Source organism: Malus sylvestris, chromosome 13 (genome assembly GCF_916048215.2).
Source record: "Malus sylvestris chromosome 13, drMalSylv7.2, whole genome shotgun sequence".
Taxonomy (NCBI): domain Eukaryota; kingdom Viridiplantae; phylum Streptophyta; class Magnoliopsida; order Rosales; family Rosaceae; genus Malus; species Malus sylvestris.
The window spans coordinates 35,844,211-35,916,299 of record NC_062272.1 but is presented as its reverse complement, the minus strand read 5'-3'; the positions used below and the strand labels follow the sequence as shown (position 1 = coordinate 35,916,299).

Here is a 72,089-nt window from a genome sequence, read left to right as displayed (position 1 = left end):
GTCAAATGTCAATGTTGTGTGACACACCACTTTCGTGTTCTTCTTTACCCCTCCTTTGTTACCCCCAATCAGGTGTGTAAATAACATCATCATTGAAACTTTGGACTTCTACGTACTCATGCACTATCATTTCTCCGACAAGTCCACCACCTTCTTGCACACATATGCGGACTTTCCAACGGTCCATACAAGTTCCTAAAAACCCACTTCCTCCATATCTCCCTTCCTTCTTGATTCTTCAGCTTCCCCCCTTGCCTTCTTCACCCCCATTTTGACTACCCTCTGATTTTTCTTTGGTTTCTTGGAAACCATTTTGTACACCACCGCAACTTTCACCACCATCTCCTCCCTTAACTTCCCCTTCTTCTTCTTCATTAACTTCCCTCCTCAATGCCTTCACCTCCTCTGTCAGCTCTTCCACCTTCTTCAACAGATTCCTCTGAAAACACAGCCACCATCAACTCCTTAATTTGTACTTTAAGCTCTCCAACATCTTTTGTATCTGGAGTCAGGGTTTCCAGCATCACAACATCAGTATCATCACCCCATGTCCAGTAGCCTGAGTTTCTCTTTGCTTCAATGGGCACTATCTGCCAAATCATCATCGCCTGCCATTTATTATTAGTCATCACAATTACATTTCTTAACACAAGCATTCATAAACATTCACAAATATTCACGAAAATTCACAAAGAAACTCAAAGATTTGAAATAAGGTCATACCTTTCGACTCTCAATTAATTACATCTAGACCTGTTCTTGGATTGGCTGCTTATTCGTTGCCGACCACAAGAGAATTCTTAGGATTGCTGCCAGATCAACCATCTTGCAATACCATAGTGGTTTCTCTAGTTGGGCAATTTTTTTGAATGCCCATACCTGCACATTCACTGAATTAGTACACATCACAATCACATGAATTTGACCCTTATTAGTACTTAGTCAAACCAACAAATTGTACTTGAAAGGCATAATTAAACCTTTGCGGCCCTATCTGGATCTCTGCCTTCTCTTACTTCCCCTTAGTTATTCCTCTTCCTCTTCTTCCTCCTATCTCCTTCCGCATCACCATCCTTTCTTCATCTTCTTCTCCTAGCAGTAGCAAAACAAAGGTTGTCCCGTAGTTGTTCGGACGATATCGCACACCATGAATAAGTGTTGAACCTATCTATGTCCTCTACAAGTTCCAAGTACTTTAGGTTCATAACCACATTACTCTTCGCCCTTATCAACACCTCATTGGTGAAGTAAACTCGCCCTATCTTCAACGTATCATCCTCATCCTCGCTTTCTTTAAACGCTCTTTCAAGCTCGGCACATGTCACTGTAACCTTTTTGGTAGCTTTCTTAGGGGTTGTCTTCACTTTACCGTTACCCTTCATACCCTTGCTACTATCTTCAATAAAACCAAACTTTTGAGGAAAATACTTAGTCAATGGCCTAATGTTGAAAGGCTCTACCTCTAGATCATACGATTCATAATAACAAAGCCCCGTAATGAGGCAAAAGTCCTTCTTCGTGAACCAAGTGACCTTACATCCTATTAAATATGTGAGTCCCTCTAGGTTCTTCACCCTTGATTTGCCACTCCACGAAGCGACAATTCATGCACTAGCTGCCCACTAAAGGCTAATCTATTGACACTCTCTAAGTGTCCAAAGCATGAGGCCCAAAAATCAGCAACTTATGCATCATTAAACTTGTGACACATGACTCCTGGGACGTGACTAGCTTGTGAAAGGTTGTTAACCCTTCCCCTATAAGATTCTTCCTCTTTTGTTGCGAGTTCAACCCCCTGATTTGCCATCTCCTGTCCACATAACAATACAACCATTCATCACAGCCAAATTAAACAACATATACCCTGATAACAACCAAATTCAACAATGTTTATCATTAATACACTTGTCAACAAGTTCTCATAACTATACATCTACTATGAATGAACTTTCATGAGTTAAGAAATACCAAATTAATTCATAAAATTAACTAAGATTCTTCACACAAATTATTCCCAACTCAACAATAAAAATTCAACAATACAAACTAATACACAACCTGTCAACCACAATTCATAAACCTTCATCCCACCAAAGTTTCCAAATACTTCCGCATCAACTAATTTCATCAACCCACTTGCATAATTAACCATAAACACTAAAAAAGTACACAATGTTACATACATAACAAAATCATTTGTATGGTTCCAAATTTCCAAACTTACCAAATTTCAAATTTAGTTTTGGGAATCAAGTTTGACGTTGACTTTGGCAAAAACAACGACTCTAAACCCACTCCAATCAATGAAGCACCAGATTTTTTCCGTGTAAGCAATTGATTACCCTCAAACCAAAGATGCCTGAATTTCAAAATGCAGTGAGGATGGAGACAACAACCACTACAATACTCGGACAGGGTTTCAAACGGAAACGAACTTTTCAATTTCAAACATAATAAGCACAATGTTGAGGGGAAGAAGGAGATTTTTGGGAGGAGAAGAAAATTTTCTGGTTTCAACGTTTGTTTATGGTTTCAACTGGTGCTGTCATAGGGAGGGAAGGGAGAGTTTAATTCCCTATTTTTTGAATTCTCACATGTCCCATTTTCATCACCTGATGGGCCTTTTTTAACCTGGTTTCACACTAAGCCCTTTCTGATGGGTTCGTCTTTAGCTATTCAAATTTAATCCTATAGTCCACATCCCATCCATAAAGCTCCATCCTCACCTTAGAAATTGCGGACTATTTTTTGTTTAAAAAAATAGAATGGGTCTGACTTTCAAAAGAGCCCACTTTACCAATATTTATGTTAACTCTCTATTTGCTCCCCATTAGGCCATTCTACAATCCCCACCCTACCTAACCGAAGACCACCAACAACCAACAACAGTCACATGTCCAGTCTTTGCAGATCACAACCAGGTTCACCACACGAATCACGGCTATCATGACACGTGTTTAGAGGATGACACCTCATGATGAACAAATTTAGACTTTGTAGCTCGTAATGTTATTTGTACAAAAACTATGAATCATATGTTGTAATTTATCGTTTAATTTTTTTAATATTATTATAGGACCACCCAATGTTAAATTCTTGGATCTGCCATTAAGCAATCTCACAATTCCCCACTATCATGGATAAATCCTATCATTTTAGTATCTCTCAAGTGACAAATTTCCACTTGCTTTGCAATAACTTAGAGGCTATTGTAAATTTGTGATTAGGGTTTGGTCAAGGGACTTATGTACATACACAACCACTGTTCTAAAATCGGCTTAGGTGGATCCTAGGTGCTAGGTGGTGGAAGACCACCGTGATTTTGAGCCAAATCGTCCAGTAAAGCCGAGCAGGAGTTAGGCGCCCGCTTAGGCAGCAATGCAGGCAGTGGTTTTTTTTGCCGTCTCATCTTCGCTCGCGCTGTTATAATGAGAAGATAGAGGGTGGAAGAGAAAGAGCGGAGATATGGAGGAGCCTGAGACAATATTCCATGAAAGGAAAGGGATCTAACGATGGAGCATAAGATTTGTGGATGAGAACGGTGAATTTGCAAAGCAAACCGAAGAGGATTCTCAGAGTGTGGAATCAAAACAAGGAAGATGACAATTTGGTTTCTGAGAAAGAAATTGAAATAGTAAAAAGAGTGAAAGATTGATAAAAATGGGGTTTTTAGTTAGAGAGTCAAAAGATGGCAGTAAGAAAGGGGAAGAGATCCTCTTCGGACCTATACATACGAAGCCCTGAGATCAAATGATTCAGGCCTTTAAAATTTGATCCAACGGCTAAAAGCAGAGAAGTTAGTAAAAACTTCTAAAAGCTACAATAGTTTTTTACCATAGGATTAAATTTTAAAGACCCAGATCATTTGATCTCTAAACTCCGGATGTATGGATCCAGAGAGAATCTCGTTCCCTGAGAAAGAGTAAAATAATAATAAAATATTAAACATTTGATAAAATCGAGACTAAGGCACAAGGAATGAGCAGAAAAAAAGAATAAAATATTAAAAAGATAAAATTGAGGCCAACTTGATAATTTATAGTTTTTAATGATAAACCAAGACCAATTTACAATCCATATAATCTTTTTAAAAAGGGGGGACAATTAGTGGCAAGTCACGGTTATCCATCCTTTTGGGGGCCGGGAAGAATCACAAAGGCATTTCAGTCTCCCCCAGGCACAAGTCTTTAAAGTAGGGATATTTTATCTCATGTTTTAATGACAAACCAAGATCAATTTAACAATTTATATAATTTTTTAAAATTTTTGTAATGCTTTCTTTTTTTTTCTTTTTAGTCTAATTTATTTATATAATAAATATACTAAAATTGCCTACTCTGCCTAAGCGCTAGGCCCGTACTGACTGCTCAACTAATGATTAGTGTAACAACCAGTCTTAAATTTTATGTTTTAATTTTGTTAAATTACGAAACTACCTTTAACGATGAAGGCGTTGACTTCTGTTGACTCTCGTTCTATGACATGTAGGAACTTTTCTTTTAATTTATTCACATAGCACTCGTCGATACGAACGCGTGGGTGCGAGCGGAATTGAATTCAGAACGAAGTTTCTTCACATTAGGAGATATTTCCCCATTTTGGACCATCCCTTGGCTGATGTGGCAGGTTCTCCCCCATTTTCTGGGGTGTTCTTCTCTGTCTCGTTTATATCTGTCTCTTCTTTTAATCTATCACTCTTTCTCTCCCTCACTCATCTCTCTCACTCACCTTTCATCTCTCTTCCTTGCCGAGCACACTCACACCCACATACATTTGGACCTCAACCACCTTATCACTCTGACAACACCCCCACCATCATCCCTTGTAATCCCTGTGAATCCTAGAACTACAAAAAATAGGAGAAAACTCCTTGAAGCTGCACAGTAACCTTCATTGTGCAACTCTTTTCCCTAGCGAATTCTCTCCGTCTTCGGCAAATGTAAGCCTCAAAACTAGTCCTTATCATCGTAGATCATGTCTAGGATCATGATTAGTAAGTTTTTGGGTGGTTTTGGTGATGTAGGCACTCAGAAAACACAAGGGAAGTCACTATACAATTTCTGAAAATTCAAAACTGTGGTCATTTGGCCACCTTCTAGCCATTTTTGGGCTAACTCCAATCTCCGTTGAGCCTCTAAAAGGTATTAATCTCTTCTCCACATTCCTATCTACATTTTGGCTTTTGAATCACTCGATTTAGACTTGTATCAAGCTCAAAATGAGCTCTGAAAGTTAGAGGAAAAATCTGGAAAAACTCCAAAAATCATGGGGTGTACTCACGACACATGGGGCTATCATGGTAGGTATGTGGACTGCACACGCCTCTGCCGGAGGCACTATGCTCTGCCGCCGTCCATAGCAGCACCGGTGAATTTTTCAATGACTCGTCTCGGCACGTGGTGACCCAGGCTGCTGCCCCATAACGGTGTGTGAGGGAACTTGAGGTCCTTTTTTAGGTTTTTCGACGTGCCGAATCTGAATCGGCCTTCCATTTTCCCAAATTTGATCATTTTAGTGGAGTTTTAATAAATGGTCCCTATTTGTGTTTAGGTGCGTTGGTTGGAAGTGATCTCGTCCTCTCTAGTTCGATCAGCTCCCCGGTAGCAGAATATTTGTGAGTAGATCCCTTCTCAAATTGCATGTTTTTATAAAATATTAGGCTTGCATTCATTCTACATTTCATGCATTAATTAAGGTTTATAAAATGGCATGTTTATAGAAATGACGTTTATGGAATTTCTTATGATTTTGGATGATGAGGTTTTGGTATTCTACACTTGGTATGAGATTTTGGTTACCTTTTTTGGTGCTTATCTAGTGGGTAATCATACAACACATACACACAACCTGAGTGTGTATACGTCTATGGTCATATGACACAGTCGAGGAACAGTGAGATATTATTACATACTCCCAGCTTCACTAGCCACGACTAATGTCGGTGTGTTATGTTATATTTCTTCTCTGGCGTAACCCAGAGTTGTATAGCTTCACCTTCAAGTAATGGGACCTACCATATTTCTTCACTTGCATAACCCAGTGTCGTACAGCTTCACCTTCAAGTGATGGTTATGTCTTTGGGTGACTATGATATCCCTAGTTGACTACATCGTTGTTTTGACTTCTGAGGGTCTTTGAATTTGCCTTCGAATGCTTTGTTATCACTTTTAGAGATGATTTTATCATACGAAGTTGTATAGCATGTAGAGTTTTTAGAAAGAAAAAAACATATTATGTAGTATTATATGTGTTTTCAAAATAGGGGGTTAGTATGTTAAAAAAGAAATCAGTTTTCGTATTATTACTATTATTATAAATTATGGTCCACTAACCTTTTGTTTTTGTGCCCCCTTCAGGACATAGTGTCGAGGATAACGACCCAAGGTTCAAGGCATTTCCCTAGCAGTGATCTTGTGTCCTCCTACCAGTGTATGACTTCTTATGTGTAATTGTAATTTAATGTCTTTCATTTCCCCTAGCAGTCTCGACTAGTAGTATGCTTTGAACATATTCTTCCATCTTTTCTTTTAGAATTCTGACTGTTTGACATCTTTTTTATTTTATGACCTTCTTTCTATTATTATTATTATTTCTTTATCGGTTATATGATCTTTTAATTGTTGTTTCTTGCATAACTTTTCAATTATATGTTTCCATATGTTCATGCATTTTCACATGACTATGGCTTTCGTCACTTTTGAGTGTCGGCTAGCACGTACCATTCATGTATCATTTGGATTGGGGCGTGTCAGTTAGTGTCTTTTAGAACTTTGCTCACGACACAATAATATCTCGCTATTGATGACATTATTTAACTAGAAATTACAAATCATACACCCTTTTTTCTCTCTTCTCCTTTTCTTAATCACTTTCCGTTTATTTTGTTAGAATTATTCAATTCAAGAGAAAGAGGCATATGTCTAAGGAATGAAAAGTGTGTGGGGCTATCAATTTCTTATTCAATAATCACAATAGAAAGAAAGAAAAAAAGTGGTGCTCAGCACACACTCATTTTTACCTCACATATCATTATCAATTTTTGATCGTCGGGTCGAATGAATATCAATGAACAAAAATTTAAAAAGGTGTAGGTGTGAAAGCACTACCAAAAAAAAAAACCAAGACTTCAAAATTTAAAAGTCAACATATCAACCCAACAATATCATAATTCGACAATTGTGACTTATCAATTGTGACTTATCTTGTCTACCCCCTGCTTATGGAAAAAAAAAAATTCATTGTGATGGGAACATGGGTGTCACACTGAAAAATTTATCTTCTTACTGAAGATGTAAACATTGCTATTAGAATTTAATAAAGTCTATCTTTTGACAAAAAAAAAAAATTACTTATGGTAGATTCTGATTTCCCTCCCTTTGAAATAAAAGGCATCTACTTTGTACAAAGTGCCTTTTGAGTGATTGCTGCTAATTAACCCCAAAGCCACTTTCACATGATCTAAAGGGAATGAGCCATGTGCTTACTTGTTGCTTATCTCATGGTGTTATTTGCTGCCCTTCCATGTGATTTTCCGCCTTGACTTTGTCTTACCATGACAAAATGGGGGAGAAATTTTTGTGTTACATAACTTGCACTTGTTAGACCCAATTATACCTATGATAAATTTCACTTGTTCTTGTCAAGAGTGCTTTTATGCAGGATTCGTCCTTTGGATTTTCTTGAGTGTGGGTGAGTGAATTAGTTCAAGGTTTAGGGTATTTTGTCAAGGAAAGCCAAAAGGGGAGATTGTGAAGTCTAGACTTTTGTGTTTGGCTTTCCTTGTCAATAATGTAATTTGTACCACACATGCTCAAATTAGTTTTAGGACATACTCTGCAAAAAGGGATGCTATTGTTGGATATATTCACTCAAAGGTTTGGGCCATCACTTTTAAGGTTTGTTCATGCATATGCATTTCACGCTTAAGTTCATATTGCCTTTTGTCTAGTGGTGCTGTTTAGTCAAAATTACTCGTTGTTGTCCAGCTGGCTGGGCATGCAATTTAAGACAGCCCACATAGGCTGACTAGCAACTTTTATCCAGGGTTGATTTTTCAGCCTTTGATCTACACATATTGTCCTCTGTGTTGACAGGCGTCCCTTATCTTTGTTGCTAAAAAGAAACTTCCCCTTTTGCTTAAATACCTAGCTTTGTCTCATTTTTCACTTGGCTGAGTGAGATTAATTTTAGAGATAGTCATTGTTTTTCATCTTCACTTTTGTTTAATTTGAAATTGCTTACTTAAATATTCTTATATGCTCATTTGTTTTGGCTAGGAAGTTTACATTTTTCAAAGAGTGTTTATAGACTTGAGCTACCTTTTGTGTTCTTCATTAGAAACCTTGGCCACAAAACCATATTCATGCATTAAACCCCCAATCATTGCATATTAGGGTAGCATTGTCTTCATGGTTTTGCTTTAATTTGGTGGTCAAGTTCTTCAAGTTTCAAATCTTTAAATCCCCATTTTTGGATTCACGTCAGTGTGGAGCCTTAAATAATCCCAAAAATTTTAGAGGTGACACGTGAAGTTTTGCTTAAGAAAGACAAGATTGCCCACATTAAATGGATTTAGGGCACATTTCCAACATTTTGCCGTTATTGCTATATTTTCAAATGTGATTTTGACAAACTGAGAAAGCATATTGCCGATCATAATGAGAAAGTTAGGAATGTTGTGTTTGAGAATGCTCCCAAAAATCTCAAGTATACTTCTTCCAATATTCAAAATGGTCTTGTCCATGCTTGTGCCATTGAAACTATTGATGCAATCACTGAAGATGCAAAAAAGTTGCCATTTTTTTCTTTTGGTTGATGGACCACATGATGTTTCAACTAAAGAGAAAATGGTGGTATTATTATATTATGTGAACAAAAGAGGAGAAGTAATTAAAAGGTTTTTGGGTGTTCAACACACCGCCTCTATAACTACTAGCTTGCTTGAAGAGGCCATTGAGAAATTGTTTGCTATAACAAATTTGAGTATGTCCAAGTTAGGTGGACAATGCTATGGTAAAGCAAATGGAGCTAATAATACGAGAGGTGAGCTAAATGGTCATAAAACAAAGATTTAAAACAAATATCCCAAAGCATCTTATGTTCATTCTTTTGCACACCAACTTTAACTAGTTCTTCTAGCCGTATCCAAGGGAAATGTGGATGTTGCCACTTTCTTCATAACTGCTAGTAGTTTGGTAAATATTATAGGTTTATTGTGCAAGCGTCGCGGTGCATTTATTGAGAAATAACAAGAACAAATTAAGAAAGCACTTGATATTGGTGATCTTGAAACGGGAAAGGGTTAAATCAAGAGAGTAGTCTCATTCATTTTTATGATACACATTAGAACTAACATGATACTATAGTTTGTATTATTGTTATGTTTGAGGTCGTGGTGGAGGTGCTTGAATGGATTAAAGGTGATGGTATCCAAGATATTCTAGGTGAAGCAAATAGGTTATTCAAATAAATACAAACTTTTGATTCTCTGTTTCACCTCTTTTTATGAGACTTATATTTGGAAATTACAAATAAGTTATCACAAGCATTACAAAAGAAAGATCAAGATATTGTGAATGCGATGGCGTTAGTGGAAGTATGCAAACAATGACGACAATCCTTGAAAGATGATGACTCTGGGGACTTGTTTCATGATGTACAAAAGTTTTGTGAGGAAAATGATATTATCGTCTCTAAAATGGAGTATTTGCATTCATACACAGAAAATCAAAGCGTAAAGCTCCAAGACTCACAAAGTTCCATTGCTATCGTGTGGACCTCTATTTTCAAGTCCTTGATATGCAACTAAAGGAATTGAATGATCACTTCAAAGAGGTAAACACCGAGTTGCTTCTTTGTATAGCATGTTTGAGTCCGGTGATATTTTGGTCAACAAAAAATTACTCGTTGAGCCCAATTTATGCTCAAGATTTTGATTGTATGAACCTCATGAATCTTCCAAACTTCACAATTACATTTATGATATGAAGATACATAGTGAGTTTTCATCATTGAAAGAAATTAGTGATCTTGCGAAGGAGTTGGTGAAGATCTGGAGGTGTGCAAGCTACAAGTTAGTCTATAAGCTCCTTACATTGGCTTTGTGTTATTGGTTGCAACTACTTTGGTGGAGAAAGCTTTTTCTGCTATGAAGATTGTGAAAACACCATTGATTAACAAAATGAATGATCAATGATTGAGTAGTAGCATGGTTCTTTGAGAGAGATGTATTTTCTTTTATTGGTAATGAATCTATTATGCAATGTTTCATGAAATGAAACTTCACCGACAACAATTGTAACTTGTTTGTATTGATAAATTATGGATGACATTAATATTATTTACTAGCTAAAATGATTTGATTGTTGGCTTTTTTTGAACCTTACACTCTTTTGAATTCGCTCTTCCTTCGGTATTTTATGGCTTCACCACTATCTGCAACATTCTCCAGCAGTAGCACTAGTCTTGGCGCTGCTCCACTTCCAAGTCATTCACAGACGCGCAGAAACCACTTTCCTAAATTGTTGAATTTTTTATTTCTCCACTATAAATATTCTAGCACTCACAAAAGGTTTTCATAATTGTTTGAATTTTTTGTCCATCCCACTCAAAATTTTCCAACACTACCACAAAGAAGGGTTTTTTTTTTCTTCTCTTTCTTCCATGGAGCTGCTTCTTACAATAGCTTTGGTGTAACCGGTTGCAATCGCTTCAGTGGAGAAAGCTTTTTTTTGATATGAAGATTGTGAAGAACACCATTGCGTAACAAAATGGAAGATCAATAGTTAAGTGATATCATGGTTGTTTACATTGAGAGAGATTTGCTTTTATTAATAATGAGCCTATTATACGACGTTTTTATGACATAAAACCTCACCGGCTACGATTGTAACTTGTTTGTATTGATAAAATTATGGATGAAATTAATATTGTTTACTATCTAAAAGGATTTGGTTGTTGGCCTTTTTTTTTTTTTGAACCTTGCACTCTTTTAAATTCGTCTCTCCCCCAATAATTTATGGCTTCACCACTGTCTGCAACACTAAAAAAGAATGAAGCACTCATGTCAAACTCACGGAAAGCAAATTTTGTTTAAACTCTTTCATGGCCTCATTCTCATATGCATGAGCATGCGTATGGGATCTGCAACACTCCAGTGGTAGTCTTGGAAATGAAACTGATCGCACGGTGCTACTCGACTTCAAGAAAAGAATCACTCAAGATCCTCTCCATGGAATGATTTCGTCCATTTATGCGGTTGGGTAGGCATTATGTGTAACCATTACACCAAAAGAGTCTTGATGTTGAACCTGCATGATAAAAATTTGGCAGGCTCTTTACCTCTTTCTATAGGAAATCTTTCCTATCTTACTAGAATCAACCTAGTAAGCAACAACTTTTGTGGTGAAATTTCTGAAGAAATTGGTCGTCTGCAAAGCTTGCATGCTTTCAACTTGTCTCAGAATTCCTTCAATGGGAAAATTCCAACCAATTTATCCCAGTGTACACAACTAAAGATGATTGATTTTTGTTACAACGAGCTTATTGGGTTAATTCCAAACCAACTCAGTTCATTGTTGAAATTAAATCATCTGAGGCTTGATGCTAACAATCTCACTGGAACCATCTCAATTTGGATAGGAAACTTTTCTTCTCTGCATCATTTTGATCTTAGCTATAACAATTTTCAAAGAAGCATACCCAAAGAGCTCGAGTGGCTAACAAGATTGCAAAGATTTGGACTTCAATGAAACAATCTCTCTAGTATAATCCCTGCTTCAATCTATAATATTTCTTCCATATCCTTGTTTGGTGTTTTTCAAAACCAACTACATGGAGAGATACTGCCAAATGTCGGCATTACTCTACCTAATCTTCAAGAATTTGTCGATAGCAACAATAAATTCACAAGAAATATTCTTGTATCATTGTCAAATGCTTCTAGACTACAAGTTTTTTACTTTACTACAAATGATCTTACTGGAACACTCCCTGCTGAAAATCTTGGAGCCTTTCAAAGCCTAGTTATACTAGACCTTTATGGCAATAGACTGGGAAGTGCGAAAGCTAGTGACCTAAATTTTCTCAAATTCTTGGCAAATTGTACTAGTCTTGAGTTGTTGAGTCTTTCCGTAAATCAATTTGGAGGAGAATTGCCTGTGTCCATTTCCAACCTTTCTACCACACTAAGAAATCTTTATCTGGGGTCAAATTTGATACATGGAAGCATCCCTTTAGGTATTGGAAATCTTGTAAACTTGGTCCTTGTTGGAATGGAGGGTAACTATTTCAGTGGTAGTCTCCTTAAAGAAATTGGGAGGCTTCAGAAGTTGGAAAAAATATCTTTGGGCAGCATCAATCTTTTTGGGCCAATCCTATCATCCCTAGGTAACTTGACTTCATTGATAGAACTCTATCTAAACATCAATAGATTTGCGAGAAATATACCACCAAGTCTAGGAGACTGCCAACATCTATTAAAGCTTGAGGTTTCTAATAACAATCTAACAGGCATCATACCTAAAGAGGTCTTTGGGCTTTCATCCCCTTCAATTTCTTTGAGAACGTATGACAATCATTTGCTGCTTCATTGCTATCTGAAGTTGGTCTTTTGGTAAATCTAGTAGAGCTATATTTATCAGGAAACAATTTATCAACTGAAATTCCCACAAGCCTTGGCAGTTGTATTATGTTGGTGTGCTTGAATTTGGAAAGTAATTCGTTTCAAGGAATAATTCCTCAATCTCTTAAAAGTTTAAGAAGCCTGGAAGATATGGATCTTTCGCGCAGTAACTTATTCGAGCAGATTCCTGAATTTTTATGCAAGTTTAAATTTCTTACGCACCTTAACCTTTCATATAACAATTTTGAGGGTAAAATGCATGAATCCGGAATCTTTTCAAATGCACCTGGTCTCTCAATTCTTGGAAACCCTAAGCTCTATGGTGGCAACTCAAAATTACATTTACCTGCATGCCCAAACATAAAGCCTCATTCATCTCGAGGACTACTTGCGCGAAAAGTGGTCATCCCTGTAGCTTGTGCACTTGCCTTCTTAATTGCTATGTCTTGCTTCATTGTTGCCTATTCAATGCTTAAAAAGTGAAAAGGTCTACCTACAACTTCACAACCTTTTAAGGATTGGAAATCAGGAGCCTCTTACTCAGAACTTGTTGAATCAACTAACAGGTTATCTAAGGAAAATCTTATTGGTTCAGGAAATTTTGGTTCTGTTTACAAAAGAGTAGCCCCCGATGATGGAACTCTAGTTGCAGTAAAGGTATTAAACCTTCTTCAACAAGGAGCATCCAAGAGTTTTTTGGATGAATGCAAAGCTTTGAGAAGCATAAGGCACCGTGTTGAGTGCATAAAGTTATATTTATATGCCCTTTTTTACTTATGTTTTTTACTTAAAATCTCTATGCATCACAAGGTATTTTGTTGTTTTTATTGTATTTCAAGATGAAAGTAAGGGCTTGAAGAAATCATCTTATTTTGAATATTGTACCAAGTGGCCCAAGATCCGCCAGAAAAGGCCTTTGTAGAATGGCCAACTTGAGAGCTTTGCCCCGAAGTGTTCAGAACGAATTAAAAAATGGGCCATATATGGTTGGAAAGCCCTGGAAGTCTTTTTTTTTTATAGTCTTTGTAATTTGGAGGTTTTGACAAAAAGTTATGACAGAATAAAGAGGAGCTATTTAGATACAAATTCTAATAACAGCTAGTTTTCAGTTACTCCTATACTAAAAGCTGATTGTAATGAGCTCTAAATGAGAGCCAATTCAAGGATGTAAATGTGTCAAATGTTAGAAAACTCCCACGCCTTTTAATAGGAGAAACATACACAGAATCAGAAGGAGTAAGAAGAGGAGCAAAAAACAGAAAAACACAGAATCTGGAGAGAGCACAAGTCTTCAGCCTTGAGCAGTTTCTAGGTTCTAGCTTTCCTAACTTTTTATGTATTTTGTTATGTTTTTAATTTAGTTTATGGATACTTAGGGTTGCTTTGAAGCCCTAGACATGATTGAATTAATGTTATGATGCAGCTTTAGTTTATCAATTTCATTTGCAAGCTAGAATCAGTTTTCTGTTTCAATCATTTCAAGCACATATTTTCAAGTTTAGCTACCTTATTTATGTTTGCTTTCTATTGGGAATGATAAGGATGATTGCCATATCTTCTTTCATTCATTAGCAACATGTGGTTAGGTTCAGAACTAATCATGTAAATTGATTCCATGAAGTTCTAGGATAAATGCCATGTTCTAGGGTTCATGCCTTGATTCTAAATCCTGCCATGTTCAGAACTATCATATGCCTTGATTCTAAATCCTGAAAGGGGGCACAAAACATGAGTGAATGGACCAAGTTTATATACATACACAATACAAAAATAGTTATAAACATACTAACCCCCAAAGTTTTAATAATGAAAACTACTAGCATAATAAATGATAGGTTTCTCTGAAAACCCTAGCATGTCGTAAACATCTCAAAAGACATATCGCGGAAAACATCGCAGAAATCAAAGCATCAATAGTCTCACAGATTGTCTCATAAGCGCGGTGTGCTGCCACTAAGATTACTGAATAATAATAATAATCATACTCTCGGCCCAATGCCTGCACCTAAGTCTTTGTGCCCGTAGCCAAAGATAACTCATTCCCGGCCCAATGCCTGTCTCCGTGTCCTTTAGCCTTTCACTAGGGATTATTTCTCCCAGCCTAACTACCAACACCAGATCCTCACCCCAGGCGACATAGTGTTGAAGGAAAAATTTTGTCCTAGCTAAGAACATGTGAGAATATCTGAACACATATGCAAACTATTAACACATTAAAGTAGTCATGCATTCAAACACAATTCTAAAACCCATGACTTTCAAAGCCTAGTGAATGGTGAACCATAAGACTCTTTAACGACATTAAAGAGAAAGAAGGTTTTAGAGATTCATTACCCTTGAAGCTCATCCATGTTTACACAAGGGATTCACCCAAGTGGAGGGCCTTCAAGTCACCTCCTAGATCCTTGGATCTTCCTTGTGATTTTCTTCCTTTTGATGCTCCTTTGCTCCTTGAGGATGTGAGGAAAGGATCTCCAAAAACACCAAAGATTTGGTGTCTCTAAGTCTCCACACCAAGGATGAGGTGTGAAGATGAAATGGATGACTTAGAGAAGAAAAGATTGCTAGCTATATCTTCTCTAAGTGGCCGGCCTCCTTTAGAGAAAAAGAGAGAAAATGTTTCTCATCTTTGCCTCAAGAAAACCCTTGTGAGGTAAAACCTATAAAGATGCTTTTATATCTCTTTTCTTAGGTGAGTGGTAAACTTGCAATTAAGCAAAACTTACCACTCCCTCACTATCGCCGGCCTCTCTTAAGTGATTGGGCTATTTTCCCATATTTGTTTTAGTTGTCATACTGATAAGCTCATATTTATATATATTTTACATCAAATTCACTTGTCTTTTCTTAGTTAGTTCCTTATATTTTTGAGCTATTTACTTTGTTTTTGTGTTTAGTAGGATTTGTCAAGCAAAGAAAAGAAAAATAGCACAAGTTGGATATTAAGTGACAAATTCGTCAAAACTGCCTGTGCATCAGCTGACTTTGGAAGCAAGTTGCGAACAGCTCAGAATGAATTAGAGAATGAGCCTTATATTCTTAGAAAGCTACGGATGTCTATTTTCTGGAGCATTTCGCGGATTGTTAATAGCATTTTTGTAGACGAAGTTATGGCCATTTTAACACTGAAAGGTTTCCAAGACGCTGTGCAGTTTGTAACTGCATTGAAGGCAATAAATCCAATAAAACTTGCAGCCAAGAACAAGCCAGCTGACATCTCCTCAAATATCAGATGAAATGGAATTAAAGATGAGGATTAAGTGGGAGTAATTGGCATAAAGGTTGCCCAAAGAGTTACAATTGTTTTACAATTTCCTCTCACTTATTGTCATCACTAAATGGCTGTTAGTGGGGTGAGTTATGGAGTAGAAATGGGGCAGCAAGCATGAGCATAAAGGCTGCAGGTTGCAGCAGCAAAGGAGAGTTCTTTTAGAGAAAAAAAGATAGAAAAAAAAGGAAGGAAAGGAAGGAAAAAAAAGCAAGGCTGCTGCGTTGAGAAAGGAAGGAAAGGAAGGAGGAAATCTTGGCATTCTCTTCTCTCGGTTTTATCTTCTCAAACTCATGTCTTTCTTTTGGTTTATTTTGAGAACTATGTGTAACTAATTTTTTAGAGGTTAGGGGCTGTTTTGAAGCCCCGAATATGATTGCACTTTTGTTATGACATTTCGTTAAATTATTTTTATGAATGGATGAAACTTGGTTCACTACTTGTCTCATTGATGAATTCTTTATTTGTTTTCTATGGATGCATACGTAGTAAGCATATATAGGATTCTAATGCTATGAGTATATGTGTGCCTGCCCTTGTCGAATGAGGACCTACATATGTTCTAAAGTAGTACTTGTTAATTGCGATTAACATGTGAACCAATTTCTAGGATAAGTAAGACAACGCCAGTACTAACGATGCCTTGTGATGACTCAAACTCTTTTCGTTCTTAATGATTTCTACTTGTTAAATCTATGAACACGCCATTCTAAATTGCATGCTGGGGACTAAGTTAAGTTGAAAACGCCATTCTCTTAACATACTACGTAAGAAAGAGTAATAGGTTGAGTTCTAACATTGAGCCAACTTGAGCATCTTCATCCAGAAATAAAAGAAATTTGAATGAAACATAACATGTTTGCATGATTATTCGGTGGTGGATAGCAATACCCCTAACTTGTTTTTCTTAATTTGTGAACTACTTAAAATTTGTTTCTATCCTGTTTTTGTTCGATTTAATTTAAATAGCAAATCAACTCCAAAAATCCCAAAAATTTGTGTGAGTGTAGCTTTGTGTGTCTAGTATCTACATATAAAATTCTGTAGACTTTAGATATGTATAAGTCAATCTAATAACTATTTTTTGGTGGCTGGTCAGTAGGGACAGCAACCCAGTTTTTGTGACATTTTAGGTAGTTAGATAAAACAATCTTCTGCGGGAAAGACCCTTATTTTCATATGCTACAATTGACAAATCTTAGTGTTAATAAGGAAAATCAATAGGACATTTGTGTGCTACTTTGTGGTGTGCTTTTAATCCTATCACATATAACTTAAACATAATGGGCCTAGTGGACCAAACCCTTTTGGACCCTGAAGCCCAAAACTAACTTAAAAGCCCAATACGAACCTTTCGTATAATTAATTAACTAATTGATTAACCTTGACCATATTTCAATTAAACCATTTAATTGCTTATCCATTTCATTTATATTTCTTCACTTTCATCCTTACTCGGTGTACGATCCATTAGGTTCCAATTAGCGAGGCAGTGCGCAATTGTTACTCTTAACGATCGATTGTGAATTGAAACTACATTTCAATTCTCCCTTTGATTAAGATTAGTGTTTGCTAATCTTCAGGGCTTCCACAAACCATGAGTGACACCTAGCAGCATGTCATGGCTACCCAAGCTAAATAGAATTGGTTGGAGAACCTATCCAGGTACAATTACAATGCAATACGGTCCTTCTCTAATACAATACTCTTAATCACATTGTTTGAGTGATAGTTTGTATCATGTCTACTATCCAATGTGATACTTCTCTATATGATTCAATTGAATATGATTTGGAACATACTTCCTAAGTCATATGGCCAAAGACTCCCGAATCATATCTTAGAGTATTCTCCTTCCACCATGGAAGGTTAGAGATTCCTTGTTGTGCATTCATATGCCTACATGACTAGATAGCTTAACCCCAACAATGCCGTGGGCACTCTCGATGGAATGCCTTTAACATGATCAAAGATCAAGGACCTAACCATTAGACATCTATGATGCCTCAGGTCAAAGGACTACTCTGCATATTGCAACTTACGAGTTCTTACATGACATGTATGTTCGAACTCTCTTTTGATCGTTGTTCAGTGTACTCGATTACTCTTTCAAGCACCTATGTGTTTGTCTTAGTGTCCAACACTAAATGACTTGAGACTAGTCATACTCACGCTTGAGTTGACATAACACATACTAACCTTAGTGGATTGTCAATGCCCAATTGGCAATCCTATGGCTAGGAACGTTTTAGGAATAAACATAAGAGAAAGGTCTCGTTAATCTAACTGATTGAAATCACTTCTCTCTTATATCAAATACATTCCTTGGATTCCCTTATTGCTTAAACACATGATACAATAAATAGTGATTAACAATAAGCTTTACCCTTCATTAAACATATAATAGTTTAATACAATAAGTATTCCAAAAGCTATTACATCAAATGAGTGGCTTTGTGGGTATACTTCCAACAATCTCCCACTTGCACTCAAAGCCACCTTCCCATGTATCTAATACCCATCTTTTCCATATGGCGGTCAAGTTGGATTTGAGACATTGGCTTTGTCAGTGGATCTGCTACGTTATCGGCTGAGGCAACCTTGAGGATGTTGACTTTCCCCTCGGCAGCATATCTTCTAATGATAATAAAGCGCCTGTCAAAATGCTTGTTCTTTTGATGAGCCCTGGGTTCCTTGGCTTGAGCTATCGCCCCACTATTATCACAGTACAAAGTTATTGGTGATGTAATGGTTGGAACCACTCCAAGTTCAGTAATGAACTTCTTCATCCAGAACGCTTATTTGCCGGCTTCAGCTGCAGTGACATATTCTGCCTCCTTCGTGAAATCAGCAATTACATCTTGTTTCTTGCTTTTCCAGCTAACAGCCTCACCATTTAGAGTGAATACATATCTGGAGTTGGAACTTCTATCATCGATGTCAGATTGGAAATCTGTGTCTGTATAGGCTTCCACTGGTAACTCTGTTGCTCCTCTATAAACGAGGAACATGTCCTTAGTTCTTCTTAAGTACTTAAGGACCGTCTTGACAACTGCCCAGTGTTCTGATCCTGGGTTAGATTGATATCTACTAGTAATGTTCACAGCATATGCGATATCAGGCCTTGTGCATATCATGGCATACATGAGACTTCCTATGGCGGAAGCATAAGGAATAGCACTCATCTGCCGTATCTCTTTAGGAGTCTTAGGTCCCATGGACTTAGAAAGGTGAATTCCATGTCTCACAGGAAGAACACCTTTCTTAGATTGTTCCATTTGGAACCTACTTAGCACCTTATCTATGTACATAGATTGGGATAATCCAATTAATTTTCTGGATCTATCACGATAGAGCTTTATCCCAAGTACATAAGATGCATCTCCCAAATCTTTCATGTGGAAGGTTTTGGACAACCACACTTTTACAGAAGAAAGTACTGCAGTGTCATTCCCGAATAGTAATATGTCATCTACATATAACACTAAGAATACAACTACATCCCCAACGACCTTTTGATAAACACAATTGTCGTCTTCGTTTTGAGTAAAACCAAACGTTTTGATTTCAGTATCAAAACGAATGTTCCAGCTCCTAGAGGCTTGCTTAAGTCCATAAATAGACCTTTGAAGCTTGCATACCTTAGTCCTTTCAGACTTGGACACGAAACCTTCAGGTTGAATCATATAGAACTCTTCCTCTAGGTAGCCATTCAGAAAGGTCGTCTTCATGTCCATTTGCCATATCTCATAATCATGGTACGCAGCTATAGCAAGCAAAATCCGAATGGACTTAATCATGGCTACAGGAGAGAAGGTTTCTTCATAGTCAATCCCTTCTCTTTGCCTGTAACCCTTGGCTACGAGTCTAGCCTTATAAGTCTCCATGTTCCCTTCAGCGCCTATCTTCCTCTTAAAGACCCATTTGTTTCCAACAGGTACTATACCTTCTAGAGGGTCTACAAGAGTCCAGACCTGATTTTGATACATGGAATCCATCTCGGATTTCATGGCCTCTTGCCATCTCTTTGAATCAATGTCGAACATTGCTTCAGTGTAGTCTCTAGGGTCTTCCTTTGTGTCATTGTCACCTAGAAGGTGCAATTCCCCAAAGTTATTATCTAAGCCATACCTCTTAGGTGGCTTGCTAACCCTTTCAGATCTACGTGGAGCTAGGGGTTCAGGAACAAGGTTGTCAACTTGTCGAGTGCTTGTTTGTGGTTCATAATTAATCTCATTAATTTCCATCGTTTTACTTATAGTTCCTTTGAGAACAAATTCGTCCTCTAGAAACTTAGCAGTTCTGGCGACAAAAAACTTTTGGTCGTCAGGATGGTAGAACTCATATCCCATAGTTTCTCTAAGATATCCCACAAAATAACACCTAACTGATCTCGCTTCAAGTTTCTTGACATATGCTTCACAACCCCAAATCTTAATGTGATTAAGACTTGGCTTTCTTCCATGCCATATCTCATAGGGCGTCTGTGAAACTGACTTGGAAGGTACTCTATTAAGCAAGTAAGCTACTGTATATAGAGCGTATCCCCAAAATGTTACTGGTAGATCTGCGGAACTCATCATAGAACGAACCATGTTCATCAGGGTTCGATTTCTCCTTTCAGAAACTCCATTAAGTTGTGGAGTTCCCGGTGGAGTCCACTGTGATATTATTCCACACTCTTTGAGATAATCTAGGAACTCGGTACTTAGATACTCTCCCCCTCGATCTGATCTTAGGATCTTTATCTGTTTCCCAGTTTGCTTCTCAACTTCATTCTTGAATTCTTTGAACCTTTCAAATGATTCTGACTTGTACTTCATAAGATACACATAGCCAAACCGAGAGTGATCGTCGGTGAATGTGATATAGTAGGAGAAGCCTCCTCTCGACGTAGTAGACATAGGTCCACATATGCCAGTATGGATTCACCCTAGAATTTCAGTGGCACGCTCTCCTTTCCCAGTGAATGGAGATTTGGTCATCTTCCCTTTTAAGTACCCATTTGGTCATTACCTAATGGGCGGAAATATCCGTCTTTCGACATCTTGCGAATCTTATCAAGGTTCACATGTCCAAGTTTAAGATGCCATATCTTTTCTCGGTTAACTTCTTCTCTAGCCCTTTTGGGTTTTGAGGTATTCCCGCTTTCAATACAGTGCATCCCACTACTTATCTCTAGGTGAAAAAGTCCCTCTATCATATTACCATGAGAGATAATACGACCGTTCAAGTATAAAGTGCAACTCATTTTGTCAAACAATATTGAGTGCCCATCTCGTAAAAGCTTAGAGATAGAAATCAAATTCTTTATACATGAAGGAAAATATAAACAATTTTTAAGTTCCAAGACTTCCCTAGAGGGCAGTTTAAGCATGTAGATGCCTATTGCTTTAGCAGAGATCTTAGTGCCGTTCCCAACTCGCACAATCATCTCCCCATTGCGCAATGTTCTGCTCCCTGTTAGTCCCTGCAACGAATTGCAGATATGTTGACTAGCGCCTGAATCAAATATCCAGGAATTGGAGCTCATTGTAAAAGCATTCTCTATGACAGAAATAGTCCCTTCAAAAGTTCGTGTCATAAGGCTCGCAATGCGCACCCTGTAATTCTTCTTCCAACGTTCATCCTTTCTACAATGAACGCATGTTCCTTTGGATTTTATTGCCTTCTTCTTATGTAACATTTTCCTTGTGATTGCAGTCTCACTCCCACTGTTCTTTTTGAAACCTTGTTCAAACTTACAGCACATGTCAATCATCTCGGTAAAAGTATGATTGAATCTATTCACTTTATAGTTTACAATAAACTTGGTGAAATCATCCGAGAGAGATGCAAGGAAAAAGTCTTGGGCCATTTTCCCATCGATGGAAGTTCCTAAACTTTCAAGATCTTGAAAGATCCTTTCCATCTTTTGTCCATGTTTTTGGATCGATGCCCCCTTTGCCATTTTGGCATTCAATAGATTACAAACATTTGAGAATCGTACGTTACTAGTCTCAATGTCATGCATCTTATGCAAACTATCAACCATGGCACAAGAAGTGTCCATGTGCTCATGTAGCTTCTTAAGCTCCTCACTAAGTGAAGTGAGGATTAAGCATTTGGCTTGTAAGTCATCCTCATAGTGTCTTGCATAATTTTGACACTCCTCCTTTGAAGCTAGTTTCGTAGGAGGTACATAAGGAGGGGATTGCGTAAGCACATACAATATGTCTTTCACCTTTGAGACATTCTCAATGTAGCGATACCAAGCAAGGAAACGTTGGCCCCTAAGGCCCCTTTTGTCAAGTATAATGGTGGGTGTAATTTTAGGCATGTCGTTAACTACATAACATAACAAAAATTGTATTAGATTGTTGATTTTAAAACTACTTGATTGGGTCTTAAATCAAATAGTACCACCCACTATTTTTTGCAAATTCCACATCCCTTAATGGAATTTGAGAGTTATGTTGAACTCTTAGAGGGGTATGGGAGGCTCACCATTACCAAGCCCACCTCATGATGATACGATGTTGGTTAGCAAAAATGATGATGAGAGAATAACGCTTTAGTCATTTACAACTCTTGTAATTACCCATCTAGTTTGGCCTCTAGAGAATGATGCCTCACAATGATATGATGTTGGCACCATTGCACTTAGTTAAGTTATTCCCACCATGCTAGTTCGTGTAGGGGTTCAAGACTAGCCTCACAATGATATGATGTCGGCCATCCTCGTTGCCTACCTCACCACATCATGTATGTACATATGGACTCCTCCTGAATGTAAGCACATACTTTGAACTTCCCCATGATAGGGTGAAGCCGGTGTAGGAGTCACAAACGATTGGAGCCCACCATGGTGGAAGGCCTACGAAGAGATGTTCAAAGCATTTCTCGCTTATCAACTTAATATTCGTTTTGTTGAAGGAGTAGTGTTGGGCTACATCAATTTTATTTTAATCTTATTAAAAGAACTTGGGCCTATCACAACCATTGGTCCAAGTTAAGATGAATTAGTAGTATATAATACTCCCACTATTTCGATGAAACAAGCGAGACTATATGGAACTACTAACGAATGCATTGCATCCTCATATGGATTATATAGTTATATTAGGTCTTAGGATGATTATGAACCATTTGATTTGATCCAACATAAGCCTTGTGTTGGACCCTGGGTTTAAGGTAGATAGTTGTTGATTTTAGTTACGCGTTTAATCTAATTAAACCATTATTTCCTATTGGGCGTTGGACCCAACTATTCCAATTTGCATACATTTAAACAAAAAGGAATACATGAAATAAAGAGAAGGGCTTATGCCCTTTTACAACAAATTAGAAGGACTTATGTCCTTTTACAACAAATTTGAACTAATCAAATTACATTCCAATCTAAACTACTTAACCCAAACATTCACAATGTAAAGCGGCCAATCACATAGCTCAATTATCGAGGCCTTTGGTTCATAATCACTCATTTCTTAATCAATCAAATTAACTAAGAAAGCAACTTAAACAATTGGTTTTCCAATTCATAGAATTAATTTAAATGGAACTAAATGAAATGAAAATCCAATTCTCATTAAAGAGACAAAACCATTTTGTTCTCATCATCTTTGGGCCGAAAAACAATGACCACAACAATTGGGCCATAAGGTTAAAACATAAACTTTTGGGGTCACTTTGTAAAAACACCAGAGTCCACAACTTCATGTAATTACAAATAGAACCCAAAAATTTCATTAAAGGAGCAAAACAATTTGTCCTTTAGTGTTTTTGGGCCTTAACGAAAAAAACGTAAACTTTTGGGTCAAAGTACAAATACACAAAAGTATCAAAACTTTATGTAATTGCATAAAAGGCCCCAAAAGTACCCCCATTAAGGGGTGGCCGGTTTTGGTAATGAAAAAGGAAGGGGGAAAAGGTTTTGGTGAAAAATTCAAAATTTGAAAATGTTTTGTGCAAGTGGATAGGTAGGTGAGGAAAAGTTGATAGGTATAGGTTGTAAGAAAAAGTTTTGTCAAACAATAAAGACATAAATCATCCATCACCAATCATCCATCACCAATTAATTATAAACCAAAACTTTATGAAAAACACCAAACATTTTGAATCAAAACTCCAAACCTTTTTGTTCTTGGTAAGAACATCAAGAATATTGAAGAACACACATGAAAAACCCATAAGAGCTCCATGAATGTTTTCACACAATAAAACTCAAATTTTCACTACACAAAAGAGGGTTAACATCCTAGGGTACTTAGGGGTTCCAAAAGTCACTTTAAAACTCTTTTAACAAGACAAACATGAACCCAAAAATCCACCCTTTGGATTTGGCCGAATTTCCCAACATACATGGCAGCAAATTTTAGTTCCAATATTCATGCTTAAATGAACTACATCTACAACATTTGAGATGCTAAATTTTCAAGCAAAATTTATATTCAAAAGCAAGAACAAAGCTTGTAACATTTACAACATTTAAATCACAAACCATGAAAAACACAAAACCCAAAAGGATTCACCATAAACTAGACCTAGGCTCTTGATACCACTTGAAGGAAAAATTTTGTCCTAGCTAAGAACATGTGAGAATATTTGAACACATATGCAAACTATTAACACATTAAAGTAGGCATGTATTCAAACACAATTCTAAAACCCATGACTTTCAAAGCCTAGTGAATGGTGAACCACAAGACTCTTTAACAACATTAAAGAGAAAGAAGGTTTTAGAGATTCATTACCCTTGAAGCTCATCCTTGTTTACACAAGGGATTCACCCAAGTGGAGGGCCTTCAAGTCACCTCCTTGCTCCTTGGATCTTCCTTGTGATTTTCTTCCTTTTGATGCTCCTTTGCTCCTTGAGGATTTGAGGAAAGGATCTCCAAAAACACCAAAGATTTGGTGTCTCTAAGTCTCCACACCAAGGATGAGGTGTGAAGATGAAATGGATGACTTAGAGAAGAAAAGATTGCTAGCTATATCTTCTCTAAGTGGCCGGCCTCCTTTAGAGAAAAAGAGAGAAAATGTTTCTCATCTTTGCCTCAAGAAAACCCTTGTGAGGTAAAAGCTATAAAGATGCTTTTATATCTCTTTTCTTAGGTGAGTGGCAAACTTGCAATTAAGCAAAACTTACCACTCCCTCACTATGGCCGGCATCTCTTAAGTGATTGGGCTATTCGCCCATATTTGTTTTAGTTGTCATACAACTTAAACATAATGGGCCTAGTGGACCAAACCCTTTTGGACCCAGAAGCCCAAAACTAACTTAAAAGCCCAATACGAACCTTTCGTATAATTAATTAACTATTTAATTAACCTTGACCATATTTCAATTAAACCATTTAATTGCTTATCCATTTCATTTATATTTCTTCACTTTCATCCTTACTCGGTGTACGATCCATTAGGTTCCAATTAGCGAGGCAGTGGACGATTGTTACTCTTAACGATCGATTGTGAATTGAAACTACATTTCAATTCTCCCTTTGATTAAGATTAGTGTTTGCTAATCTTCAAGGCTTCCACAAACCATGAGTGACACCTAGCAGCATGTCATGGCTACCCAAGCTAAATAGAATTGGTTAGAGAACCTATCTAGTTACAATTACAATGCAATACGGTCCTTCTCTAATACAATACTCTTAATCACATTGTTTGAGTGATAGTTTGTATCATGTCTACTATCCAATGTGATACTTCTCTATATGATTCAATTGAATATGATTTGGAACATACTTCCTAAGTCATATTCGTATGCTTTGGCCAAAGACTCCCGAATCATATCTTAGAGTATTCTCCTTCCACCATGGAAGGTTAGAGATTCCTTGTTGTGCATTCATATGCCTACATGACTAGATAGCTTGACCCTAACAATGCCGTGGACACTCTCGATGGAATGCCTTTGACATGATCAAAGATCAAGGACCTAACCATTAGACATCTATGATGCCTCAGGTCAAAGGACTACTTTGCATATTGCAACTTACGAGTTCTTACATGACATGTATGTTCGAACTCTCTTTTGATCGTTGTTCAGTGTACTCGATTACTCTTTCAAGCACCTATGTGTTTGTCTTAGTGTCCAACACTAAATGACTTGAGACTAGTCATACTCACGCTTAAGTTGACATAACACATACTAACCTGAGCGGATTGTCAATGCCCAATTGGCAATCTTATGGCTAGGAACGTTTTAGGAATGAACATAAGAGAAAGGTCTTGTTAATCTAACTTATTTAAATCACTTCTCTCTTAGATCAAATACATTCCTTGGATTCCCTTATTGCTTAAACACATGATAGAATAAATAGTGATTAACAATAAGCTTTGCCCTTCATTAAACATATAATAGTTTAATACAATAAGTATTCCAAAAGCTATTACGTCAAATGAGTGGCTTTGTGGGCATACTTCCAACAAGTGTCCACTAGGTACGCACAAATAGTTACGCCTCTAAAAAATAACCACTTCATAGTATAAAGTCATCCATCGTTTATATTATAAAGAGGGGTTTCGAAAACATGTTCTAGCATCCTATCGTCATCCATCAGATAATCTACTAGTTCATGGTTTTTATAGAAAATACGATATATTAAAATATAGCTCAATATAGGCTAACAATTAATTCCTTACAAAATAACGAGATGATAATCAACATTTCAGTAAACATGCTTAACATAAAATCAGTTCATAAACTCGTAAGGCATGCATTTCATTTATGCAAATAAACTATAAAATTATGCAAATTTTAGAAGGGATCCACTCACAAATACTCCGTAGCAGCAGAGTTGTGAGGAAAAGGATTAAAGAAATCCCCATTAGCAACTTCACCTAAGCACAAAAATGTACAATTTATCAAACTACCTAACTATAGAATTTCAAGAAATGGAAATGGGTCTGGGGTTTGGATAATTTAGGAATAAAAGGGGGTGGTTTGGGCTTGAGCCCAAACCCACACAACACACACACACACGCCAGCACACACATACACACATGCATGCACAACACACATGCACACACTTGCACACACCTGCGTACACCTGCACACACATATGCACACACACACACAAACACGCGTGCATCCATACACACACATGCATGCACAACACACATGCACACACCTGCACATACATATGCACACACAACACAACAGATACACACACATATGCATGCGCGCACACACATGCATGCACAACACACATGCACACACTTGCACACACATATGCACACACAGCACAACACACACACACATACACGTACACCATCACGAAAATCTACAGAAGACCCATATTATGGCCTAAAGGCCTGGTGCTCACCAGAGAAGAACACCAGAGCTTCTATAGCTCCGACCGACAATGAACACATGACTTCGGCTTCTATCTAGGTACCAAAATGTAGAGGAAGGTAAGAGGAGTATTTCTATACCTTGGGGTTGCCGTAGAATGACTAGAGGTGATCGGAAAACCTCCTCAACGGTCATGGTTCGCTGGAGATGGGTGAACTCTCCCCGCGCTGATTTCATTCTGAAAACCTTGGTAAAAACAAGATGAAACCCATTAAACATCATGCATGCATCACCAACAATGATTAAAAGGAGATCTAAAGTTTACCCAACTGGAAAATTTAGGAAAACTCGTTGAAGGTTCATTTCCCTGGGTTCGTCGATCTCGTTGTGACGGGATAAAGGGTTCGATAGGCTACATTCCTCCAGGGATGAGTTTCTAACACTTCTAATGTTTTCTCTTCCTAATAACTTATCACTAAGCCAAATTAAGTCCTAATGTATGTATTGAATGGCAGAGTATGGCATGGGAGGTCAAGTTTCCATCTTTGGAGATATTTACAACTTTGGAATATTGTTGCTAGAAATATTCACAGGAAGATAACCTATAGATAACATGTTCAAAGGTGGTCTAAGCATTCACTAGTTCGCAACCATGGCGATGCCTGCCATGCCATGAACATGGTTGACCCTTCATTGCTGATTGAATGGGAAGATGCACATGGTGATCGAATCTCAGTTCATGCAAAAAGGTTGGAGGAATGCTCGGTTTCGATGATGCAAATTGGACTCTCATGCTCTGCGATATCACCGTCAGAGCGGATGCTTATGGATGTTGTTAACAAATTGCAGAAAATTAGAGAATCATATCTCAATTTAAGAGGTAGAGGCTAGAAATATAAATGTGAGTCCCGTTCTCCTAGACACCGTGGTGCAAGAAAATTGTGGTTAACCACCATTCGATCTTAATCCAACAGTGGAGGACTTAAGATCGAATGGTGGGTGACCACAATTTTCTTCCACCATGAGATATCACAGGTAACACAAAAATCTCTACTGTTACTTGTATCAATTTGACCCTCAATCAGTCATGTGGTGTCACTAATCCGCATGTTATAATATAGTTGGACGAAATAATGTTTTAATATTCATGAACCAAAAATAGTGTTAATATAAAAATATTTAAATTCCGATAAGTAATTAAAAATCATACAATACATAGGTATTTATAAAGATCTAAGTGAAATTTGATTTAAATAATTTTTTAAAATTATTTTATATTTTAGATTTAATTTTGGGCCATCAAATCCTTTTTTTTTTTACCATTAGATTTGATCTCATTTGATCACAGCTGTTGGATTATAAGTAAAAGACAAAAAGATGTTTGAAATATGACAGTTTGGTGAGTCCAGAATAGTTTAAGTCAGACTTAAATCTTGAGGGGAATCTAGCCTATAGATATATTTTTTTCTCAAAACTTATTTTAGCTCGGTGGTTGGAGATGGTTTGGGGAGTTTTAAAGCTTATATTTTATGTTATTAGTTTAAATTATCATTGCCTAGAATGATACTTAAGATCACTAGATCGTATTACTAAGTGGTTGGTGGAAGACTGTTATTGGTTATTGAGTTTGTAAATTGGATATTCCACCCAATTTTGCTTTTAAGTTTTTCACAATAAATCTGAAGAAATATTCCATCTTTTTGGTACACACAAACAAACAAATCAGAAAAAAGTTTAGAGAGAGAGAGAAAGAGAGAGGGAGATAGTTACCAAAAAAAGCTCAAATGACGGTGGTGAAGATTTTGTTGGGATGGGATGAGATGAGATGGTCAAACTTAAGCAGCTCAGAGGGAGGCCAAAGCAAATCAAACGTGCTGTAGTTTGTATTGGAAAATCCAACCCAACCGAACCAAACCCAACCTCCTCACAAGAAGTCGGAATCCGAGGTTCCTGTCTTTTGATTATTTGCTGGTTTTGTTGTAACTTGCAATTTTATCTCAAATTCAAAGCAGAAACCCAGCAAGCAGTTCAGGGCACTTCTTCAGGTGAGTTTTTGGTTTTACTTTCTTTCTGTGTTCTTAAATTTTTACTGCAATTCTGGAATATGATGTTATGATTTCTTTTTCTACTTTATAAATAATTTTGGGTGGTAAATAGAATTAAGCTGTTTTCTTGAATTAGGGCTCAACTGATCCATTTTTTCTTGAATTTAAATTATCATATGTAAAACGACCAATGAACAATTATTGACTTTTTGTTTTTTTTTTGAGGGAAAATTATTGACTTAATATGTGCAGGAACTTGTAATTATTACTAGTATCTTTTTCTTACCACAAACTGTAGGGTTTGGTTAGTCCGATACGTTAAGCAAGCCTATTGGAAATTCGATTCTTATCAGAGCCTTGGATTGAAAATGAGAGCGATTGCTCGATCTATTCGCCAATGTAGATTGTCTTTGCGGCATCAAGCATGTCATTACTCAAGTGGGTTTGTGACAAGGCAGAAGCTGTTGGTAAACACCTGTGCTGGCGTTGCTCATCAATTAGCTAAAAATGGCGAGTTTGATATACTTCCACCCCCCACGCTTATGGTCTCGAGAGCTCTGTCAATTGATGCAGCTCAAGTTACTAATGGAGGTACTTCTTCTATTTTGGGTAGTCTTAGTTTGTAAAGAAGCATTCTAGTCTAAGTTTCGATGGTTTTGAGTTCAATAGCAGATGTAAAAAAAGCGGGGCCACTTGTTGAGTATGAACGAAGAATTGCTGCAGGGGAACTTGTTGACGGTGATGCCTGCCAGGTACGGAAAACAACTCAGTGGGTGTATTCTTTATCAGTTCCATATGGATAAATAGGAAATGGTAAGAATAAACACTGTTTGGTATCTTCCTTCATTCGAAATTTGAAGTGCTAAATGGCGCAGTGACAGTGCATGCAAACCTTGGAAGTCAGCTTCATGTTTTCACATACTGTTTGTTTGTTTTGGTTGAACAGATAATGTTTGTTACTGGACACTATTTAGAGGGAAATTATCCCGTAATTTGGTTCAGAATATTTAAACTCTCGGTCTTATTTAGTAAATCATGTGTTAAATGTGGGGTGCTCTGGTTGGATAACAGCTGAAAGAACTGTACTATTGCTTAAGACAATTAATATGCGTTCTTTATTTATTTTTCTTTCTTTTTTAAACGACTAATTTTTGCAGGTAGGCACCTTAAGAGAACTCCAAAGGCTTTATGATGAACTTGTTCAATCAGCTGATGCCTGCCGGTTGGATAGATATTCAACTTCTGCAAAATCTGGAAGGTACTCTTTGAAACTTCTTTAATTTCACCACTTGTGATCCAAATTCAAATTGTAGGCTGGTCTAGCCTATCATTAGCTTCGTGGTGAATTTTTTCTTTCCTACTTCTAATTTGTTCCATCTAGAAGTATTTACCAATCATTCATCCTTTTGTCCGTACACAGGAGTAGGTGGCTGTGGTCTCGTTTCATCCCACAATCTTCAACCTCACCTGTCAGAGGTCTTTATCTATATGGAGGAGTGGGAACCGGTAAAACCATGTTGATGGACTTGTTTTTTGATCAGCTGTAAGTTTAAATGAATGTTCTTTTTGTTATATTATTGTTTAATTTTCTAGATATTGTCACGTTGTTGTTCATAATCGTTGTGGAACAGTCCTTGTAAATACAATGGATCTTGGTGGTTATCAAAATTTATTTATTTCTGTTCTTGAATGTCAACTTTTCCAACTTTAACAACTTTTCCAACTTTAACAACTTTTCCAACGTTTCCTCCATCACATATTGCCATATTTATCTCCTAATACTTTGATTTTCATTTCTCAGACCTCCATCACATATTGCCATATTTATCTACTAATACTTTGATTTTCATTTCTCAGACAATGCAGTTGGAGGAAAAAGAGGATTCATTTTCATGACTTTATGCTGAACGTACATAAAACATTGCGAGTAAGATGCAATTCTTGATAAAAAAAACTTCGTTTGTCATATCTGAGAAATATCTTCTTATGCGAACGTAGGCTGTGTTTGGTAAAGTTTTAGGGTTACATTGTTTAACTCCCATTGTGAGAAATGTATCATGTAGTGCAGTAGATATCCGAATAGGTTGTCTTACAGTAATTTTGCAAAGAGAGATTTTATTTCAAAATAAGAGCTGTGCATTTACAGTACAACTGGTTTTCATACTTCCGGATTAGGAACACATTTTTTTTAGTAAGTTAATATTCATCCACACATCAAAACTAACTGTTCATTTTGTTGATGCATAAAACTGGAGGGGTCTTGGAACAATGTAAATCCGACCATGAATCTACAAAAAAGTAAAGAACACAAGATGTATCGTGGTTCATCCCAATGTTTGGGCTACGTCCACATTGATATTGTATTTCTTTGTGAGAGGATTGTGAGGGTGAGAGCTTCGCTCTGAATCTCAGAGCCCCCCTGATTGTGAGGGTGAGGAGGCCCTTTTATAGACTAAGGGCTCCTCTCCTTTTTACATATTTGCCTCTTCATTTATTACATAATTACATTTGAGTTCCTCGAGTATTTATACGAGATCTAAATACAGATGCCCTAAGTATGGTACAAACAGTAGCCTCCCAAGTCTTCAGTCAAGAGAGTCTTTTGGCTGGAGACTTGCAATTCAGTCCATGTGTGGGCCGAAGTAACTAGATGTCGTCTAGAACTAAATACTTGATATGAGATGGTGCTCAATGTGAAATGATGCTCAACTAAAAGTAGCACATGTTGTGAGGCTGCTCGACTTGTGGCTTATGTTGCCTTGGTTGGCTCGGCTTGTGGCGTTGAAGGTGAGGGGGTCCTTTTTATAGAATAAGGGCTCGCCCCTCAATACATAAATGATGGGCTAAAGTTGGTGCTCGTGGCGAGGCGATTGCTCAGTAGGTGGCGATGCTCTCTAATGATGGTGAGGGAGTTCTTTTTAAAGAATAAGGGTTCACTCCTCAATACATGAATAATGGGTTAGGAGTGATGCTCGCGGCGAGTTGGTTGCTTAGCTCCTCAATACATGAATAAAGGCTCGCTCCTCAATACATAAATGATGGGCTAGAGTTTATGCTTGCGGCGAGGCGGTTGCTCAATAGGCGACGATGCTCTCTAATGATGGTGAGGGAGCCCCTTTTATAAAATAAGGGCTCGCTCCTCAATACATAATTGATGGGTTAGGAGTGATACTCGCGGCGAGGCGGTTGTTCAGCTGGCGGTGATGCTCTCTAATGAAGGTGAGGGAGTCCCTTTTATAAAATAAGGGCTCGCTCCTTAATACCTAAGTGATGGGCTAAGTCCCCCAAGTACTTTTCATGAGGTCCAGTTGTGGAAGCCCAATATATGGTACATAGTGTAGTCCCCCAAGTCTTCAGTCAATAGAGTGTTGGTTGGAGACTTCAAATTGAATTCATGTATAGGCCGAAGTGGCGGTTGTTCGGAGATAGGATTTGTATACCCTGCACTGAAGCTTTGTAGGTGAGGCGTTGCAAGTGAAGCTTTGAAGATGAAGCTTTTGTAAATGAAGCTTTTGATGTTGAAGCTCTATAAATGAAGCTTTTGAAGTTGATTGACATGAGTGATGCTCATGAATGTTTATGTTGATTGACATGAGTGATGCCCATGGATGTTGATATGAGTGATGCTCATGAATGTTGATATGAGTGGTGCTCATGAATGTTGACATGAATGATGGTCATGCATGTTTATGTATGATTGACATGAGTGATGCTCATGAATGTTTATGTATAATTGACATGAGTGATGCTCATGTATAATTTTGGAGTACTGGACATACTTTTGATCACCTAGTGGGTGATAATAGCGGCAGACTGCCGAATAATTTTGGAGTACTGGGAGTACTTTTGATCACCTGGTTGGTGAAAATAGAGGCAGGCTGTCGAATAATTTTTGTAGTATTGGACGTATTTTTGATCACCTGGTTGGTGATAATAGAGACAGGTTGCCGAATAATTTTGGAGTACTGAACGTACTTTTGATCACCTGGTTGGTTATAATAGAGGGTCTGGCTCTTTTGGGCATATGGGTCTTCACCCTCCACATAACATTCCAGCCCATTATTTTGGGCTTGCCTTTTTTTTTTAATTTTTTTTTATTATCCTCTGATGGGGTTATACAGATATTTGCGAAAAATAAGAAAAATAAATTACATCATTTAAAAATAAATCCGACCCTTTACTCAATGGGTCACGCCTATAATTCCTTTTTTTGCATGCCATCACCACCACAATTATGTCTGCTTCTTTTTATCTTCTTTTGCTTTCTACTTTTGCTTTCTGCTTTTACTTTCTGCTTTTCTTTCGCACCTCTCTCTGTCTCTGTCTCTGCGCTGCTATCATGCATGTGCTACTCATCATTGAAAACATGCTTTACGTTTTGAGACTTCCCTTTATTCCTTGCTTTTGCAGTGTCACCCATGTGCTACTCATCGTCGAAGACAAGCTTTACGTCTTGAGACTTTAGGGAAGCAACGGCCTTCCAGTGATTGGAGTGGAAATCGGTGACATGGAATCTGAGGTGCGTAGGACCGGTGGTGGAGTCATATTGCGTTAGTGGCTTCGAATCTGAGGTACCCATCCTCTACCCATTTGCTTTTGCGGTGGAATCTGAAATAGATGGAAGCATAACCAAGCAAAAGCAAATAGCTTGGAAAGTGGAAATCCGTTCCGTACTAAGCACAGCTGCTTCCATGAACCTTGAGGATGACGACTGCGAATCTGGGTGAAGGACATGGACTACGCCGCATCATCACCTCCATGAAATGCGGGAAATTGAAACACTACGAGCATCGATTCCATCAACTCGCAGGCGATTTTCCCAACGACTTTAAAACCCAGAAAAATCGCTGGCTCTTCTGCATTTCAATCGACCCGATAATTTAATCAATGAAAACAATCTATTTCTCCTTTTGGGCTTTTGGGGTTGGATTCGACAGCGCTGTACAGTGTGGGTCTTAGGTGCCTCGAGAGCGTCGGCCATGGATGATGACGGCGGTGGCAGGGAGAGATTAAGGGAATCAGGTTTGGAGGCTAAGACGGCGGCGTTTCGCTCCTCGTCCTGCTTGAGAGCGACGTGGGCTGCTGCCAGCCGTTGATTGTTGACGAGGAGGGACTGGATCCCATGGTTTTGATGGGCGATACGGTCCTCCAGCAACTTTGACCTCTTGAGTGTGAAGCTTGGCAGTGGTGGCTGAATGACCAAAAGTTGCAAAGAACAAAAATGTAGAGGAACAGATGAGACATGCAAGAAGCAACTTTGGGAATGGAAGCTGATGGCTTTCCATATTTAGCTCAAACTCTGAGTTGCAGCTCCTGAAGAAGCTCAGAGAAATGAAGAACTGAGAGAGGGAGGGAGAGAGGAGGTGGCTGACTTTGCTGGAGATCCCTTAAATAAACGAGAGCACTTTGTGTATGTAGATCCAATGCCCAATCTAGCGCCAAAAGCTATAGAAGCCCAACGAGACACAGGACTTCTGAACAAAAGGAGACCGGCAAAGGCACCACCCAAGGAGGAGTAGACGAAGCGGCGGACGGTCAGATCGAGACAGGCGTCCCATTTGGTGTTCACGTCGTACGGCGGTGGGATGATTTCTTTGTTGTCCGCCATTGTAGCCACCTATATTTTCTGCTTTGATTCTTTTCTTCTCTCTCTTCCTTCTCCTCTTGCTTTCCGCTTTGGTTTAGAGATTTGTGTTCTTTGATCCCCAAATATGGATTCAGATTGGAAAATGTGCTAGTACTGACTACGACTGAGGGGAGAGAGAGAGAAAGGTTATTGGGTTTCTGAGTTTTTTGTGATTTTGCAAATTCACGGTGGTGAGATGTGATGAAAAAAATGAAAGAGAACCGACATATTTTTTTCGTGTCGATTCCCACAGACGGCGCCAAATGTTGATGCACAAAACCGGAGGGGTCTTGGAACAACGTAAATCCGACCGTGAATCTGCAAGAAAGTAAAGAACATAAGATGTATCGTGGTTCACCCCAATGTTTGGGCTACGTCCATACTGATATTGTATTTTTCTGTTTGTGAGAGGATTTTGAGGGTGAGAGCTTCGCTCTGAATCTCAGAGCCCCCTGATTGTGAGGGTGAGGAGGCCCTTTTATAGACTAAAGGCTCCTCCCCTTTTTACATATTTGCCCCTTCATTTATTACATAATTACATTTGAGTCCCTCGAGTATTTATACGAGATCTAAATACGAAGGCCCTAAGTATGGTACAAACACATTTCATTCTGGACATTTGTTGCTTTGGTACTAGTTCTTATAAAACTACCTGTTAAGGTTAGTGTGGATGTTGTATATTTTCTCAGAAGCACCAGGGTGTAGAAGATCCACTTGAAGTTGTTGCAGGAGAGATATCGGACGAGGCAGTCTTGTTGTGTCTGGATGAATTCATGGTAGAGCACTAGTATGCGAAAATATGATTGGAAATCATATCATACTACTTGTTCTTTTGTTGTACTGATTATCCTGTGGTCTTTTGTAGGTGACTGATGTTGCTGATGCATTAATAGTAAATCGTCTGTTTAGACATCTCTTCGATAATGGTATTGTAAGTAGTTTACTTTTATTTACTCTCTTGTGCTCATGGCCTTTTATACACTGAATCTATGCAGTTTCCAATGAAATTCATACAATTTTCTTTGTTTTGATTTTGATTTTTAATTTTTTGTGTGAGGCAAGTTTAGATCCTTGTTTCCACCTCCAATCGTGCTCCAGATAAGCTGTATGAAGGTGGACTGCAGAGGGATCTTTTTCTGCCGTTCATTGCGACTTTGAAGGTATGTATCTGGATGTGATCTCATCTGCTCATTATTAGATTGGTTCATACCAGTGATTTTAAAATACGCTTGGAACAGAACAAGTTAAAATGTAGCCAAACCACTTGTGGAGTGACCAAATCTTTAACTGGGTTTTGTTTGGTGCTAGAATATTTGTTTTATGTATGCATTGTGTGCATGACTTTTTATCATGCTTTCCTAATCTGTTATTTAGTTTGCACTTCATAACAACGGGATATTTTGGCTGTAGGAAAGATGTGTAGTTCATGAAATTGGTTCTGCAGTAGACTACCGGAAACTGACTTCGGTAAGATATCAAGTCCACTAAGATTATTCCACAGTTCAGGTGATATTACCTAATGTTTATAAATATCGAATCTCATGATTGCACCTTAACTACAGGCGGAGCAGGGTTTCTACTTTGTTGGCAAAGATTTGTCGGGATTTCTTAAGCAAAAATTTCAAGAATTGATTGGGGAACACGAAGCTGTTCCACAAGAAGCAGAAGTAGTAATGGGAAGGACATTAAAGGTACTTTCTTGGTTGCCTTTTGGTGAGGCATTTGCTGAGAAATATTATGTAGTCATGTTGACTTTTGGATCTGACTATATGTTTTTTTAATTCCTGTAAGGTTCCGCTAGGTGCTAATGGATGTGCGTATTTTCCTTTTGAGGAACTCTGTGACAGACCATTGGGAGCTGCAGATTATTTGGGATTGTGCAGTAAGTAAAGCCTAGCAGATTCGATCATTTCATTCATATTAGGATATTAAATTTAATTTCAGATAGCAATATATGACATCGTTGTGTTGAGTCTTGGGAATGGATTCAAATTAATATTTAGTACTGTTGCAGTCCTACACTAAGAATAGGAGCTGCAAAACATAAATCTGGATGTCGAACATTGGATCATACTTCCCTGTATTCTTTTTTTTAATTAAAACCTCTTCTCATCTTATTCTTGACTAATACTTGCGCAGTTTCAAAATTCATGTGTCTTTTATCCGCTATTCCTATATGTGACATATGAATGATAGATATAGATCTTGGTGAACCCTTATAGATTTTATTTTTACTTGGATGCACAAAGATTGAAATCGTATTTCCTTAGAACTATTGGCTCTTCTTTAGTAGTAGGAGCTGCCAAACACCCTATTATGCAAATTTCGTATTTCAAGAATCAAGAATAAGTTCTCTTAAAGGTTCTGCATTTTCCTTTTACAGAGAATTACCATACCTTGGCATTGGAGGGCGTCCCAGTTTTCGGACTCCACAATAGGACAGCTGCATACCGGTTTGTCACTCTAGTTGATGTATGTTCTCTGTTTCTTCATAAATAGGTTGGCCATTTTAGTTACAACTTTTGGAATTCAGCAGTTCATGCTCCAAATTGACACGGAAGGGAACACATCTCCTACGTAAAATCTTTTTCAATACCTCCTCTTTTTCCTTCTAATTCCCAAACACATCAACATTCCGCTTTTCCGAAATATTAGGGAATAAGATTTGTTCATATCTTTGGTTGTCCTCCACAGGATACTGCTGTAACTTCATTTGGGTTATAGCTTAATCACCATTCCTTTCTCCCCCATCATGATTTGTAGCATTCGAAATAGATAAGCTGTATTAAATTATGCTATTCACTAATGTGGCCACAGGTGATGTACGAGAACAAGGCCAGGCTTTTGTGTACAGCTGAGGGAACTCCCCTTGAACTCTTTGAAAAGATAGTGACAATCGCTGATGCCCAACAAATTGCGCCTAGAACCTCTTCGAGGTCAAGGAAAAATGATGTTGCGGGGCTGTGTGTGGATAATGAATTGGGTTTTGCCAAAGACCGCACCATTAGTAGGTATGTTCCTCTGCAGAATCGATAATAGTAATTAGTTTGGAACTCGGATTCTATCTTTGTACCTGTCTCATTTGTCTATTATTGCTCATTGGCGCTTCCTTTCTAGTACTACATGACAACTTTCCCAATTTTCTTGAAAATATGCACGCTTTGATTGGATGAAATTCCCGAGGTTAGTATTCAATCAATTCTGTTGGTTTGGATTTAAGGGCGGGAAAGAAAATGTGGCGTGCATTATGTTTAGAAATTTTGGGTCATCAAAAGGTCTTGTTCTCCTTCACCTCTTTTAGGCATGCATTGTCTTATCCTAACCTTTTACAACTGGAACCAGAATATCTCGTTTAGAATCTTGTGTCATGTTTTTGTCCTACTTTCACCATTTACAACCCCTAAAACGAAATAAGTGTAACTGAAAATAAGTGACTTAAGGTTTCTGGGATCGAATTGGGAAGGGAATGGAAAAAAAACTTGACGAATAAGTCTATTTTGACACGACGTAGTTTTGGTTGTATGAAGTTGTCAATCTGGTTGTTCTGGATCTCTCTATATTGCAACTTTGCTTTTTTGATCAAAATATTGCAACTTTGCTAGTATTGATTGTGAAACCACTGTGGAGTGCAGATTAACAGAGATGAATAGCAAAGAATATTTGGAGCACCATGCCGAAACATTGGCTGAGAAGAATTCACAGGAAGGTGTGAATCTCAATAAGATGGTGCAAGTATGATGCCATAAACAGATCCAGCTTACTCCAGTAAACCATCGTTTTGTTAACTCTATGGTTGCATTTCAAGAATCAGCAGCATTCACCATCATTGTATAGTTTTGAGGCTTGATTACTTCCTTGTGATTCATGGGCTATTTAACCAGGTCATCAGAATATTTTTTTTTTAATTTTTTTTAACAAACGATATTATACCAAGGGGCTTAGCCTCACAATAGGTTAAGCAATAATGTGGTTCAAATTCGTTTTTGGCGAAAATCGAATCTAAGACCTCTTACTTATAAATGAAGAGGAATTACTTGAATGATAGTGTGAAGGAGTTATATCAACTTTTCGTTTTCTTCAATGAATGAGTTAAGGCTTTCAACTATATATGTTTTCTAGATGAAACGATAGCGGTCTTATTAGCAACTCGAGAAAGTACAAACTTCAAACATCGCATCTTGGATTAAATCCGAAGGATCCTCAAATAAAAATAACTCAAATAAAAACAAGGCCAGCATTGCCAATCTAAAGAGGAACTGCAAAAGAAACAAATAATGGCCGTTCAGATAGGGTCGCTGCGCAAAAACCCGCCTACGAAGCTACCAATTGCATCATGATAAACTACAACAACACCACCATGAGACACGAACAAAAGACACAAGCCTAAAAAGGCAAATTTAACACGCACAAAAGCTAAATTAAAAAACCCACTTCACAAAAATTCAGTCACATCTCTTGCCAAACCCATACTACGCAAAACAAACTAAGAGAAAGGATTCTAAGAGAAGGATTGGATTGGAAAAAAAATGATAAAGAGAATGTTGACGACCTTATTAGGATCTTCTCCTTTTAACCTTCACATTTCTCCTTATTTTGCATGTTTCAAACTGCTTAACTTACTCTTTAAAGATTATCTCTGCAAAAAAATTGACTAAATTTGAAATCATTAGTCGTTCAACAGTTATCTATTGATAGAAGATGAATCATAATGTTTGCAGTTGAACACTGAAATTTGTTTAAAAAAATCACAGCCCTGAACCTTTCCTGCATGAATCTCTTGCAGGCAAAGTTTCTCAAGTGCAAAAGTCAAAGCCATACAGTCGTACAGATCTCATCCTCTATTAGTCGCAGACTCACATGCCAAAGTCATTTGGATTTTTTTACCCATCTGCTCTGCACGCTGTTTTTAAATCCCATAAACTGAATGTCCTTCATCTGGCGTAGTTAGTTGAATGGGTTAATTGCATGTAAGGATCAAAATGGGCACCTTTATTAGAGGTAAATTCCTACCCCAAAAGAGTTCTTCACAGATTTAGGGACCTTTGATATTATAAAATATTATGGAAAATAATGTAATCAACCCATCCACACTAGCTATAATTCAACTAACTAAACGACTTTAATTTTAATTGATTTTTTAAAGGAATAATTTTGCATAATTTTTAATAAGGAAGGTTTCAAATATAAGAAGAAAGTCCCTGAATGAGTCACAAAATATTTTTGTGTACGAATTTCCCCACACTTATGTGGAGCCCAGTATCTCGCAAAGACGAAAAATATGAAGCAAGAGATGTAGAAATGGAACTTAAACGATAAAATCAGATTAAAAAAAATTAAAAAATGTTATTTGAATTTCTTTCTCTAAATGGCTATTTCAGAGTGCCAGTTTTTTTTTTTAGTACAACAATATATTTTACACTAAGAGGAGGAAAAGTTCGGTTAAACCACATAATAGACAACCTAATTTGGTATTGAATTCGTTGTCTACGAGATTCAAACATAAAATCTCTTACTTACAAGTAATGAGAAATACTGCAGTCCATAGTACTGAGTGGCCGGTGCCAATGTTAACAGCTCCCAAAAAAGTATAAAATTTGAAAGAGTTATTTACACTTCACACCAATGTTTTTTGTATTCTCATAAAAGGTCATGACGTTTCAAAAATTGTACCAACACCTATGAAAGTCATATTTGTTTTCGAAAAGCTCATTCCGTGATAATTCTTTATTTGACAAATTTAGAGTTAATTACAAGAACATCCCCTGAGATTTATCGTATTTTTTTGTTGTTGTAAGGAAGGAGTTATGTGAAAGCTGTAAAACCTAAGGAAGTTACATATGAAAATACAAAAAGACTGGAAGGGGTGTATATTTTTTATTTTATAATTTGAAATTTCTGGGAATACTAGTGTAATTTTCGAGCCTTGTCGGGTTTTGTGAAATCACAACAAATATTAAAACGTGTTAGTTTAAATAATTGATCAATAATGTCGCGGGATAGTTTAAATAACTGAATAATGTCGCGGGATTTCATATCACCTCCATTTGTGGTGCGAATATAACGCGGAGGCCTTTTTCACGCGTTCGTCTTCGTCCTTGCAATTTTGGAGTCCACATCCGGCCATTCCCTATGATCACTGCCTGTCTCTGGCAGGCAATCAAACCCTCGCAGATCATATCAATTTGAATATGCGTAAGTGCATGCTTGTTAATAGGGAATTGGCATTAGGAGCGATTAACAACATAATATATGTTTGGTTTGTATGACAAGGGCTTCTTTCATTTCAATCACTTTTGAATGAAAGTGTTTCAATTCTTGATACGAGAATTTGTACTGCCGAAGGTGTTTCTTGATCCTTGAGGTACTATAGATATTAACCACGAAATAAAACGATCATTGTGCATTTCTTTTTCATTAGTTTGAAACACATTTTGTTCGATTTTGTGCTTCAAATAAAGTTCTGCGTCGACATTAAAATTTGGAGTGTTTTGTTCAGTTTGGTGTCGGAGCTTATTCACAGGGGATTGGAGAATTATATACATATCCTCTTGAACGGGAATGGCAGCAGGAGCCGGCAGTCAGAAAAGCTTAAGAAAAGCGTTGAAAACAGTTGGATTGGCGAAAGCCAATGGTGATTTCAAGGTAATTTTAAAGCATGTGTGCGTTGTCACCTTAGTTTATCAGATTGATCACTTTATGATTCATAAATCTTGATAGGGGATATGCAATGCAGGCACTGGACATTGCCATCGCCAAGGCCACGAATCATGATGAACTACTGCCCAAGGAGAAACATGTTATAAGTGTGTGAATTGTTGTTGCTTGCCAACATGAATGCTTGTTCCGTTGAGTTTATTTATCTATGGTTTTCATTTGATTGGATACTTTTGATCTGTAATATGAAAATTCCCATTGATAGCTAGGGAAATTGAGCGTTCAATTATTCAGTTCGGTTCTACCAGAAAAGTAGCCTCTGATTATAAACCAATGTTTTCAGATTTCTTTTTCGTTGTGTTACATGGATAGGATGCCGAGAAATTTCAGCAATAAGTTTTTCCGAGTATCTAATGTCAATTCAGAAAATGACAAGTTTGCTACTCACCTACTTTCATTTCATCTCTTCACTTAGATTGCTTATGTTCTTGTGTTGCCAGCTATATTAAATGCAGTGTCAGCTTCAAGACCTCGTGCTGAAGTTGCGTATTGCATCTTTGGTCTTGCCAGGCGTCTTTCTAAGACCCACAGTTGGAAGGTATGCTCCTATTGACCACCTTGCTTATTTTGTTTCCCTTTACAACTGCTTGATGTAGTGCATACATACAGCAGAAGTAACTGATAGGTTCAGGGAGTAGATGTCAATTGCATATGATAAGATTGGGTTAGTCGATAAATATATCATAGATAATCTACTAATGGATCCGAACGGTTTAGTGTTTTCAACAGCTCAGAGGAAGTGGTTTTTCTTCTCAAATTTAACTGATTTTCCACTCTACCAATGTATAATATAGGCAATAATGGTGGTAAAATTAAAGTCATATTACATCGGATCCTTTCAGATATAGGTAGTAAGTATTATTCATGCAGTACTAGATCAAGAAAGGGAAAATAAATGTAAACTAGAACCCTCAAGTTTTCTTTATTCAATACCAGTTTCGTATCGAAATATCAGATTATTCAGCTAACACTAGACCTGATGACCTGCTTTTTGATGGTTGCCGTAACCCCTTGATTTCGTGTTGTGACAATATTTGAAATGTATTCAACCTGACAAAAAAAGAAGCATATAACTCCTGGTTCCATGTTGTTTTATTAGTTGTATATACATGTTTCTTCAAATAACTCTCCGCATATATGATTCTTGTTTCTAATGATCTCCGTCTGCAATGGACATTTCCCATTATTTGTTAATGTATGAATATAAACAATATTTGTATGAATACAAAGAGTCTCAGCTTGGAGTTACGTATATGCCTAGGTAGCACTGAAAACTGTGATTGTTGTGCACCGTGGGTTGAGGGAAGTTGATGATACATTTTGCGACTCGCTAGTCAAATATAGCTGGAGTAGAGGTCATATACTGGATTTATCTCATGTTTGGGATCAATCAAGTACAAGTGGTACGTACTATTCCTTTTCTTACCATTGATTTATTATCTGAAGAGGTTTTCTAGCTAGCACTGCTAAGACTGACCATTGAGGTGTGTTTTGGCATCAAGCATTGGGTTATTCTGCCTGGGTGCGGACATATGCATCATATCTTGAAGAGCACCTTGAATGTTTCCGGGTATTGAAGTATGACGTTCAGAAAGATCACTCGGTACGCAGTTTGAATTAAATCATTATGTGTAAGCAAGCTGAGCTTCAATATGTTAAAGTCCACTGAACCTGAATTTTATGCTAAACCAACCCATCATTTGGTATGCTTAAACACTATCGATTTTAACACGTCAACTGTATGTTACATTTCTTTGCTATTTTCAGATCATATAAATGGTCAGTTTTGCGATGCTGTTACGAATAAAGGATCTAATATGTTTGATATGTCTACAGAAAACCATGGAACTGGATACCACAGATTTACTAAGGCAATTACCCGCTTTGCAACAGCTTCTTTCTCGCCTTCTTGATTGCCAGGTGCGAATCCATGCTTTTTTACTTTATTTTTGTAGTTTCATTATCCTCTTTGAAATTTGTGTCAAGATGTTCATTTTTCCTGCATTTTAAATTGAAAACTGATCTTATCCGCCACTGTTGTGTCTCTCCCCCTTAAATATTTTATGAAAGTATCGATATCTTGCCGTTTTGCAGCCAGAGGTGGGAACACTATATAATGTCTTGATTCAATATGCCCTTTCAATGGTAAAAATTATCAGAACCTCATCAATATTGTTACTAGCTAGCTATAACCTAACCTCAGATTAGCTCCTGGAATCTGGTGTCATTTCGTTCTAACCTTGCGTAGGGTGTTCCTCCATCAGGTTGCAGGTGAAAGTGCAAAGCTGTATGCTGCAATTAATGGTGGTATTGTCAATTTACTTGACAAGGTGAGCCTTGGTTTTCATCTGTGCAATATGGAGGGCTTTTGTGTTCATCCTAGCTAGCTTCCATGAAACATCAATCTAGCACTCTCACTGTATTTTCTGGCAGTTTTTTGAGATGCAGCGAAATGATGCAGTTAAAGCACTTGAAATATATAAGAAGTCAGGAAGTCAGGTATACGTTGCTCAGTGCTCTTGTTGTTGTACTATTGCTTCCTTCAAAGATGTTATATCAAACTTTATATTCAAATTTGGAAACATTTTATGTTGCTGTAGGAAGAGAGGTTATCGGAGTTCTTTGAGAGCTGCAGGAGCCTTAATTTTGGACGGGCACTGAAATTCATTAAAATTGAACGGGTTGGAGTTTTTAATTTTGACTTTGTATTTCTTATGAGTCCCCCTTGAATTGATTCCTGAGTGTGGATATTATCTATAACTGCAGCCCCCTGCATCATTCTTGACTACCATGGAAGATTATGTGAAGGAGGCTCCCTGCAGTACAACGCTTCAATGTACACCGGTATGATGCTTCAACTTTTTGTTCTGTGGTTCTCATGTTATGCACTCACCATAATTTGACAAACTTGTTTGATCGAAGGGAGGCTAATGTCCACATAATAGAACAATCTAAATCTTTTGTATGTTTCTCGTGGGCAATTATAACAAGTTGTAACCGCATTATATACTTCGTGCATCAAACTTCTTTCCACCAAAATTTCTCAATGATAGAGCTAATCAACAGCATAACTTGTGATCAGACCTATGATGAGCAAGATTCTGCTCCCAAGGAAGTTGAGACGATAGAAGGTGATTTCTTAATTGACCATGAACCAGATGATAATAATAGTGAACAAAAATCAAATGAAGGCCCAAAGAGTGAGAGTGAGGCTGCTGCCACATCACATGTTGTTGACCTCCTGGTATGGTAAATGCTGCTGAGTTTGTTATAAAAATGGACACTTGCATTTTTATTTCCTTCACTCATCTGTTCTTGTCACTCTTTATACTAGAGCTTCGATGAATTAACTCTGGCAACATCAGAATCGGATGAGAAAAATTCCCTCGCACTTGCAATCGTTGAGCCTGGTAATTAACTTCTACTTTTCCTTTGTTTTTAATTGATACTATGCTGCCTAGCATGTAGTGTCTAACAGTCTAAGGATATATTTACTAAATGGTTTATTTGGCTTGTACATCTTATCACATCAGATTCCAAACAAGAATGTCTGAGTACGACAAGTGCGGAGGAGTCCAGTTGGGAGGTGGCACTTTTTACAGCACCAAGTTGCCATGCAGCTGCAGCTACAGCACCAACTTCTAATGTAGCTCCGGTTGAAGAGACAAAGTCGGTAAGGCTTCCTTTCCTTGTCACGTGCTTGCACTTAGGATAATCGGTCCTGATTATGGATTTGGATTAAGGCAATCTGATAACACCAATTTAATTATAACCGGTTGTTGGAAAAAATTACTGAGAAGATTGGGGTAACATTGCTATTCTGTGTTAAAAAATATGCAGGGTGTTGGGCTGGACAGGTTGACACTGGACAGTCTGTACGATGGTGTAATCACAAGTACACAAAATCAGAATAATAACGCGATATACTACCATAGACAGATGCCGTCTAATCCTTTTGATGATGTTGTTGATCCTTACCAATTAGCCTCCCCATTTCACCCAACCAACATGCAGATGGCTATCATGCCCCAACAAGTACAACAAGGCCAAGTCCCATTTTATGCTTCGTATAGCAATGCACTTGCAATACCGCCAACCAACGTGCAAATGCCTCCTTTCATGCATCCACAACAAGTTTTCATTATGCAGCAGCAGCAACAGCAAGTGCAACAGCAGCAGTTAACCAACATCAGCCATAACCCTACAAATTCTTCCAGCAATCCCTTCGCTATTGATCAGAGTTATTCACAACCACCTTCAGAACTCTTGCAATAGCATGGTTTAGTTGATCCCCTACAAGAAGTTGAGCATTTCTGATTTCTGCCCCAAGCAAGGTTTGAGTTTTGCAGTGGAAAAGCAGCGGCAATCCAAGTCATGAAAAATTTTGGTGTAAAATAGCAGCCATTTCAGTTCATATTTTAGGCACTACTTGTGCTGCAGGTTGAGATGTGCTTCGATAGTAAATGACTTCTCTCTCTCATTTTCTTCTCTCCCTTTCTTTTCTTTTGAACCAAGACTAAAAGAACAACTTGTTAAACTTCAAAAACAAAAAAAATATGAATCCAAGCTGTTCGATCTTCAAAAAAGTCCTCGTGCACTTAGTCCTAGTGAAAAAAAGAGAATAACAAAAAGTGTATGACATTTTTGAAGTGCGAACTGCTTCCACCAAGAACCTGTGGAACAAATTTGCAGACTCGACTTGAACTCGGCATCCAGCGATAGAACTAGCCACCACAAGGGACTAAACCGAACAAAGAAGAAAAGAAGAATAAGAGGGATATAAGTGGAAGGGAAAGGCCTCCAATGGATATAAATGGAAGGGAAAGGCCTCCAATGGACCGTGTATTATTTCATCGTGCGATTTGGAAAATTTGGAAGAAATAACCAAATTTTAGGCTCCATATAAAGTTATAGCCATCATTTTAATTTTATAATAATTATAACCAAAACTTGATGTAAAACAAAATATAACACAACCTTTAAACAAAACACAACCTTTAAACTAGGAAAAAGTACACTTAGAGTATACTTTCAATACTTAATTATATATTGAGACAACATTTTTTAAACATTTCAAGAAAGGACATTTTAAAATTCCGCGTAAGATGATGTCATGTCCGATTTTTCCATTAGAAATGAAGTTCCCGTATTCTGTTAAATAGCAATCGGCAGTGATTCGAATCATTTGAATTATATCTTCATTTTCTCTGCTGTTTTTCTTTCTCTATGAAGTTTATCTGTTCTGATTTATATTTCGTCATCTCCCTCAATTATCTCTCGCCATAATTTATATTCGAATCATTCAAGTTTTCTTCGAAGGTAAGTGTTTATCTCATATTTATCTCTTTGAATTTTATGTGTTCCAATTTAGATTTTCGAAGTGTTTGTGTGTTTCTGAATTTATTTTGGTTTAGATTTTGAAAGAGTCTCTGATTTTTCAGTTTTTTATTGGTCGCATTTAGTTTTTTTTTATTGTTCTTGTTTTTTCAGTCACAGTTTTTTAGTTTTGAAGATTTTGATTTGGTTTTGAGCTTATTTAATTGAGTGTTTGGCGAAGGCGATTTTTCATTGTGCTACTTTTGGTTTTCATTGAAGTTCCTTTTATTTTTTGCAATATAGTTATCATATATATTAGTTTATGCAACATCAATTCATAGAATCATGCATAATCAATTGACATAAGTTTTTTTTTAGGGGGGACGGGGGTTGGGGGAACCCCCACATAAACATTTCATTTTTTAACGTAATACGTGTGCAGCATCAGTTTATATAAACATTAATTCTTAATGTAATACGTGTGCAGCATAAGTGTGCAACATCACTGTGCAACATGAGTTTTATATAATCATTAATTTTTAACATAATACTTGTGCAGTATCAACTCATAGAACCCCCCATAAGCATTTAATAATTTTCAACTTAATACTTGTACAACATCAGTTTTATTTAATCAACATAATACTTGTGCATCATCAGTTTATATAAATATATTTAAAGGACTATGGATTAGAAAATTTTTCATCATTAGTTTTATTTAATCAACATAATATTTGTGCCACATCAATTTATATAAATATTTATTTAAAGGACTATGGATTAGAAAATTGTGCAGCATCAGTTATTTTATTTGCATATATTTGTGCAGCATTAGTTTTATTATGCAGATAAGTGTGCAGCATCAGTGTGCAACATCCTTGTTGACGTTTTTTGTGTTGCACTGTGTTACAGATATTTGTACAACATCAGTTTTATGTATTATAGATTTACATTTTAAAATGCATAGATATATACAATTATTTATGTGCAGCATCAGTTTAACTTGATGTTTTTATTTTTTATTTTTGGGTGTAGATCATGTCCGTTGTTAAAGGTTGAAGTGTGTATGTGAAAATTGTGCATTAGTTGTGCCGCTTTATCTGCATACTAGTTATGAGGATTTGTGTGGGCAATTGACTTTGAGGTTTCCAAGTTTGTCATTAGGAGGCTTTCTGTTGAAATACTCTTTATATGGAGGTGAACCAAACTGTTTATTAGAGTGTAATGAAGATATTCAAACCTTCTTCTGGTGAGTAACTTGATTTCAAATCTAGTTATTGATGTTTATGTTCAAGCTAAGAAGGAGATGTCTATTGTTTATACTAGTAGTGTGTTGTCTTGCCTAAGTGAAGCTAGTAGTATTAGAGATGAGAACTAATTTTTGGGTAAGTATGGCTCTTATGGACCTCAGCATTATGCAACAAATGAGTGGCAGAGTTATATTTCTTATGAGGGTCAAAATTATGAAGATGGTGCAATTGAGTTTCGTAGAAAACTTGCACAATACTATATTGAGTTTGGTTTTGATTTCAAGTTCACTAGGAATGATTGGAAGTGTGTTACTGCTGTTTGCTCAAAGAAACTGTCGGAGGGGTGTTAATGGCGTGTTCATGTTGTTGTGCAACAACCTAGTGGTTGTTTTATCATTAAAAAAAAATAATATTCATACTTGCACTGGACGTATTCGTCAAAAGGAGAATAAAAGGTTTGGCCCTTCTGTTTTTTCTTCTTTGTTGGTTGCCAAGGTTTGTTCGAATCAGTCTATTAAGGCAAATGATGTTGTGAAAGAAGTGAAAGAGAGTTATGGTCTTGATATTAAATACCATGCAGCTTAGCGTGGCAAAAAGATTGCATATAATGAGGTGAATGATGATGAGGCTCTCTCATTTGGATTTTTGCCTTAGTACCTTAATGAGTTTGTGCGTGCCAATGATGGATCGTTTTGTGCACTAGAACTTGATAATGATAGTAATCGGTTTGAAAGGTTATTCATTTCTTTTGGAGCTTGTGTTAAAAGATTCCTATAGTGTAAACCAATGTTATTCCTTGATGGTACGTTTTTGAAGGGAAGATATACTGATACTCTTCTTGGTTGTTGTGCTAAAAATGAAAATAATGGTATTTTTTTTAAGTTTATTAAAGTGCAGTATCTGCTTATTAAAGTGTTGCATCAGTTTAATAATATGCAACATCAGTTTATTAAATTACAGCATTAACTTAATAATGTGCAGCATCAGTAATGTTTATGTGCAGAACTTGTTTTTTGATATAATTATTAATTTTTTTTATATACATAGATTTTTCTTGTGTGTTATGGTAATGTTGACATAGAAAATGAAGAGAATTGGACGTGGTTTATTGAACATTTAGCTCGGATATTAAATTACCAAAGAAGAAATATCATGTTTATTACCGATCGACATCATGGGTCTTTGAATGCTATTCGAAAGTACTTTTCTATTGCTTCTTATGGTTTCTGCATTATACATTTGAGAGAAAATTTAGAGAGGCGATGTACAGTTAATAAATTTTTGAAGGATCAGTTGTGTGAATATTTCAAGAATTGTCCATATGCATGTAGTGTTGAAGATTTTGATAGGAATATTGAGAAAATGAGAAGTGTTGGCGGAGATATTTCTAATTCATTTTTAGATGATCTTCCAAAAGAGCATTATTCTATTATACATTTTCGAGGAAATCGGTGGGGCGAAATGAGAAATGCAATTGCAGAATCATTTAAGTCAATGATTTATGAAGAGCTTTGGATGCCTATTCTTGATCTGATTGAATCAATCAGAGGGAGGTTGATGGTCATGATGTATGACAGGAAGTGTGTTTCAGCAAAGTGGTTTTCTTTGGTATGTCCACAAAAAGAAGATGATCCACAAAAAGAAGATGATCTTAGAGGTTTTGTTCAAGAAGGTAGTCATTTGATTGTTAGTAGGTAATTTGATGATGTGTTTGAGGTTCTGGGGGATAAAAACTCTTTTGTTGTTATGTCGGATCAACACCAGTGTTCATATGTTCAATGGAAGCATAAAGGATTCATTTGTGCTCATGCATTGCAAGTTATTCTGCATGATCGTCGTGATATTGAGGAATTTGTGGATGACTACTAGAAAGTTTCTTCTTATAAGCTAAGCTATCAGTTTCCTATTGTCCCTATTTCTGACTTGAACAAGCCCACTTTTGATCTACTAAATGCTCCTGTTAAGCCCACTTTTACAAGGAGACAAGGTGGTAGACCACGTATTCATTGTTACAAGTCTAAAAATGAGACAAGAGGTGTAAGATGTAGTCGTTGTCATCAGATTTCACACCATAACAAGCTGACATGTTAGACTTTAAATTGATTTTTGTTTTTATTTTTTGAGTATTGGATTCTTTTGTATTATGGAAGTTTTTTATCAGATCAGTTAGGTTACACGTTTTGTATGCAATATCAGTTTGTTGTATTTTACAATTTTTGGTTCCCCAATTTATGAAGAATCAATTTTTAGCAATTGAGTTCATGTTTGTATGGATAGGAGACTATTTTTAACGTAATACTTGTGTAGCATCAATTTTAAATAATCAATGTAATACTTGTGCATCATCAATTTTATATAAACATCAATTTTCAAAGTAATATTTTGTGTAGCATCAACTCATGTTTGTATAAATTCATAGAATCTTAATCAGCATTAATTTTATATAAGCATTAATTTTCAACATAATACTTGTGCAGTGTCAATTCATAGAATCAAACATGAACTCAATTGCTAAAAATTGATGCTTATGAAGAATCAATTTTTAGCAATTGAGTTCATGTTTGTATGGATAGGAGACTATTTTTAACGTAATACTTGTGTAGCATCAATTTTAAATAATCAATGTAATACTTGTGCATCATCAATTTTATATAAACATCAATTTTCGAAGTAATATTTTGTTTTTTGCAGTATAGTTATCATATATATTTGTTTATGCAGTATTAGTTTATAGAATCGTGCAGAATCAGTTGGCATAAGTTTTTTTTTGGGGGGGGGGGAGGGGGGACCCATCTAATAAACATTTAATATTTTTCAACGTACTACGTGTGCAACATAAGTGCAAAGTATCAGTGTGCAACATCAGTTTTAAATAAGCATTAATTTTCAACATAATACTTGTGCAGTGTCAACTCATAGAATCTTAATCAGTTGGCATCAGTTTTTTTTGGGGGGGGCGGGGGTTAGTTGACCAATGAATCTACTTATACTCTATTTTTATTAATATCATCTATAATACTTTCAATTGAATTTATCGTTTCAATTGGTTGCTATTTTTGAACCTCACCCTTAATTTTGTTTAAGGCTATGCCATCCCATAAGGGGCTACTAAATGGAAGGATCTTATCAACGTCCATAAATGATAAATCATAGCATAAGTTGAACTTAATACTTTGGATGCAACAACACTTTTTCAACGTAATACGTGTGTAGCATCAGTCCGCAACATCAGTTTTATATAAACATTAATTTTCAACATAATACTTGTGCAGTATCAACTCATAGAATCTTCAGTAAGCATAAGTTTTGGGGGGTGGGGACCTATAAACATTTAATAATTTTCAATTTTGCATAAGTTTTTATAACAAGTAGTAATTGGGGAGAAGCTTGTTGTTCCCAATTTTGCAAATTTTATATTATAAGAAAATGAATGAACAGATTGAAAAAGCTATGTAATATTTGAAATTTAAAAAAGAAATGAAACATTTGAAAAACATAAACATATTCACTTTTTTTTTTTTTTTTGTAAAAGTTAGTTATAACAATGTAATTTTAAACATCAAAGTTCATATCAATTGAAATGTTAGAAGTCTAGCCTTTTTTTTTGTCTTTTACTTCAGCTACTTGTTTTTGCTCCTTAAACTTCATGCTCCAGCTCAATCTATGATGTATTATTTGAGATGCAACATCACGGCGCACATAGTTGACTTCCTGCTTAGTGAAACACTTTTTCATCTTTTCCGCTTTTGCTATTTGTTTGATGTAGTACAACACAGATATAACACAATCATCTCTATAAAATAAGTTTGCATAATTAGCATGTAGCATCAGTTAAAGCAGAATGATATAGCATCAGTTAAAGTAGATTGATGCAGCATCAGTTGAAGCAGGCTAAGTATACAGCTTGAGTTATGGAAGAATATAGCTTCAGTATGCAGCATCAGTTATAGTAGACTCATTCAGTATGCATAATTATTATTTTCTATGGAATCTAATGATTGGTGTAGAATCATTTTGTCACTGAACATTTATCACCGAGCATCAGTTATGAATAATGTGTAGTATCAGTTATACCATTTTTACCACCAAATCTTCATTTGCTTCTTTATAGAATTTTGCATGTAGTTTTGCCAAATCCTACTTCACTGCTATTGGTAAGGATTTCCCCCTTCCTTCTATTGGGTTGATGCTTGTGGTGTGATCACAAATCCAATACTGTAGACAAAATAAAAGTTAGCGATTTCTATAATTTTGTAAAAGAAGACAAAAACTGATTTTTTATTAGTTTTTATTTGCTTACCAGTAAAAGTACAACAGCGCCATTGATGGTTGGTTGTTTGTCACTTTTTCTCTTATGTGTTCTATCAATTGATTCCATCGAGTATCTTGCTGTTTCCTTGGCCCAGTTGTACTGATTTATGTTATCAATGGAGTTGCAATTTTTGGCCAAACTCTAAGGGACTTTCCCCACTGAGCTCCCAAGAAGATTTGTGTTTAGCAACGGTTGCATCTTGATCCCCTTCTGTTGTCCCAGTATCAAATGCAACTTGAATTGCTTGTGCAATTTCTCTTCTATCAATTCTTGTCATTTTTGAGAAGTATTTATTAACAAATCTATTTTCTTTTGGCTTTGGGATTCTGTAGTCTCTTGTTGACTGAGGGGCTTCTCTGCCTTGGTTTGGGATCCCAAATATGCTATGGACATCATTAGCATTTACTTTGTAATATCCATTTTTGAATTTGAACATTTCCTTTTCAGTGTCATACCAATTCACTATATGTATGACATTCTAGTCTGATTTCTTCATTTGTAAACTTTCACTAGTCTACCAAAAGGTGACTTGTATATGAATGCCATTCCTTCTGGTTTTTCTTTAAGTTTTAGCTTGAGCTCTTGTATTAGTTCTGCAAAGGTCAACAGATTCAGCCTTATTTGAGCATAGTTCTCATCTGTTGCTCAACGCTTTACGGCAGGATAAGATGACTTCTTTTTTATTGCAAGATGTTTTGTGTTTGTCGTCATCTTCATAAAAAAAAAAAAAAGAAACAATCATGAGTATAATAAATTATCTAATAATAAGAAGTCATATAAATGACAAACTAGATGCAAAGGGTAGATGCTCAGCACACAAGAATTAATTTACAAACAGAAAGTACAACTAGAATTAATTTACAAAGTGCAACGTTAGTTTCAAAGTGCAGTATCAGTACAAAGTGCAACAAACACTTGATAATGCATGCGTTTTTTAGCATTAGCACAAACTAGATGCAAAGGGCAGATGCTTGGCACACAAGCTAGATGCAACATCACTAAGCACACAAGCTATATGCAGCATCACTTAGCACGCAAGCTATATGCATCATCACTTAGCAAACAAGTAGATGCATCATCACTTAGCGCACAAGTAGATGCACCATTACTTAGCAAACAATGTATATGCAAAATTGGTTGTTAACGCACAATGTAGATGCATAATTGTGCAAAACCAATTTACAAACAGAAAGTAGAACTAGAATTAATTTACAAAGTGCAGCATCAGTACAAAGTGCAACATCGATTCAAAGTCAATCATCAGTTCAAAGTGCAGCATCGAAGCTAGACGGTTAATGTTTTTACTTACAAATTTTAGATGCATATTAATTTTCCTTTTCAGATGTTTAAGAATCAATTTACAAATAGAAAGTACAACCAGAATTAATTTATAAAGTGCAACATCAGTACAAAGTGCAGCATCAATTCAAAGTACAACATCAGTTTTAAAGTGCAACATCAGTTTCAAAGTGCACCAAACACTTGATAATGCATGAATTTTTTACAAGTGCAGCATCAGTACAAAATGCAAAATCAATATACATATAAACTAAAAAAGCAAAACTGAAACATCTAAAACACTAAAATTGTTTTTCACAAACTGGAACGCTGATTTTTTTTTTTGTAAAATCAACAACAACAACAACAACAAAGCCTTTTCCCACTAAGTGGGGTCGGCTATATGAATCCTAGAACGCCATTGCGCTCGGTTTTGTGTCATGTCCTCCGTTAGATCCAAGTACTCTAAGTCTTTTCGTAGAGTCTCTTCCAAAGTTTTCCTAGGTCTTCCTCTACCCCTTCGGCCCTGAACCTCTGTCCCGTAGTCACATCTTCGAACCGGAGTGTCAGTCGGCCTTCTTTGCACATGTCCAAATCACCGGAGCCGATTTTCTCTCATCTTTCCTACAATTTCGGCTACTCCTACTTTACCTCGGATATCCTCATTCCCAATCTTATCCTTTCTCGTGTGCCCACACATCCCACGAAGCATCCTCATCTCCGCTACACCCATTTTGTGTACGTGTTGATGCTTCACCGCTCAACATTCTGTGCCATACAACATCGCTGGCCTTATTGCCGTCCTATAAAATTTTCCCTTGAGCTTCAGTGGCCTACGACGGTCACACAACACGCCGGATGCACTCTTACACTTCATCCATCCAGCTCGTATTCTATGGTTGAGATCTCCATCTAATTCTCCGTTCTCTTGCAAGATAGATCCTAGGTAGCGAAAACGGTCGCTTTTTGTGATCTTCGCTAGATTGCTCCAGTCATTAGTGTGGATAAGTATATAAATGGATAGAGATAGGAAAGCAAACACAAGATGTACGTGGTTCACCCAGATTGGCTACGTCCACGGAATAGAAGAGTTCTCATTAATTGTGAAGGGTTTACACAAGTACATAGGTTCAAGCTCTCCTTTAGTGAGTACAAGTGAATGATTTAGTACAAATGACATTAGGAAATATTGTGGGAGAATGATCTCGTAATCACGAAACTTCTAAGTATCGGAGTGTGGTGTCGTCTTGACTTGCCTTATCTGTCTCATAGGTAGATGTGGCATCTTCTCTGGAAGTACTTTTCCTCCATCCAGGGGTGGTATCTTTAACTGGTGGAGATGCACAAGGTAATGTATCAATTTCACTTGAAGCTTACTTGTAGTTTCAGGCTTGGTCAAGCGCGATACAAACCATGTAGTAGGAGTCCCCCAAGTCGCCGAGCTAGGGGGTCTGCTGAAAGAGGTGACAGACAAGGTAAGCAATCAGAGCTCCGACTGATTGTTCACCTTCTCCCCATCTTGCAACAGCATGAAGGATAAAGAGAAGAAAAATGGGAAGATATGATATGAGATACTTTTGCTTTTGAAGAAGTAACTTTCCACAGGCTTATTCTTGAACTGAGCTGGAGGGTTTTCTGGTTTCCTCCAGAGTATAAGGCCGACTGAAGAATTTGAGGGTCAAAACAAGTCCATCAAATCTAGAGTACGTTCGACCCTGCTGATATGGGATACTTTTGCTTTTGACAGAGTAATGGAAGTATCGGCACGTGTGCTGTTACGCTTGTCTCCACATGCTTCCTTGTATCCTTCGCACTTGCCCTATCTGTTCCTCAAGCAGATGCGGAATCTTCCCTGGAAACATAAGATGTTGAAGATGAGTACTCGAGAGCAATGCCAGGTAAGTAATCAGGTAAGGGGTTATTCTTGAACTGAGCTGGAGGGTTTTCTGGTTTCCTCCAGAGTATAAGGCCGACTGAAGAATTTGAGGGTCAAAACAAGTCCATCAAATCTAGAGTACGTTCGACCCTGCTGATATGGGATACTTTTGCTTTTGACAGAGTAATGGAAGTATCGGCACGTGTGCTGTTACGCTTGTCTCCACATGCTTCCTTGTATCCTTCGCACTTGCCCTATCTGTTCCTCAAGCAGATGCGGAATCTTCCCTGGAAACATAAGATGTTGAAGATGAGTACTCGAGAGCAATGCCAACACTTGATAATCCATGCGTTTTTTTATAGTTTTCTTTTGCACAAACAAGTGCAAAAACACTTGATAATGCATCCAAAACTTTGACAATGCAATCGTATTTGATAGAGTTCGAAATATAATCATGCAAAAAGGACGTTTTTGAGTAGTAGGAAAACCTTTGAAACACTGACCTTTTCTAGGAATTTGGCTGAACTTGTGAATCACTTTATTGAAAATCCATCTTGAAAGTATCGGAAACTATGGAGATTTTAGGGTTTCTGGGGACGTATCTTTTGTGTGATAGGATTTTTGAGATGATTGAGGTTTGGGGAAGAGTAACGCAGGTATTGAATGAAAAAGGGAAAGGAATCGGGTAGTTTTTATGATTTTTTGTCTTGTAGTGGTTAACGTGGCCGTTTATTAACGGTTATAGTCGAGTGGCATGGATCGTAATTTGGTCGGCCAATTTCTTTTTGGGTTGGGTTTTGTTTTCTGTTATTGGGTTTTTTTGTCCCTCTTTGTAATGTTTTAAAAGGTGTGGAGTTGTGTGAAATATGGTATATATTTTTGTCTTTATAAGTAAGGCTCCCTTTAAACTACCTTAAAATGATGAATTAATCTCTATCACTTTTTTGTTTTCTTTATTCTCTATAATTTTTAAACTACTTTTTGCAACCTTCTAGATTTTTTCAAAAGGATACAGCAATCGTATTTTTACCTTTGGCTACACTTTCATTGTTCACTCACCTATCAATTTTAGAATCTTATTGGAAGTACCAAGATGCCTAACAATTTAATCTCGAAGGCTTTATTTTTTATTTTTTTATATTTTTGTTTATAATTCATGCTTTTATTTTGATTTAAAGGTTGCAGACATCCGAAGGTAGTTTAAAGGTTACATTTTGAATAACGAAAACAAACAAAAAAATGGTAGAGATTATTTTCTCAAATTGATGCCAATTTGCCAAAAATAATGTGGGAATTCGAAAATCTCTCTCCATCTATATTCTGATATGCAGTATTATTGGTTCTTGTGAGAAATCCTGATATTAAGTGTATATTACTATGTTAGTACTCTTACATCAAGTGTATATTACTATGTTAGTACACTTTTGGGCCCCGAAACCCAAAACCAACTTAAAAGCCCAATACGAACCTTTCGTAAAATTAATTAACTAATTAATTAATCTTGACCATTCTTCAATTAAACCATTTAATTGCATATCCATTTCATTTAATTTCTTCACTTTCATCCTTACTCGGTGTACGATCCATTAGGTTCCATTTAGCGAGGTAGTGGGCGATTGTTACTCTTAACGATCGATTGTGAATTGAAACCACATTTCAATTCTCCCTTAAAATTAGTGTTTGCTAATCATCAAGGCTTCCACAAACCATGAGTGACACCTAGCAGCATGTCATGGTTACCCAAGCTAAGTAGAATTGGTTGGAGAACCTATCGAGTTACAACTACAATGCAATACGGTCCTTCTCTAATACAATACTCTTAATCACATTGTTTAAGTGATAGTTTGTTTCATGTCTACTATCCAATGTGATACATCTCCATATGATTCTTTTGAATAAGATTTGGAACAAACTTCCTAAGTCATATTCATATGCTTTGGCCAAAGACTCTCGAATCACATCTTAGAGTATTCTCCTTCCACCATGGAAGGTTAGAGATCCCTTGTTGTGCATTCATATGCCTACATGACTAGATAGCTTGACCCCAACAATGCCGTGGACACTCCAATGGAATGCCTTTGACATGATCAAAGGTCAAGGACCTAACCATTAGACATCTATGATGCCTCAGGTCAAAGGACTACTTTGCATATTGCAACTATCGAGTTCTTACATGACATGTATGTTCGAACTCTCTTTTGATCGTGATTCAGTGTACTCGATTACTCTTTTGAGTACCTATGTGTTTGTCTTAGTGTCCAACACCAAATGACTTGAGACTAGTCATACTCACGCTTGAGTCGACATAACACATACTAACCTTAGCGGATTGTCAATGCCCAATTGGCAATCATATGGCTAGGAACGTTTTAGGAATGAACATAAGAGAAAGGTCTCGATAATCTAACTTACTTAAATCACTTGTCTCTTAGATCAAATACATCCCTTGGATTCCCTTATTGCTTAAGCACATGATACAATAAATAGTGATTAACAATAAGCTTTGCCTTTCATTAAACATATAAAAGTTTAATACAATAAGTATTCCAAAAGCTATTACATCAAATGAGTGGCTTTGTGGGCATACTTCCAACATCACTCCTATGAGAAATATTCAGGTATTGGATGTTGGATTTAAGTAATTCACTTTAAGGTGAATCAAAGGAACCCTTAACCTCTGAATTTTTTTTTGGTGAGCTTTTAGAAATCGTCACCACCATAATATCATGTGAGGTCATTCTTGAATCCTACACAAACTTACATGGTGCGAACGACTTAATTGAGTGCAACAACGCTAATTTCATATCATTGTGAGATGACTTTCTCTAGAGGCCAGATAAGTTGGGTACTTATAGTAGATGTAAATGAGCAAGAGCTAGTCTCTCATTATTATAATGCTAGCCAGTATCATATCATTGTGAGGTGAGCTTGATAATGGTGAACCTCCCACACCCTAATAAGAGTTTACTCCAAAACTCTCGAATTCCAATTAAGGATATGGAATTTGTCAAAAATAGTTGGTGGTGCTATTTGATTTAAATACCTGGATCAAATGGCTTAAAATGAATCCATTTTTATTCATTATGTAATTGTTTACCGAATGTGATCAACAAAGAGTTCTCATACTCATCTCACATGAGAACTCATCGTTCAGATGATGCAAAATAGTCTTTTGACCTGAGATATCATAGTTCTTTTGTGGTTAGATCCTTAGTTTTTGTTTGTGTTAATGTCATTCCACTTGAGGATGTCCACGACTTAGTTGGGGCTAAGTTACTTAATGATGTGGACATGTAAATGTACAACAAGGGATCTTTAACCTTCAAATGTTGAGGAAGAATACTCTATGATATGATTAAGAATACCTGACTAGAGTATGAATGAGATTTAGGAAGTCATTCCAAATCAGATTCAAGGTAATCATATAGACAAGAGAATCACATTGGATAATAGACATGAATAAACTATTAACAAAGCAATGTGATCAATAGTATTGAATTAGAGAATGATCGTATTGCATTGTAACCCCTAACTGAATATGTTCTCCAACCTTTTTTGAATAGCTTGGGTAGCCATGACATACTGCTAGATGTTACGAATGATTTGTGGAATCCTTAAATATCTTTGATGAGTCGATTTCATACTAAATTTTCCCTTATTCTTGGTATATTTTGGTAAGATTTTGATACTTTGACTTGTATTTTCAATGTAGGACATGAGAAATCAAATGGTGGAATTTTTGAGTAATTCCAATTGGAGTAGATTCACAAATTTGTCAAGAAGGTTGTGTCAAAGTTAGAGAATTTTATCCCAAAGCATCTCATCATGACCATTTAATTTTGTACCAGCGTGCAATGCTAGCAGATTGAGCTGCAGGTCTTTTTGGCGGGATTTGGGCTTCAAGATGATAGTTTTTAGAGTTTAGCTTATAGAGCCTGTGGCCGGTCACTTGCCTCTCGTAGAAAGTAAAGGAAATCCACGTAGCTGCTATAGTCGTACATTTCGGCTTTAGCGGTTGCACGAGCCTTGGCCCTCCCGGGGCGTGTTGCGAAATTTTTAACTTATAGAGCTGGCGGCCGAACACTTGCTTCTCGTAGAAAGCAAAGGAAATTCGCGTAGCTGCTATAGTCGAGTATTTCAGCTTTAGCTCCTACAAAACTTAAACAGTATATTGTCGGCTAGAGGCGCTGCTTTAAATAAGCAGACGGGTACGTGCAGTCATAGCAGGTATAAGTCTCGACTTACAGATTGCCTTGGGCTGCCAGCTGTTGGGTCGCCTGTCGGGCGTCTTACTTACAGAAGCAGATGACTTGCGTGACCACTTTAGGTGTCGTCCTAGGCTCTCAGAGGCTTTTTAGGCTTGAGGTGTAGGCAAAATCGTGCCTAAGTGGCTATATCTTTCCAAGTTGCTAGTCCTATGGTCTTCTAAGATGCACGCAACTCGATACAGATCTCTAGAGCAGCAATTGTAACTTAAAGTCACATGTCATTTAACTAGTATTGCAACACTTTAGAGCTGAGTTATGTTCATGAAGACTTGCACATCGAGGACGAACCATCTAGTCTAGCAAATTCTTTCATGAGCAGGGATCTTGTCCTTAGCGTCTCTTCCGATAAGATACTCAAACTCCCGCGAAATTGAATCCTTCAGTCGGCTAAGTCTTTTTAGGAAAAAGTCTATTGTGGCCAATTATGGGAACTGTCCAGTGTAGGTAGTCAATGCATTCAGGGGGAACTAAGTAATCGTAGAACCCATCCACATCTGGATATCCCATATCAGTTTACTCTCTCTTGATGGGGGAGCACACGCCGTGTCTGCAAGGGCAGGGGCATCTTTTGCTATCACAGGGGTGGTCAGTTTGTTTATGAGGGTGTAGCTGCCTTTTCCACCTACTTGACTGATTTTGTACGGACCTTCCTAGATGGGAGCCATCTATTTGGAGCCTTCCCAACAAGCAGTTACAAAGGCTTTTCTGAGGACTAAGTCTCCTGGCTTGAACTGCCAGATCTTCGCCCTCTTGTTGTAGCTGGAAAGGATTTGCTGTTGATAGGCTAAAATGTGGGTGATAACCTTTTCACGCTCTTCCTCTACCAAGTCTAAGTTTGTGGCCATCTCCTTCTCGTTCTGCTCGAAATTCAGCAGTACAGTGCTGATGCTCAGCACCATGACATTGGGAGGAACGATCTATTAGAATCGAGAATGAACACATGATAAAAGTCTAAATTGTACTCAATAGCTGGGAGAATTTTTGTTATTGAATTCAAGAATACGATGGCAATAAATAGCCTTACAAAGGAAACTGAAAATAAAGCAATGCATCACATTTATTAACAGCCCTATTTACGTGGTACACGACTAGAGATTAAAATCAACTAAACAACTTGTCCCTCAAGAATAGGGATTATTAACCATTGCTTAAAGCAAACCTAAAAACAAGGAACCTAACCATAACATCTAGGAAATCCAAACAACTTCAACATCCTCCCTTAAACTGAATATTAATAGCAACCAGTTTATACTTGAAAGTAAACAAACACCCATTAACTCCTACAGCTTTTGGAACATGTCCAACTTCTAAGGCTTTGTCATTTTGTCTGCAACTTGCTTCTGAGTAGAACAATGAGCCCATTCCATGACTCCATTGTGACAACCCGTCCCAAATTTTATTATTTTATAAATCTTAAAATGTGAAATTTTGAAATACCCTAGGAGGCGAGGGTATTGATTTTTGTGGATCAGCATATAGTGAGGTGTATGAATTAATCCTTTACTGTTTTCCTGAAATACTCGATAAGTATTTTTGGTTTAAGTCACTATTTATATATTTTTATAATGTTTATAATTATAATTTTCATAGTTAGTTAATGGAAAAGAGGAAAAAGAAAGGAAGAAAAGAAGAAGGAAACGGGGAGGAAGGAGAAGGGAGGAAAAAAAAAAGGATTGGGCAAGGATGCCCAATTGGAAAGAGAGGGACATGAGGAACGAATTGGAAGGGGAGGGAGGAAAGTCTGCCCAATGAGAAGAGAGGAAAGAATGGGAAAGGAGAGAGGAGAAAGGGAGAGGATCGGCCGGATCCCTTGAACCCGCACCGAACCCGATTTCGAAACCGGTGGAATTCTGGCATTTCCGAGCTGTTTTTCAGGCGAATTTCACCCCATTTACACCTGCAATCATCACCATACCTCTACCCCTTCATTCTTCTATCAAGATTCGAGGGAAATTAGGTCAAATTCGTGACATTTGGCGATGGTGACACCAAAGGGTTTTGTGTCAATTCTCCCATTTCTGAAGCAATTTCTTCCAATTGCCACCACCAATAGACTTCCCTTAAGGCCTAGAACAATGCCCAATCATTGGTTGGAACGTCGGAGTTGAATTGGGGACAAATCAAGAACACCCATTTCTAGGGTTCCCGGCGGATTCGAGGCAAATCGGAGCCTTTCCAGGACAAATTGGCCTTGGTCATAGGCGATGATGGTTCATGATGTCTCGATATGCTTGCTAGGGAGTCATAGCACGGGCCTCAAGTGAATGGGTCTTTTTCCTTTTACTATAGGCATATAATTGATAGTTCCATAAACGCTTCTAAAGTTATTTATGTATGTTGCCTACAATTAATAATTGTGAACTACGAATGGCTTGATCCCTGTTTAGGGTACGTAGGTAGTCTAACGAGATGTTAGATGCAGCCATGCAATATGTGAGATTAAATAATTGAGACAAAAGCTTTGTTTGAGAAAATGAGCAATGTGAAGGAATCTGATGAAAAACATGAGATTTAACCCTATGTTTTGGGTGAATAAATGTTGATTATAAATCAACGTGCGAGGAAACGAGAAATTGTGGTTTTATGTCTTATAAATGCCATGCCATAATTAGTTTATATTTTAGTATGTGATTTAGTACAACCTTGCATAGTGTTGCACACCAATGCAGAGGCTAAGGTAAGTTTAGGTGAGTATATAATGTTGGTATGTGGTGAGATATGTGATGAGATATGATTATAGTTGTATAGGTCACTAGAGGTGACTCCGACTTATGAGCTGGCATTGATTGATGAGATATGATTATGGTCCTATAGGTTACTTGAGGTGACTCTGACGTATGAGCTAGCATTGATTGATGAGATATGATTATGGTCGTATAGGTCACTAGAGGTCACTCCGACATAGTGATATAGGTCACTAGAGGTGACTCCGACTTATGAGCTAGCATTGATTAATGAGATATGATTATGGTCATATAGGTCACTAGAGGTGACTTCGAATTATGAGCTAGCATTGATTGATGAGATATGATTATGGTCGTATAGGTCACTAGAGGTGACTTCGACATAGTGATATAGGTCACTAGAGGTGACTCCGACTTATGAGCTAGCAGTGATTGATGGGATATGATTATGGTCGTATAGGTCACTAGAGGTGACTTCGACTTATGAGCTAGCATTGATTGATGAGATATGATTATGGTCGTATAGGTCACTAGAGGTGACTCCAACTTACGAGCTAGCATTGATTGATGAGATATGATTATGGTCGTATAGGTCACTAGAGGTGACTCTGACTTATGAGCTAGCATATGTGACGAATATGTAATCAGCTAACAAATGTGAGGAATATGTAATCAGCTAGCATATGTGATGAATATGTGATCAACTAGCATATGTGATGAGCTAGCATATGTGATAAATATGTGATCAGCTAGCATATGTGATGAATATGTGATGAGCTAGCATATGTGATGAATATGTAATCGGCTAGCATATGTGATGAATATGTAATCGGCTAGCATATGTGATCAGCTAGCATATGTGATGAATATGTGATGAGCTAGCATATGTGATAAATATGTGATCAGCAAGCATATGTGACGAATATGCGATCAACTAGCATATGTGATGAATATATGATGAGCTAGAATATGTGATGAATATGTGATCAACTAGCATATGTGATGAATATGTGATGAGCTAGCATATGTTATGAATATTTGATGAGCTAGCATATGTGATGAATATGTGATGAGCTAGCATATGTGATGAACATGTGATCGGCTAGCATATGTGATGAATATGTGATTGGCTAGTATATGTGATAAGATATGGGTTAGTCGTACAGGTCACTATAGGTGACTCCGACTTGCGTGCTAGTATAAATTATTAATCACATAAGTGTTCAATATTGCTGACGAGATGCTATGTTGTGGTAAATTTATGATTTTTCTGAAAATTATACATGTGTCGTGGCGAGGGGTTATGATGTTTTATATGGTTTCTATTAAAATTTTATTACAGGGCCACTCACCCTTGTCTTGTCTTCACCCTCCAGGTTTTATTAGCTGAGCTTTCTTATCATCGAAGACTCGTTGCGATTCTTAGTATTGGAGATTATTTCGAGGGTACGATTCTTAATTTGCTCTTCTGTACTTGCTTATGCTCTAACACCACGTGTGAAGTGGGTTCATACTCGCTCACCAATGCACTCTGGTATTTAGGCACTCTTAGGTTTAAATTTATCCACATTTTCCACATCACCACACTTTATGGCTTCGTCACCTTCCAGGTGTCGGCCAGCGCAGCTCGATTCAGAGTCCTAGTGGACATTTCGTGTCCGGGTGTGTCAGTTTGGTATCAGAGCATAAGTTGGGCGGTATTGCTATCATCACACACGTGATGTGAGTATTCTTGGTTCTTGAGTTTAATGTTTGAATCTTGCCATCTCGTCGAATACGGAAATTTATGTTAGTTGTTCCTAAGTTTTAGGCAAAAATTGATGACTTGGCAATCTTTAGAAGATCATTCTGACGTGTGTACCTTGCTGCCAAGGAAAGGTGTGTAATTGAGACTAGTTGATGGCCCTAACATAGGGCTAAGGTATCATTATTGGTATATCGTCAGGAATTTACAGGTCAATCTCATCATTATTGTTAACCATCATTATTAAACCTTTTGAGAGTAGAAATTAAAAATAGTTTTGATTCCTTGGCGATATTCGGGAGGATACCACCATTCCACTTCTTCGTACTACATTAGTTTTCTTGAATCTTTTCGCACGAATCTTGTTTCAAATTGGTGATTTATGTAACAAACTTTTGAAACTTAAGAGTTTTCTCATGAAGCATGTTAAATCCATAGTAGTCTTGTTAATGTATAGAACCATTTGGAAGGAACTATTTTATCCGTGATGTAAAGTTAACAATTATCATCTTTGCTTGGAAATCGAATGACATTTCTCTGTGGCGAACATGTCCAAAATTTTTATCAACCTTAGAACTTTTTAAATACACTTACTTTTTGGAACGAACTAAGTTTTTGACAGTGGCAGTAGAAGAATTTAATCAGCAGCTATGAGTGCACTATAATGTATCTTTTGGTTGTACAAAAATGACATATTTACTTTTGAACACTTTCAGCTCGTCCTATTCTATTTCAGTTGGGAAATACGAGTATCGATATGACGTTACCTTTAAATCAGCAGGAAGTAGTTCGAATGATTATAATCACTTTTGTGGAATGAATGGAGTTTGGAAGTATCATTATATACTCTTAGTACGAGGTATTTTGTATGTGTAGAGAATGTGAAAATTTACAATCATGATGTTGAACCAATGTACATTTATGTGGTGTCCCAATTGGTGGTAATTACTTAAGTAGAAAGCAATATTCTTCCAGCCTCAAAACTTAAAGTATTGAGGATGGTTTATTTCCATAGAATGGGCGTTGAAATTTCAATGACAAGACACTTGTAAAGACGACTGAGATAAAAGAGGGATGTTGTTAAATTATTCGTGGAACGTGATCTACAAGTCCTCATTGTGATATGATCAAATGAGGAGAATTTTCAATCCAGGCATTTTTGCCTTCAGTTAGAGTAGAAAAATGTTAAGGAAACAAAGTCCAAATTTCCTGGATAATTACAGTTTCTTCTCTGTTTACTTTCGGAAGAGGATGGCATTATGGGAAAGCTGCTTCTAGGCTTCTATACAAGTTACTCAGACCTTAGTGCACAAATTGCATTTTGCTCGTTCCACCATTAGCATGGTTGCAGGTTACCATTATCACTATTTTAGTTGCTTGTAACCATGGTTAAAATTTTGGGTGAACTATGTTACCATTGGAGTTGACATACAGAGATTTTATGCATAGTACTTATTCGGTAGACGCTTACTTTTGTTAGAGTTATCGGTAACTACGGTTACATTCATGAGTAGGAGTATGGCGTCATTTAAGGAATAATATAAATATTGTATGCGTGGCTTGTGATTTACAAAAGAGTATTACGATCAAGTATTTGAATGATTGAATGTGTGATGTAGAAAATTTTATGTTATTGATGATATTCCCTAAGAAGGTAGTGAATGAGCACGATCGAGGCGTGTATGTGTATTTCCCAATGAGGGGCAAGATACAAATATTGCACCCTCGGGAATTGTTACTTGCTTATTGAGACAACAGTGCGTTGTCAGTATAGCGGACGCATGCACCAGTGATCAAAACCCTATGGGTGAGCAACATGAAGGATGATTTTGTGAAAACATGTTCATTTGAATAACATCTATAGCATGCATTTAACAATTAAAAGGCGGAATCATGCTTGCATGCATTCAAAAACAAAACATTACCCATGAAATTCAAAGCCTAGTAGATTGGTGAACCAAGACTCAACTCAGAACAAAGTGAGTTGAAATTTATACCTTTGTAGATTCCTCTTTGCATAAACAAAGGCTAATCACCCAAAGAGAGGGCCTTCATTCCTTGCTTCTTAGATCCATGGATTTGGATGGAAGAATATGGTTCTCCAAGTTCCCAAAATTGAGAACCTCTAAGTATCCACACCAAGGTAAGATTGATGAAGAAATGAGTGACCTTGGAGTAGTGGGATTGCTAGATACACCCTCCAAGGGGGCCGGCCTCCTAGAGAGAAAAGGAGAGACATGTTCTCTCCAATTTTCTCCAAAAGAACCCATAATGAATTTTAGGCTATAAAGTTCTTTATATAGTCACTTCTTTAAATGACTTAAGAACCAAAAACCCTAATTCAACACACATGGCCGGCCACATAAGGGATTTGGGCTTTTGGGCCTTTGTGAATCTTTATTCATTAAATTGTCATACAACTTAAGTCAATGGGCTTGACGTTCAAAGCCCATTGGGCCTTAAGGTCCAAAACTATCCCGAGGTCTTTAACGAACTTATTCGTTTGATTAATTAACATATTAATTAATCCTTGCCATAAATAATTAAACCATTTAATTATTCTTACTCATCTCCATTGTTTCTTCAATCTCCACCTTACACGGTGTACGATCCATTAGGTTCCTTTTAGCGAGGCAGTGGGCGATTAGAACTCTTTCAAATCGATTGTGAATTGAAACGTACTTTCAATTCTCCCTTTAGTGATTATACACGTTTAGGGCTTCCACAAACCAAGAGTGACACCTAGCAGCATATCATGGTTACCCAAGCTAATCAGAAGAGGTAGAGAACCTATTCAGTTTAGGATTACAAATGCAATACGGTCTTTCTCTAATACAATACTCTTGACCACATCGTTTGGTTTGATAGTTTATTCATGTCTACTATCGAATGTGATTCGTGTGCTTATATGATTACCTTGAATGTGATTTAGAACGACTTTTCTAAATCTCATTCATACTCTGGCCAGAGATTCTTAATCATATCATAGAGTATTCTCCTCCAAACGGTTTGAAGGTTAAAGATCCCTTGTTGCGCATTCACTTGCCTCCATAGCTAAGTGGCTTAACCCCAACGATGCCGTGGACACCCTCCTTATGGAGTGACTTTGACATAATCAAAGATCAAGTACTTAACCACAAGACAAACGTGATGCCTCAGGTCAAAGGACTACTTTGCATTATCCCAACCATGAGTTCTCATGTGACATGAATATGAGAACTCTTCGTTGATCGTGTTCAGTGAACTCATTCTCTATTGAGCACCTACGTACTTGTCTTGTCACACACACCAATGACTCAAGACTAGTCACGTACTGATCTTAACGGACTGTTAATGCCCAATTGGCAATCCTATGATCAGGAACGTTTAGGATGTGTCTACGAAAGAATGGTCTCATGAATCTAACTTCTTTAGATTGCATTCTCCCAATCACTTATTCCTTGGACTTATCGTTTAAGCATATAACATTTATATGAGACGGCTCAAACAATAATATTTGCCCTTTATATTTAAACTAGATTAGTTTAACATGTGAAATGTCCGTAAAGTATCATCATATGATTGGCTTTAGGGCACATTTCCAATAATCTCCCACTTGCACTAGAGCCAATCAGCTTGATCATCAATGATGATACCTCTTCTGTAGTCATTTCATAAATGGCTGAATAGTAGGCCTAGACAATGGATATCTATATGTTATCCATAGAAGCAACCTTGAGAATAACGACGTCACCATTATACATGATTCTCAATCATGTGGTTCAGTCTCTCATTTGAGTTCGGATCGTGATGAGACCTTGATTCCCTGGCTTGAGCTATCGCCCCATTAGTGTCATACACTTTCTGGTTGGAACCGAATAGAGAGTTCATAAATGAACTTTCCCATCCAAACAACATTGTTGTAAACTTCTATATGGCAATATATTTTGCATTCATAATGGAACACACTAAAGTCATTACTTTAATGTTTCCATCCAAATATCTCTTTAGTCATAATAAAGAGATATCTGATTATCTCTTCATTCATAATGAAGAAACATCCAATGATGGATTAGATTCATAATCTAATACATTTACGCTTCCTTTACGTTACTCTAATTCTTCCTCATTCTTTGAGGAATCTATCCTTTAGTATTTCTTAAATACTTAAGGACTCACTTGACAGTTGCCATGGTTCTGATCCTGGGCTTGCACTGATATCGTCTTGTACCGTTCTAGGTACAACTCATATCAATGTTTTTCATACAATATGAAATACATAAATCCCCTTTATGCATACGCATAAAGGATTCTATTTACGCATTATTTCTTTGGGAGTCAAAGAGTACGTTCTCTTATAGAAGGGCAACTTGCTAGTCTCACTAGAGTCGTCCTTCTAATTGAAGTTTATCATCATATGAGAAACTTCCTAGCATCTATTGTCTATTATTAGGGATTGATAAAATCCAATTATATCATGAAATATATCATTATAGATTTCCATCCCATGTATATAGACTATATCTCCCATATACATTCTATCTTCATATAATGTTTTAAAGTCATAACTTTAACGAAGAAGTATTCTTTTCATTTCTAAAATTAATATATCAAATATATATTTAAATTTTAGGAACATGATTAACTCCCACTAATCTTTTGTAAACCTAGTAAACAAAAGATTCATTTACATCTTTATGAGAAATCAAACAATTTGACCTTTCTCTCATAAGATGCATATAGCTCCCACTAGCTTGCTAAGATTCATGATGAATGGATCTCTACAACTTACATGTCTTGTGATTTATAGTTTTAGACATATATTATCAAGACTATCTTAATAATGGTTTCGAAAAACCCATATTATGTCCAAACATTGAATCACCATTTAGTTGTAGCTAGCTATCTTTGAATTAATTGAAACCAAGACTATCTCAAAGATGGTTTCTTCATAGTCAACCATTCTCTTTGATTGTAGTCACCTTAAGCTACCAATTAGCTTATGAAGGTTTCATTATTTCGGGTCAAATGGTACTTTACCATTTTCTTGAGTATATATCATATATACACTCAATGTAGTCATAAGGATTTTCATTCTTATTTCTTTCGAATTAAGAGGTGTAACTCTATGACATAGTCATAAAGTTCAAACCATTCAACTGAGACGGTTTATAAATCCTCCTCGACTACCTTGGAGCTTGTGGTATAGGAACTAGGCTGTTATATTTGTTGATTATCATCTTGTCTCTCAAAGAACCCATTCTTTGAGTTCAATCTCTCGTTCATTTGCTCTTAGGCAAATCACATTGTAGGATTACAATGAACTACCCAACAAAACAACATTTGTTAGTTGGTTTATAGAAGCGATATCCAAAAGTTAATTTAAGGATATCCCACAAGATTGTTATCAAACAAATATTGCTTATTAGCTCACAACCCCAAATCTTAACATGCTTAAGATTTGTCTTTCTTTCCAACTACATCTTATGGAGTCATGAAAAATTTGGAAGATCTTCTAATTGACAATCATATTGTTTTAGAAGTATATATCCTATATATGGGTAATAGATAACATCTAACGAACTAAATCTTATTCAAGTTCGTTCTTCTCCTTAATGGAGAAATTTATTATCTTATGATGCTTCTTTCCTTTATATCTTTCAAGGAGACTCATCTAAAGTGTTTCTTTTCCTTGGATCAAATTTAAGGAGGTAAATACTTTAGACGTCTTACTCATCAACTTACATTTCTTGAATTCTTTGAAACCTTTTGCAAAGTATTCAGATTTGTGTTTATTCAAAATAAACTATAGTCCAACCGAGAGTGATCTTCGGTGAATGTCATAAAACATGAGTAGTATTATGTTTGTGGACAAGTGCCACTAACATCTAAGTGAATTAACCTTAACAACTTTGTGATTCTTTCTTCTTTCCAAAAGAATAAAGATTCGAACATTTCCCTCTATACAATTTTAACAAGAAGGTATTGGATCCGGATCTAACGAGCCAAAGCATCCATCTATGACCAACTCGTAATTTATGTTTTAGAGGTATCACAACTTTAGTTGGGATTAGTCACTACCTTGCAACCTTTTGGGTTTTAAGCATCATTGTATTCTAAACAGTTAACACTACCATATCATCTCTACTATAGAGACAATCAATTAGATTACTATAATCCAATCATTGATTAATAAAGAACAATGTTTTGTCAAACAAAACATTCATCCATCTCTACTATAGTGACGGAATTAAATTCCTTAAAATTGGAATGTAAAGACAATCTTTGGTTTTTCCAATTTCTTTGGTAGTTCATATGAGGAAGTAAGTACTATCTGCTTTCGCAGAGATCTTTATTTTATTCACGTTCCGAATGTGAAGCACCTTTTTCTTCTCTCATATATCTTCTACTTCTTATTAGTCACACTTTTACAACGATTCTAAAACATAGTTGCTAATACGGAATCAAGCATTCAAGTAGAAGAACCAACTGCTTTGAACTATTCAAGAACAATTTACAACACCTTCAAAAGGTGTGTTCTTGACACTTGCAAGACATTTCTTGCAAATACCCCTTCCAATGTCCATCCTTTCATAAAGAAAGTTTGTTCCCTTGGAGTTAATTTTATCTTCTTTATTTGACTTCTCCTTTGACTACATTAGTCATGGTCCCTAAACTCCCACTATCTCTCTTGAAACTTATTTCAATTGTGTTATACACATCAAACGATTTTGGAGAGTATGTGTTTATTGTTCACTATATAGTTTACAATAAACTTAGTGAACCATTAGGATAGGGACATAAAGGTGAAGTCCTTGCCTAGTTTCCGTCTCGTTAAGTGGTTTATCACTTCAACACTCAATGATTCAAAATCATCATAAGTCCATGTTGATGGACTATTTTTGTCAACCAACCATTATGTTCTAAACATAATTACAAACTTTGAAGAGTTGTACAAGGCAACTCTCATTTCTTCATACAACAATTTGTAAGTGAAGAATCATGGCACATTAAGTGTCCATGCCTTTGTGCTTTCTTCTAAAGTTCCTTGTTCATGTAACAAAGAAACAAGCACTAATGTTTGCATTGATTTAAGGGTTGTTCAAAGCAACTCTTATTTCTTCATACAACAAATTGTAATTGAAGAATTATGACATTAAAAGTGTTGTCCTCTTTATGATAGACTTATCTAACATGTTCTTTCAGTGATACATTATCAATAGGAAGATTGTGAGGATAAGAATACTTAGGTACATATGCAATCCTTTTAAGACAATCTTTGGGATTGTGGTACCAAGTCCGGAAACTAAACTTTCGGTTTTTATTTGTCAAGTGTTGGATAGCGTTTGCAAATATATTGGTAAACAAATACATAACAAATATAAATTGATTGATTTTAAGCCATTTGATTCGGGTCTTTAAATCAAATAGCACCACCCACTATTTTTGGCAAATTCCATATCCCTCATTGGAATTCGAGAGTTTTGGAGGAAACTCTTAGTAGGGTATGGGAGACTCACTATTACCAAGCCCACCTCACAATGATATGATGTTGGCTAGCATTAATAATAATGAGAGAGTACGCTTACTCATTTGCATCTCTTGCAAGTACCCATCTTATTTGGCCTCTAGAGAATGTCACCTCACAATGATATGATGTTGGCTCCATTGCACTTAGTTAAGTCATTCCCACCATGCTTAGTTTGTGAAGGGGTTCAAGAATAGCCTCACAATGATATGATGTTGGCCATCCTCGTTGCCTACACTCACCTCATCAAGTATGTACATAGACTCCTCCTGAGTATAAGCATGCACTTTGCACTCCCCCA

General features: G+C 36.9%; 2 protein-coding genes across 9 annotated transcripts; both read left to right on the top strand.

Annotated features, from left to right (window-relative positions):
* The first annotated feature begins 28,871 nt into the window (after positions 1–28,871).
* On the top strand, positions 28,872–38,920 carry LOC126596635 (uncharacterized). Of its 5 annotated transcripts, none has more exons than XM_050263289.1 (15): positions 28,872–29,213; positions 29,567–29,804; positions 29,883–29,965; positions 30,371–30,471; positions 30,634–30,756; positions 31,071–31,140; positions 35,529–35,615; positions 35,705–35,770; positions 35,907–35,999; positions 36,250–36,306; positions 36,402–36,530; positions 36,631–36,721; positions 37,223–37,311; positions 37,657–37,850; positions 38,472–38,920. In XM_050263289.1, exons 2-15 carry the CDS (start codon positions 29,582–29,584, stop codon positions 38,575–38,577), a joined length of 1,512 nt encoding a protein of 503 aa, XP_050119246.1. In that variant the 5' UTR covers positions 28,872–29,213; positions 29,567–29,581; the 3' UTR covers positions 38,578–38,920. The 5 variants fall into 5 exon arrangements, with proteins under 5 accessions (XP_050119246.1, XP_050119247.1, XP_050119244.1 ...); XM_050263290.1 differs by having other exon boundaries at positions 29,512–29,804; positions 29,886–29,965; XM_050263287.1 differs by having other exon boundaries at positions 29,512–29,804.
* A 1,952-nt stretch (positions 38,921–40,872) lies between these two features.
* Positions 40,873–46,033, top strand: LOC126595623 (putative clathrin assembly protein At5g35200). Of its 4 annotated transcripts, none has more exons than XM_050261907.1 (16): positions 40,873–41,031; positions 41,336–41,481; positions 41,573–41,642; positions 41,994–42,091; positions 42,815–42,956; positions 43,056–43,156; positions 43,390–43,473; positions 43,648–43,698; positions 43,818–43,883; positions 43,987–44,052; positions 44,154–44,234; positions 44,320–44,397; positions 44,636–44,797; positions 44,888–44,963; positions 45,087–45,226; positions 45,394–46,033. In XM_050261907.1, the coding sequence occupies exons 2-16, from the start codon at positions 41,398–41,400 to the stop codon at positions 45,826–45,828; spliced, it is 1,734 nt and encodes a 577-aa protein (XP_050117864.1). In that variant the 5' UTR covers positions 40,873–41,031; positions 41,336–41,397; the 3' UTR covers positions 45,829–46,033. The 4 variants fall into 4 exon arrangements, with proteins under 4 accessions (XP_050117864.1, XP_050117866.1, XP_050117863.1 ...); XM_050261909.1 differs by having other exon boundaries at positions 41,557–41,642; XM_050261906.1 differs by having other exon boundaries at positions 40,873–41,200.
* The last annotated feature ends 26,056 nt before the right edge of the window (positions 46,034–72,089 follow it).

Coding starts and splice junctions, on each gene's coding strand:
- LOC126596635 (XM_050263289.1), top strand. CDS start 29,582: ATGAGAGCGATTGCTCGATCTATTCGCCAATGTAGATTGTCTTTGCGG. Junction 29,966..30,370: donor TTGACGGTGATGCCTGCCAG/GTACGGAAAACA, acceptor TAATTTTTGCAG/GTAGGCACCTTAAGAGAACT. Junction 36,722..37,222: donor AGATTATTTGGGATTGTGCA/GTAAGTAAAGCC, acceptor TTCCTTTTACAG/AGAATTACCATACCTTGGCA.
- LOC126595623 (XM_050261907.1), top strand. CDS start 41,398: ATGGCAGCAGGAGCCGGCAGTCAGAAAAGCTTAAGAAAAGCGTTGAAA. Junction 41,643..41,993: donor CAAGGAGAAACATGTTATAA/GTGTGTGAATTG, acceptor TTGTGTTGCCAG/CTATATTAAATGCAGTGTCA. Junction 43,699..43,817: donor TTCAATATGCCCTTTCAATG/GTAAAAATTATC, acceptor TTCCTCCATCAG/GTTGCAGGTGAAAGTGCAAA.